General features: G+C 37.1%; 3 protein-coding genes across 3 annotated transcripts; 1 reads left to right on the forward strand and 2 right to left on the reverse strand.

Annotated features, from left to right (window-relative positions):
- Positions 1-3,313: 3,313 nt before the first annotated feature.
- Positions 3,314-8,727, reverse strand: LOC117419512 (zinc finger C3HC-type protein 1-like). Its single transcript, XM_034032304.3, has 10 exons — positions 8,532-8,727; positions 8,068-8,170; positions 7,055-7,205; positions 6,633-6,716; positions 6,405-6,532; positions 5,867-6,015; positions 5,336-5,579; positions 4,851-5,066; positions 4,427-4,657; positions 3,314-3,589 (listed from the first exon to the last, which is right to left on the reverse strand). Exons 1-10 carry the CDS (start codon positions 8,723-8,725, stop codon positions 3,521-3,523), a joined length of 1,569 nt encoding a protein of 522 aa, XP_033888195.3. The 5' UTR covers positions 8,726-8,727; the 3' UTR covers positions 3,314-3,520.
- A 1,575-nt stretch (positions 8,728-10,302) lies between these two features.
- On the forward strand, positions 10,303-20,730 carry LOC117420003 (lipase maturation factor 2-like). The gene is made up of 14 exons (XM_034033489.2): positions 10,303-10,578; positions 12,293-12,546; positions 12,833-12,861; positions 13,550-13,746; positions 13,977-14,155; positions 15,075-15,213; positions 15,498-15,632; positions 15,806-15,911; positions 16,030-16,126; positions 16,489-16,671; positions 17,426-17,594; positions 18,000-18,111; positions 18,215-18,323; positions 18,746-20,730. Exons 1-14 carry the CDS (start codon positions 10,485-10,487, stop codon positions 19,052-19,054), a joined length of 2,112 nt encoding a protein of 703 aa, XP_033889380.1. The 5' UTR covers positions 10,303-10,484; the 3' UTR covers positions 19,055-20,730.
- On the reverse strand, positions 20,122-28,215 carry LOC117420004 (inositol oxygenase-like). Its single transcript, XM_034033490.3, has 10 exons — positions 28,017-28,215; positions 26,198-26,281; positions 25,225-25,305; positions 24,353-24,515; positions 24,073-24,140; positions 23,305-23,414; positions 22,152-22,219; positions 21,945-21,994; positions 21,694-21,806; positions 20,122-21,236 (listed from the first exon to the last, which is right to left on the reverse strand). The coding sequence occupies exons 1-10, from the start codon at positions 28,032-28,034 to the stop codon at positions 21,128-21,130; spliced, it is 864 nt and encodes a 287-aa protein (XP_033889381.2). The 5' UTR covers positions 28,035-28,215; the 3' UTR covers positions 20,122-21,127.
- Between the last annotated feature and the right edge of the window lie 33,191 nt (positions 28,216-61,406).

The raw sequence follows: 61,406 nt of genomic DNA on the forward strand, positions 1-61,406 counted from the left end.
GAAAGCTTCATTTTTTCGTCTGTGAACATAGAGCTGATGTGACTTGCCAAAAAGCTCCAGTTTTGACTCATCTGTCCAAAGGACATTCTCCCAGAAGGATTGTGGCTTGTCAATATGCATTTTAGCAAATTCCAGTCTGGCTTTTTTATGTTTTTCTTTCAAAAGTGGAGTCGTCCTGGGTCTTCTTCCATGGAGCCCACTTTCGCTCAAAAAGCGACGGATGGTGCGATCAGAAACTGACGTACCTTCACCTTGGAGTTCAGCTTGTATCTCTTTGGCAGTTATCCTTGGTTCTTTTTCTACCATTCGCACTATCCTTCTGTTCAATCTGGGGTCGATTTTCCTCTTGCGGCTGCACCCAGGGAGGTTGGCTACAGTTCCATGGATCTTTAAATTCTTAATATTTGCAACTGTTGTCACAGGAACATCTAGCTGCTTGGAGATGGTCTTGTAGCCTTTACCTTTACCATGCTTGTCTATTATTTTCTTTCTGATCCCCCCAGACAACTCTCTCCTTTGCTTTCTCTGGTCCATGTTCAGTTTGGTGCACACAATGATACCAAAAAGCACAGTGACTACTTTTCTCCATTTAAATAGGCTGAATAACTGATTACAAGATTGGAGACATGTGTGATACTAATTAAAGAAACGAATTAGTTTGAAATATCACTATAATCCAATTATTTATTATCTTTTCTAAGGGGTACCAACAAATGTGTCCAGGCCATTTTAGAATATCTTTGTAGAATAAGCAATAATTCATCTCTTTTCACAGCTTCTTTGCTTTATTCTATGACATACCAAAGGCATGCAAGTATACATGATAAAATAGCTTTTAATTTCATCACTTTTCAGGAGGAATGAAGCATTATTTCAATGAGCTGTAAGGGTACCAACAAATTTGAGCATGTCTGTATCTGTATATATATATATATATATATATATATATATATATATATATATATATATATATATATATAAACATGCAAACTCAAGCCATGTAGTAAAATTGCTATGCAGATTCTTCACGCATTCAATTCAAAATGTCGTATGTAAATCAATGCATCAATTTTCTCCATATGTAGCTTATGTGGAGCGCTGTGCATTACTATACTTAAGCAGACCCTACAAACTCAGAATGTTTGAACACCTGCAGTAGATGAATTGGTATCAGATATACTTGAATTAAGTCTTTCTAAATCAAAACTCACTAGAAGTCCAGTCATCTCAGGTTACCACATCTCCAGACTCAGTAACAAGAACATTTTTTTCGTTACTGTCAAACAGAATGACAAACAGATGTTCTTATTTTAAATGAAAGCATTAAATTAAGCCTTAATCAAATAAACACAGAAACAATGCTGCAGATGGAATATACAAAAGACCTGCATACACATACTATATATTTCTAAAGAAACGATAATATTTTATTCATGATTGATTGCCTTGCTATAGCATACAAAGCATCCCGACTCTCTCCAAACACAGAATATTGTATTTATTACATAGATTTACCTTCCAGAAATTCACTACAACCCTTCTTGAATTACTGTACTACTGCCAGACATTTGTCTTTATATATAAAAAAGAAAGTTAAACTTCAAAATTAATAATGGTCTGCTTCAGCATACATTGGCTACTTTCATTACCAAAATAACATAATTAAAACTTGGTAGCTCTCCTGCAGTTCATTATTGTTCCCAGTGCAGGTAACTTTATTGCTGACACATATAATCCCTCCATGCTTTATGCACATTGCCTGCAGGCTGACATTTATTAGCTTCTGGTGAGGAACCAAGGTAACAGCTGTTTCCAATAAAAATCTATCAGTGTTTGTTTGTTTCAACCACAGATGGAAATCAAATTTAGTATATTTTTGTAAAACATTCTTGTTTACACTCTGGAAAACTAGAAGAAAGATCATCACTATAAACTGTACTGGTTGACATCAGTAGCACACATTTCTTTTTATAAACTTTTCTGATTAATAGAATATTGCTTCAATAGAAGACAAATAGTCAATCTATAATTATTGAACATTATGCTTTGTAAACACATAACAAAACTGAGTAACAATTTTAAGCTTAAGCGTTTAAGTTACCTACGAGACAACAAAAAGCACCCACTACCGCCTGCCACATACTTGTGCTTCAGTTCCAACCGAAATGCAAGTTATTTAATTAAAATCTTATAACAAAAAATAGGAAAGTGTTACAAAAAAGTATGATTAGGGTGATAATTATAAAGTATAGTGCTGTGTAAAATAATACATTCTTATAGTTTACTGCATTATAGTATAGTCAGGAAAACATTTTTAATAACATTTAGACCACTTGTGTAAACTTTCTTCGAGTTACCTGCAAAACTAGTAAAAAACAAAATGTTAACAAAACTTATAAAAACTATACGTCTGAATATTTTTGTAACCTGACAATTTTCCAGGTTACCTTGTTGGAAAAGCTTCAGAGGTATGAAGTTCGTCTTCAGTTTATATAAGCAAGTCCTTGTTTTCAGAAAGAATTGGACTGACAGACAAAGAAACAAGATTTTACAAGACATAATTTAACCCATCCAGCATACATTTTCACAACCTCTATCAAAAAAGCAACAGGAGAAGAAACATTGTGGTAGTCTATCTGGAGAGGTAATGAAATTGCAAGTAACTTACAAGGTAAATTTATTTTCTTTTTATAAGCTATGCCTTCCTCATGGATGTTCTTTTCCTAAAAGCCCCTAATGTTCAGCATGAGTAAAGCCATTAATTCCACGCAGAAGGATTAAAAGGCATGCACTTGAATAGTAACTACAAATGTAACAAAACACACTCACTTTTTTTTTTAATCCAAAAATGACGCCTGATTTTCACACTTGCTGACTAGATTTTAAGCATTTCACAAAAAATTCAATAACAAAAATTGAAAAGGAGAAATAAATAGATGCATTTTCCTGACTGCACCTTAGTTAAATAGTCCACACATGTTTAAATAAATAAATAAATAAATATTCACCGTTTCATCTCTGACACCAGCATGGTTTTTGGAGCTTTTATGCTCAGGTAAAGCATAATATAATCTCAACATAATGTATTTTACGTAAAGATCCTATTGTTATATCCATTTTTAATCATCAAACTGCTTCATACACGCTTACTAACAATTACAACACCAGTCCATAATGCTAAACCATAGTTGTGGTTATCTAACACGCAGTAGATAACACAATTCAAATCCCCCAGATAAGCGAGACAGCCATCACCAAGGATCTCATACACCAGCCAGCTATGACAGAAGAAAATCTTGCTGCACTCAAACACTGTACTGTAGTGCACAACACACAGCGCTTTTTATTATTATTTTGTTATAAAATCTGACATTTATTTATGGTAAACACATATACATGAAATTGGTTTCCCTTCAAAAGTTGAGGTCTAAACTCATTCAGTAGCTAAAAAGATAAGATCTGTCCACAGTGGCAGAGCCACACAACCAACTTAACAGGGATGCACCCTAAGGAAATTCCATTAGGATGAGGTGGACACTTGCCACCGTCGGAATATCTTAAAAACTCTCTTGGATTTTTCATGGAGACTCTGAAATACAAAGAAAAAAAAGGCTTAAAAAACAAATAAGCTAGTGTCTGCAATTACATCTTTCTGGACTTCAGTTGAGAAAGGTACACATATGTATGTATACATCACTTCATTGATTCAAAGGAGAGGAGAATATATATATATTTTAATCCAATTCCAGGCTGCTATTGTGACTTAAAGGGTACACAAGGACCTTTTTATTTTAGAACTACATTTCCCATCATCCTCCTGCTCACATGTAACAGATTTACCAGTGAGCAGGAGGATGATGGGAAATGTAGTTCTGCAAGGTCCATACAGGTACATGAAGCCATCTTGAGGCAGGGAATGCAATTTAAAGTTTAAAAAAGTGGTCAAAATGTAAAAAATTTAAAAACAAAACAATACACACACCTTACATAAACAGTTGTAGCAACACAAAATAAAAAGGTCCTTATGTACCCTTTAATTTAGTAAAAATAAATGTATATATAATTACACCTGCTATAGTTTCACTTTTACATTACAATTAATTTTACATGTCACTTAAATGGGATATATAACTTAGATGAAGGGGCATTTTCCACATAACTTTATAAACAAATTGATTTATTTCTGTATGTTTTTTATTGTGCCTTGGCAACTAAGAAGCTTGTGGAAATCAGTTTAAATGCAGCAAGATTTATGAGAGATCTAATAGATATACACACTAGGAGCGTAAAGTTTGTACATAGAAAATAAATTGACGAAGACAACAGTGAGCTAATTAGTTATTCTAGTACAAACTGAAGCAACTGTTTTGCACATTTACAAATTGCTTTCATAAAATATATTTTGGTAAGAGTATCATCTCCATACCTCTGATGAGTTGCCCCCCTCTGGATTATTAGATTTCTTCATTAACACAAACACTTCCAGTACTGCTTTCCATGCAGGCTGCAGGTTCTCTGTGATGCCACACTGAGAGGGGTGGTCCCTGGATCCGGCTGCCTGTTCTCGAACTCTCTGCTCTCCGGCCATTCGGACCCAGGGGCACCAGTCCCTGTGCTGGAAGATGGGGTCGAAGAAGCTCCTGTTGATCATTATGTCCTACATTATTTTTTAAAAAAAGAACATTGCATTAATACAGCAGGTTACTTTGTACATGTCTGTCAAAAAATCTGGGGTAAACTTAATCAAAAGTTTAGACTGCCATTTCTATTTTCACGTAGTTTCTTCAAGAGAAGACATGAAACTATAGTTAAAGTCCAACATAAAACACATGACCTTCCTTGTTCCTTACAGAGCTACTGGAGGAGCAGAGCCTCAAACGTTTTGCTTTCCTTTGAGGACTGGATGGCACTTCGCTACCGACGCCAACCATTTCCCCGTGGCCCATACTGCGGGTGACGGGCCGCTTGCCCCTCAACACAGGGCTGGTGGTCTCATCAACAGGGCTGGGGCTGTGGAACTCCTGGCTCCGTGTGCGGGCGACAGTAGGAGAAGGAATTAAATCACTCTGAAACAAAGAGAAGAGGCAATAAAGGACTTGTACTACTTGGTGCCTTGCAGCTCATCAGAACTTGCAATTTACAAATAAATTACTTTTTTTTTATCTAATTGCCAATTAAGCTTGCCAAGTCTCAGATCTGTTGCATAGGTACTGATGCAAAGGATTATCAGTTCCTGGTTTCCTGGTAGCCTGCCTCGGCATTAAATAGGATTGTTAGGATAACATACAAAAATATCTAGTTAAAATTTCTCCAATTTAAATCAGTCACATCGTACCGGTTCGCTGATGTGAGATAATGTGGTGTCCTGGCTTCGGAGAACCATCCTACATGGGGACGCAGGTGTGGGGGTCAGTCTTTCTCCCCGGCCATCGTGGCAAGACACTGGAGTACTTGCGATTCCAAAAGAGCTGTCCCCTTCTGAACAGATACTCTCAATCTGCTGGAAACCCCACAGACCCACCTTCCGCATGCAGTAGGAGCAGGTGATAACTGGAAGGCTCATAGAGTCTAAAGACGGACTACCAACAAACAGATAAAAGTACATTACTGCTCGCTATATACATTGGATTCCAGCATTACCAAACTAGTTTTATTGCTTAGACTGCCTAATAAACTGAAATCAGTTACAAAAAAGGGGGCCTTGGGAAAACAGTCAGCGTGCAATCGGATCAAAGCTTTTAATCATATATCCTGGCTTTATTTTAAAACGGTGACAATACAAAATGTTCTTCATCCCCTTACCATTTGGAAAACAAACTAACAAATCTAGACAATGCAAGTTCATCTTGACCCACTGAACGCTTACCTGCAAGTCCAGCCACAAAGTGCAACAATGCAGGCAGCAACTTGTACTGAAAGGGGCTCTGTGTTATATTTAACAGGTGATCCCCCTTCCTGCTTCAGCTCATCTTCAATCAGCTGTAAAAGGAGACTGATGACGTCTTCAGTTAGAGACTAAAAAAAACAAAACAAAAAAAAAACATAAAAGGTCAGAAAGGAATAAACTAAAAATATCTGTAAAGTGACATGCATGCATAAACAATATTGCAGTCAAAATTGTTTTTGCCAAACAGGCAAACTAAAGCAGGTTGGCACTAAACTGCTGATTTATGTGGTTAAAACTAGAAGTGTAGCAATTTACTACATAAATGGGAATCTGCAAACTTAGCTGGATAATACTGTATAAAAGGTGGGTGGTTTTTCTCTTAACCTTTACTCCTTCAGAATACATTTTTTATTAGTCAATAATCTTTACAAAAGCTGGGAGAAGCAGGAAGGCTTATTCAAGACATTTTATTGTATTTGTCCATTCAGTGAACCCCATGATCGTTTTTGAAACTCACCATGTTTATGAGGTCATCAGGCTTCATCGATGGTAACTGCAGTTCTAGCAGACAGCAGCTTTTATATCGCTCTAGAAAGCCACTGAAAAGAACCGATTGCTCATTGATGGGTATAGTCCAGAAACGATCTACAACATCAACATGACCACAGATTAGAACAATTTTCAAATAGACCAAAGTGCAGCTGTATGGGTAGCAAGCATTCTGCCAAGTAACATCATACAGTACCTGGGCATGGACAGTCCGGCCAGAAGCAGAATTTCTCATGGGACGTTTGCAAAGCTTTCTGCAGCCCCAATAGTGTTTCTTTATCTGCCAAAAAAAAAAAAAACAGCAATTTAATACAAACCTTTCCCTTCATGCAGCATACTGCAGACAAAGGTTTGACCAGTTATTCTAGTTTTAAAATGTTATTTTTGGAGAAAAACGACAATACCAATACGCTTTTGATCTTGATTACAGAATGTTTTAGTTACCATTCTTCTAGCTAAAGTCATGTTTATAGTCAAGTACAAACTTCAGATTCAACTAGAAATCAAACATTACCTACATTCTAACTGCTTTAAAACATGAATGTCTGCTATAACGGACAAGAACTACATGCTGGTGTCTCAGAGTAGAGAATATTGAATGTGTAACATAGTACTTACACTTGTTGATGTCTTGCGTTGGTTGTAGCAATGCACAGAGGAATGCTTGGCAGGATGAACATTTTAGCATGTCACATTCTACATTGGTCCAGCCATACTGAGAGCACTTCAATGGAGAAAGTTCATGTGGCTTTCCAGCCCATTTTAAAGAGTACATCTTGTTAAGGATAAGAACAAAGTTACTGTAATTGGCTGGGTAATCATTTTTATGACAAACTAGACAGTTCAACAATAAACGTTTTAAGTCTGCTGTGCTTTCACATAACAAAGCATGTGGTCAACCATCTACAATACCTATATGCAGTATGGACAGGATTTTATATATTTATATATATATATATATATATATATATATATATATATATTTATATATATATATATATATATATATATATATATATATATATATATACACACACACTGCTGTGCAAAAGTCTTAGACGTGTTGCATTTTTCTACTTTGATGCATTATGGCATCAACAATTTACTCAAAGCCCACACTAGTGTTTTCTACTATTATAACAACCTTGACTTGCAGAAAAAAGTAAACTGAGTGAAATAGCATCAATCGATTTTCAAAGTGTGGTATCCGAAGCACAATCAACAAGTACATAGAAATATCATTTGTAATTGACAAACCCAGGACTGGAAGACCCAAAAAGCTGACTAACAAGGATAAGCAATACTTGAAGATAATATCCTTAAGGAATAGAAAGACGACAAGCATTGAATTGACAACAGAACTGGCAGAAGGCACAGGTGTCGTTGTCAGGCCATCCATCCATCCATATCTATATCTAGATATCTATCTATATATATAATATATACACACACACACACACACACACACACACACACACACACAAAAGTTGAATATGTAGCTTTATTAAATTGAATTCATGGTCAGTATTACAATCTCAAAACCAATTTAGAAAGACAAATAGTGTACAAATACAAACACCTGAAATTAATAAACAGCAGTTTTACAATGCTTAAATGACACTAAAGGATATTGTATACGTTTCCACTCTACTGAAAAATGCTTCTTTGCTTGCAGTTTCACAGGGAGCTTGCGGAAGGCCGTTTGGAGTTTCTAGGCTTGCAGTTTGTTCTTCACTAAAAATCAAAATGGCATGGTAAACATTTTCGCAAATTAAATATAATTATTAAGAATGTGCTTTTTGGAAGGTTTGGCAAAATTATCTAAATATCCCGCTACATATCTTTTGTGATACTAATGTTTACAATGTGATTAAAAAAAATGTCCCTAAACCAAAACTTCTTTCATTAAACTTCATAAAAGTGCTCTCCGTGATGAAACGTCGATGTTTCTTATCAACAAATCTTTTGGTGTAGGAATCGTACCGTACTTCTTAATCCTAGTCCGTTTATTACTGAATTCCATTCAGATCAGGCTCGTTTTGCATTGGTATTGAAAATATGCATGCAAATTAAAAACAATGTATACACCACTCACCTATCCTGACCAGTATCCTCCGTTGCAATCCCTTCGTTTAGTAAATGGCGAACTTTCTGTGGAGTTAGTTGAGGATAATTTAATTTTCCGCCTGAATTATCTATGCAGTCACCACGACCACTGAGCGCAGCCATCTTTAATTTGCTTCTGCACGCACAGTGTTTCCTCCTCCCCCCCCTGAGGAAGAACAACATCACCCTTCAATTTCAGTTCCGGCGTCATGGTATTACAGATATAAACCCTGTATTGTTTGTGGCCTTAATAAAATAAATAAATAAATAAATAAATAAATAAATACTGTTATAGAGTGTGTATAAAGCAAACAATAACAGCAGGTTTATTGTATCTGTTTTCTTAAAGCTACAAAATAATTCTCAATTGATTTAATGGGTTTGTAGAATTATGATTAACTGTTTTTTTGTGAACATGTATTTATTACACCATGTGCATTTATATAAAGTTATAGCCATTCCAGATCCAGATTAGTCATTGGCAACCTTAGCATTTGCTCAACAAAACCTTTGATTGAACGGTCAAACCTTGTGTTTATGCTGTTGACAAGAGTCCAGAATCTGGAAAGCATGCAAAAAGAATGAGTGATGATGCACCATTTACACAAAACTATGCAGTTTCACTAGAGGTTAGAACAGGTACTGCATGCTCACAAGACTTAATCTGTTTTTTGTAATTCAGATTCTGGAAGACTGAATGGATACACTCTTGTATAACCTTTTCTTTTCCGGACAGCTTCCCCTTCATAACAGCACCAGTTACAGCCATATTCTAAATGTAACTACTTCATTTTAAGTTGTAGACCTGGACAACTGTCTTCTGTCTCTCCCTTGTACACAAAATTAAAGCCTCCACTTACATTCGTCACCAAATGATTGTTAATATGTAAATTACTGTTGTTGTTCAAATATTGCTAGCATTCACTAATGTGTGTATATGCCCAAACTACAGAACCAAAAAACAGAATACAAAGAAGGCCAAATATAAGTGAGGATGGTTTAAAAACAGGAGCGCCTTCAACATCCCAGGAAACTGACAAATGAAAGGTTTAGGGATCCATGAGATGTTCTGTAGACTGATACATAGCACTATCGTATATTTCTTTAAATATATCTGCATGTATGTTTGTTTTAGAGCCTCAGAAAAGTTTTCATCAGCCATTTTTTTCTGTAAGTGTTTTTTTATGGACATTGCTATGAAAATAGAACTTCCTTTTCAAGATAATTGTGACAGTTTTGATGACAGTCATGAAAATCAACTAAGTCATTGAAGCCATAAATAATGTATGTTTGCTATCAGGTCATTCATTTGTACAAACAGGGCATTTCAAATGAATTAATGGGGCAGTGGAAAGCAAAGAACAGAAAGCAAACTCCAGATTACTGTAATACTTGTAACTGAACAACTTTGTTCTTGTTTATGATTGTTTCATTTTTATGAATCCTAAGTGTCCTGTATTTGTCCGTTCTAATATATAATAACAACAACACACTGTATTGCATACACACAATACCACTATACCATATACATTACCAATGAAAGGAGACTGAAATAATTCCATAGCATAGCTAGCCCACACTGTCCATCATGTCCAACTAGGACTAAAATGATTTGGTTAGGTTTGTAGGGAAGTGAAGTTTCCTGGTTGTTTTTAAACCAAAGGTATTGAACTAAGAATGTATAAGGGCCCTTGACATAAAACAGAAGGATATTGTTAAAAGCGTATTGCCACACAGTGCCCTTAACAAGGTGTTGGACGAAATACCAACATTTTCAAAACCCAACCCCTGTGCGTGCATTGCGTGCGTCACACTGCGCATGTGAGATTGAAGAGACTGAGCTGTTCCATGCTGGAATAAACTGCAGAAGTGGACGTGTCGTATTTGCTTCTATCACAAACCGTATATATTGAAGGAGCATATAAAATAGTCATACAGAAAAATGGGTGACATTAAACTTCCAAAGCACATGTTCCTTTGGAGCATGTCTGTCATTTATATGTTTGCATTTGCGTCTCTTTATGTACAGATACCAGGTAAGACATTTTACAAATGCGTTTTATTATTAGTAGTAGTCGCAGAATATTATTATGTTTGAACGTGGATGTCCAACGATTATGCATTATATTAAATACCAATATGTTTCGCATACGGGCTAGTTTCAATTTACCTCCCTCTCTCATTTTTTACTTTGGATTTTTTTTCAGAGCTCTTGGTCTTCTAAAATTAAATTAAAACTACTCGGGTTTAGTAAAACCTTTTCATGAACTAAAAGCATGCTGTTTTAGTTAGGAGCTACCGATATGAAATGGAAACTGATAAATGGACATATTTTTAAATGCAGTTGGAGAAAAGGGAAGGTCTTTATTAGGGCGTTTCCAAAGCTATGACAAAAAAAAAAAAAATTGTTTTCCGGTTTATATCAGACTTTTCAAAATTAAGCCCTTCTTGAAAATCTCATCATAACGACACAATGTGTATTGAGAAATGTTAACAAAAGTACCTAAACTTGTAACGACTCTCAGTGATTCGCTTTGAACGCATCTGACGACTCTACATAATTTAACACCACAAAAGTTAATAATAATAATAATAAATGATACACTTAAGTGTGGTGCAAGTTGTGTACACAGTCGGACTCGTAGTCGTGCGCATAGTTGCACTTGCCATTGTTAGTAAAGTATTTTCTTTGCTATTCAACATATTAGTACTGTAACATGGGATTCACTTTGGTGAAAATCTGACGTGCATAACGCCTAAGTATTTTGTTGTGTGTACACTATTGAGTTCACGAGCAAGTCTAAGCTTTGTATTGTACATTCACACGTGGTTCGCCTTTGTAACGTTCGATAATGTCTACTTTATTCAAATTGCCTTATATAACGTGTCAAAATCCTAGCCAGGTGCTCATAGTTGGTTAATCTGTAATGTGATACAGATTTGAGTGTGGTTTTATACCAAAATGTTATGTTTTTTTTGTTTTGTTTTTTTTCATTTAGTCTTGTTACATTATGATAATTTGACTTAATGTAAGTTTGAACACAGTATAACTTTTAATGCAACTAGCTTATTTTGTTTAGTATTGTTGTCAGTAATTTTAAGTGGTGGTAGTGTCTTAAAATAAAAACATAACACATTTTAAAAAATTAAAAAAATAAAATCACGGATCCTGTCTTTAAGGCGATGGTTTCATTTTTGCTGAAATCATGCACTCATCTCCCTGCTGCAGAGGCAAAGGTGGCTGGGCATGTAGCCATTTGGGAGGAAGTTAAAATATAACAAACTCTGAAACGTGACAGCGTATAAACCCTCAGGATTTTGAAATCTCCAGAATAAAGGAGGGCTGGCATTAAGATGGAGATTGGCCCTCATGCTAGTTTGAAAGTAAACACATCATACCGTATACACTGTACTTAGCAAAGGTAAAGTGGGTGCCTGAGGGCAGAAAGAAAAAGTCTGATTATTACAACGCCACCTCTGGTGAAAATATATACAGCATGCCTGTCATTGGCTTGGTTTACATGCACGTGAAAATTGACTACTTTCATGACTGTGACGTTGTCACAGCAAAAGGCTGTCCTTTTGGCAGTGCATCTGTAATTGCAGGGTCAATCACTTTCTCACGATAAAAGTAGCTGTAAAAACACATGTAAATTGTACTTCATTTAAACGTGGCTGTTACATGGTGACAACAGTGACCATTTCAAGAAGGGTGCTGTCCTGTTAACCTTTCTCCTCTCCCGTTGCCAGGTCTCTATGGGAATGATGGGATCCTGCCTGCCCGGCGGATGCTGCGGTACACGGGGAAGCCTCTCCTGGAGCAGCTGCAGGACTCCCCTACCCTGCTGTGGCTGGGTCCTCAGCTAGGCCTGGACACCCAACAGGGGATGGAGTTAATCTGCCTGCTGGGGACATTGATGGCTTTTGGTGCAATGGTGTGGGAACCTCTGAGAGACACACTAATATTCCTCTTCCTCTGGGTACTCTACCTTTCACTCTACCAGGTGAGTGACGTGGACATCATTTTTGGACCCTGAGACATTAAGGCTCCTTAGTGTTGTGTTTTTCTTTTCAGGATATCACTGTGCACCATATTCTTTTTAGTTTCAACTGTAGTTTGAGCTCCAGTTCTGCAGGAGTTATTTTTCTTTTATAAAAGTGATTGTCAAAAAAGCTACACTTACTAGGGCATGGAGTACAATGTCATGGGTTTGTCTATAGCTTTGTAGAAATGGGATATATAGGCTACATTTAGATCATTGACAAAATGCACATTTTTGTTAATTACAGGTTGGCCAAGTCTTCCTCTACTTTCAGTGGTAAGTGACCATCCTCTTAGTATTTTTTTTGTTGGATTTTCAACCACTGCAAAATGTTATTGGGATTCAGGAAAAGGCATATACAGTTCACAAAGCATCTGCTGAGGACATTAGAATGATACACTGATGTCATGATAAAATATATACAGTGATATCTGTGTCTTGATGGGCTACTGTATATGATGCACAATAAGATCAAAAGACAATTTAATGATGACTATTTTGTTTAAACTACAAAGAGCCGTGTTGTGCTTTTGGTCTTGTTTCAAAATAAAAACAATACATACCAGTAAAGAAAGTGTCACGATTCATGAAATGTTACAAACCAAATTAAAAATATACACCTTGGTTTAGATTTAAACATGGGCTTATTAAGTTGAGCGCCTTTTTATTTTATCTTTTTTATCCCACCTCATTCTGTAAAATAAGTATAATAGTGTAAATGTTAGCAATACTTGAAAGTCTAATCCTGCCTTTGCATGTCGAATTTATCAAATCAAATGCTGTTTTTATGTCTATTGTGTAGATGCAAATGAATACTTTGTTATTAAACTAATATCAATTTAATCAGATTATATTATATTAGACATATGCTTTGTTATTAAACTAATGATCTGCATGAAATCTGTTTTCAAGAGTGAGTACTTCCTCTTAGCTGCCTTTTCTTTTCTTCCTTTCTGTGGCACAGGGACAGTCTGCTGCTGGAGACAGGGTTCCTCACTGTCCTGGTAGCTCCCTTCAACCTCTTCAAATGGAAGTCGACTGTGTCCAAGCGCCACGATGGCATCACCTTCTGGCTGATCCGCTGGCTCTTCTTCCGGCTCATGTTTGCTTCCGGAGTGGTTAAGCTGACAAGTCGCTGCCCAGCGTGGTGGGGCCTCACAGGTGCCACGAGATCTTTTGAAATCACTGAACCACGTACCAAAAATATGGTCATTTTCACACTAAATGTAAAAAGTAGCTAGCTCCCCAAGGTTCTCATATATAAAATATATGTCAATTTGGGTCACCTGAGGATTTGTTTTAGGATAAGTGGGGACAATTGGCCAAAGAGGGAGTTTTTAGGACGACATTTCCATTACGCTAAATTTCATGAATGTTTTCCTTATTTCTAGCTTTGACTTACCATTATGAAACCCAGTGCATCCCTACACCTGTCTCCTGGTTTGCCCATCAGCTTCCAGTCTGGTTTCAGAAGCTCAGTGTTGTCGGTACCTATGCCATTGAGATCGCCGTCCCTTTCATGTTTTTTGCACCCATCAGAAGTATGCGAATAGTCTCCTTTTACCTGCAGGTACTGTACATGGTTGATAAGGGCCCTGTTTAGCAAGAAGGCCAAAGTTTGACCCATGTTGTTCTGAAAGTAATAAAATAACTTTTATAAAACTAGAAGGAAACAACTTAAGAACAAGGGTTTATAACTGCTCCTGTTTTGAGTTTGTGACTGGTAGTTTTATTGTGTTAAAACTTTTCTATTTCCTTTTGCTATGTATGACCCTAGCTGTTGATGATTCACCACAGTTGATGCTCTAAGCCTAGAGGTTTCCACTTAATATAAGAACAGGGTTGGGGTCAATTCCTGTTTTTCATTTCAAGTTTCTACACAGCATTGATCAAAATTGCAGTATGGCAATAAATCACTTAAATTGAAGTCACTGTAAGTCAAGGGAATGGCATCAAATGAAAGCAGTTGAAAAATTACAACAATTGTCTCTGAAGTATCAATTCCAATTCCTTCAGAGGAATTGCTATTAAAAAGGAATTGAAAATGTAACTTTTAGGAGATTATGTTTGTGGGATACAAATCCGTGAAACTAATATCAAGAAACTTTGGTTAGTTACTTGTAGCCTATTTGATTTGAGTTGGACTGGGATAGTATTTGTTAAATTCTGAGTTTGAACAATCTGTGGCTTATTGGGTCCCTCCTGGGCATATGTTTGTAACTGGTGCTACAGTATGAAAAACTTACCAACATTTATTGTGGGCATAAAATAAATCTGTTGCTGATTTCTCATTTTTTTATTAAGTTTTTTTTTATTTTTTTATCAACAGTATTCTAAATACAGTTTACACCACAAGAATACATCTTTAAGGGAAATGCTGCAGTAGCACAGATGTCTTAATTTAGTTTAAGCAATTGTCTGTCAGTGTCGATTGGTTTATGGGCAGATTAAATACAACCCTAGTGCCGTTCTGTTTCTTTTCCTTGCAGGCATTACTTCAGGTTTTAATCATTCTGACTGGAAACTATAACTTCTTTAACCTCCTGACCATTGTGCTGAGCCTCTCCTTGCTTGATGATGAGCACGTGTACTTCTTCCTGGGGCACAGGAAACAAAACAAATCTCAGTGTAAGTCATTTCACATTTCTTTATAATGACATTGTATGAAGAAACTCAGGATGATGAAATGCTCCTCAAGAAAGGTCACTTTCCCAAACTTGCATAGAAAGAAGCATGTGTGCTCTAAATAATGATCCTAACTGCTTGGAAAATTCTAAATGTTTTGACAGTCGCTCATGGTGGCACACTGGCAGATTGTCTTCACAATAGAAGCCTGAGGGATCTACATACTGTTGATGGTTTCATTGTGCTGGCATGTGTAATGATAATAACCTATATGTTTTTATTTGTAGCCTGGACTCAGACACTGATAAAATGGGGAACAGCTCTTGCAGAACTAGCATCCTATTTCTTAATTGTTTACTGGACCGTGGTGTATTTTGAACTTGAAATCAACTGGGAAAAGAAAAGCATATCATCAAAAACAGGTAGGAGATGTCTTTCTGAACAGTTTTTGGTATTCTTTTTGCCTTTTTACAGGTTTAACAGATATAAAAAGTTAATTTAGAATCTGTTTGTCATTACTAAAAGTATTCATTTTAAATACATCTAAAAACATTTTATATAAAAAGATAGATATTTTCCACTCTTCATTTTGCAGCCTTCACATATCATGAGTTTAACCAATGGTTGAAGACGGTTACGATTCCTAGTATTTGGATTGGAGTTCTGTCTCTGACCTGGGAAATAATCACAGCCATGTTCAAGTAGGTCAATGCTTCCTGACCCAAGATCTTCCCTGTTGTAAAAAATTAAGAAACTAAGAAATACGAGAGTTTAAAGGTATGGATGAGCTGCCACAGTGTGTAATTCTTTTTCTTCCAGATGTGCCAGTGTGCGGGGATTCTTTTGGAAGCTGTGGGCCACTATCCAGTGGGCGATATTCGCCACTGCAGCCGCTTGCATGTTTGCTGTCAGCCTGGTGAGAGAACTCTCTTCTTAATGCCAATTCTGGGGTCATCATTCAAAATGTGGAGTTTTTGCAGATCGCATTTATTTTGAGCCCTGATTTTCCAGCGAATCGGCTGAAATACTTACCAAAGCAAAAATTAGTTAACTGAATGAAACCAACTGATCTGCTACACATAAATATAATAACTACTTGAAGAAAATAAATCATAATATAAAACTGGATGGAACAATGTCTGTCAGTGGAATGGCCAAATTTACCCTACTCTATTTTAACTGGTAACGATTCCTGCAAAACTTAAATCCCATAAAGTGCTCTACGTTAGTTTTTTGGTCAGTTAACCAATTTGATTGCCTTTTCCTTTAAATCCCGAGGTCCCTTATACCTACATTGAAAATGACTCCAACAGCAAAATTTGGCCAGGCGTGAAGACAATGTATGACAGCGTTGACCGCTTCCAGCTTGTAAACTCCTATGGGCTTTTCAGAAGAATGACAGGAGTTGGAGGTCGCCCGGAGGTGGTAGTGGAGGGCAGTTACGATAAGGAAACCTGGACAGTAAGGACTGGTTTTATGTTAAGGCATGGGTTTTCAACCAAGGGGTGCACATACCCCTGGGGGTACGCAGGACGACAAAAATGCAAAAATAAAATTCAAAGAAAGAACATCTTGAATATTTATTTATTTATTTATTTATTTATTTATTTATTTATTTTAACCATAAATATTTTTTTGTTTAGCAGCTCAAAGTTTACAGTCAGGGGTTCCCAAACTGTGGTCCGCGACACAGTCCTGGGTGGGCTGCAAGAGAAATGACATTCTATGTATCTTTTTTTTTTTCTATTAATAGATATTCTTTAATAAATATAATAGAAAAAATGTTAATCGGGTTATTCTGCCTTTTATTGCAATGGCGGTACCATTCAGTAAAGCGAATATTGTAAAGGGGTGCTTGAGCTGAAACCTCCAGACAGAAGGGGTTCAGTTTTTTTAAAAAGGTTGAAAGTCACTGTGTTAAGGTATTAAATGAAAGCACTCTTGAGCCAAACAGTAGGGACACCATGTACCCAGTATAGTCTGCCTCGGATTCTTCACAATCTTGCATGTTTGGACAAAATCAGCTGACTATGTTTTATATGTCGATGTCAGTAGGTTTTTTGCTTTTGTTAAACTTTGGAATAAGCAAATTAAGTAATAAGTCTGTTAAACCTTCTATCTTGATATACATGGCCTTGCTCTCTCTAAGTTGTGAGCAAATCCTAAATAGTACAAGTACAGCAGCCAAATGCTTTTCTTCTTCCTCTCTCTGCAGGAAATAGAGTTCATGTATAAGCCTGGGAATGTAAGCGCTGCCCCCCCGGTAGTTGCCCCACACCAGCCTCGACTCGACTGGCAGATGTGGTTTGCAGCGCTCGGCCCCCACGCTCAAAGCCCCTGGTTCACTGGACTAGTCCAGCGACTGCTTCAGGGGAAGAAGGATGGTAAGGAAGGGGAAAACCATTCCAACATTAACACAATGCCGATTTTGGACCGCTTTTTTTTAATGGAGTAGCACTGCAAAGTTACTGTGTCAACTGTACTGTAAAGTCCAATACCACGTTATACATACTGCAGTGATACTGAGTAGAGAGTAGGCTTTATATGCTGTCCCCCTATGTGGGGCTGCTACAGAAGTGCGTTGCTTGCTTTCACTTTTGTTTCGCATTGTAGTATGCCTCTGTGGCCTAGCTGGCAGCCCTTTTTGTTTGAATATGTATGGTATGAATTATTAATAAAATGCAGGAGATTATTAGGTAACAGTACCATAACATGGCATTCTTGACTTTGTTGCTGAAATGTGTGTTTCTGTTTTATTTTATTTATTTATTTTTTCCCCCGCACAAAAGTTATTGACTTGGTGCAAGTGGATGAGTCTCAATACCCCTTCAGATCACATCCTCCAACTTTCATCCGAGCCCGCCTTTACAAGTACTGGTTCACCAAGGTCAATGAGGATGGGTGAGTATACAGTGGCACTTCACACATCTGTGGAGGACAGGTTGCAGGTTCCATTCACATTTGTAAGTTTGGTTGGTTTATTTGTTTGTTTCTTTGTTTCCAGTCCAGTGCCTCAGAAGTGGTGGAGGAGGCAGTTTTCTGAAGAGTTTTACCCCACTGTGTTTCTTGGAGATCCCAGCTTGGTTTCCTTGCTCAATCATTTTGGACTTAAGGTAACCTGATGCTGGCAGTTCTATCTACCTATAGGCTGTGAATGGTATATACAATAAGAATGGAGTTTTCCAGAGAGATAGTGGGTGCCCTTTTCCACTGGAATACTTTTGAACTAGTCTGTAATTTGCATGCCAAGGACATAGCAACGTGTTCTGAATATATACAGTTTGAATATATCCAGTTTTGTTTGTTTTCAAGGATATTGTTGTGGATATAGTTTTGATATGTTTTACTCTCCGACACCAATAGAGGGCAACACATACAGCACCTTTAGGCACCTTGGATAAAGGTGTCTGCCCAATAAATAACATACAAACAGGGCTCCTGTTTTAGAAGCATGCATAAATGTATTGTATTCCATTTACATTAAATTAATTTGGGGGTTTAGAAAATAAAGATATTATTTTTCATGTTCCTTTAGGACAAAGGACAGCCAAAGCGCAACGCTGATACGTTTTTGCCAGTTACTCTGAGAGCCGTTCGTGAATATGCCCGACCGCTCCCTGCCCCCCTGATTCTGTGGTCCCTCTTCTTTACCGGGGCTGCAATCTGTCTCCTCAAAGTGCTTTTCAGTGGGTCTCGTAGCAGCAGCAGCAGCAAAAACAAGGAAAAGGAGGCTGTAGCTGCTGTGGAGAAGAATGACCAAGCTGTGAAAAAAGAGGAAAAGGAGAAAACAAAACGCACAGAAAATTCGGCCGATTCTGACAAATATGCTAAGAAAAGGAAATGATGCGGCTTCCTAGGGTATTTTAACGTGTTTTCTGGTTAATCTGTTTTTTTTTTCCTTTATCCAGAACTCTAATCTTCCCTATTATTGCAATTGGGGAAGGGGGAGGAATAAGAGAAACGGCAAGTGTCAATAAATTTTAAAGGATGCATTTTTCTACTACCGTAAGTCAGGTAGTACAAACATACATTAACACTATTTGGGAGATGAATTTAGAGGCGTCGCTGTTAATCTGTACATCCTGTGGATAGCAGAAGGAAAATGTCATGTCAGTGTGTAAAATAATACTCCCTTCACTTTTAGGTTGTCATTATTTAGAATAAAGATTTGGCTGCCAAAGACTACAGTTTACCGAGACTGACAGTACTGAACCATGTGTTTTGTTTTTGAACAGCATAAATCTCCCTCCAATTCAGTTTATATTCAGTTATTGCCTTCTTTTAATATGTGGTAACTTTTCTAAATTATTCTCCCAGGCTTTTACTGTTTAAATGCTGTGTCAAAAAAAAAGCAGCAAGTGACCAATTAATGTAGGTTTTGCACACACGTAAATGTATAATTGCGTAAGTTAATAAAGTTTGGGAACTAAAATATAAATATTTTAAGTTAAAATACTAATGTAAAGCAGCTCTATTTTTATACTCAAGTTTTGAAAATAAACCCCAAAGTGAACATTTGAAACTATGGGACGTCTCACTGATTTAATTTTGGTTGAAGTTTAAATGTTTAGATTTCCATGTATATATAAAGAACATATTTAATTATGATTTTAAATATAATTGTTTCTTATAGACTTGATTGCACTACACCAAAACACAATCACCTACCAGAACCTAGCCAAGAATTGCCTTTTATTCATCCATATTGCCTTATTTCTATCTGTATGTATATGCATGGATTAATGTGAACAAATCTAAGAATGTACCAGTTATCAGTCACCACTCTGTATAAAAATGTGTTGCAATATGGTATATAACTTGTGAACCAGGTTTGGGTGATTGTAGGTGGCAGTGTCAATGTTACTATAATAGTAAGACTTTTATTGTATACAATTGTACCAAAATGATTACTTGGTTTTGTCATAACTTTTATTCAGTTACATATACAGTAGCTACAAATGCCATTAAATATATATGAATTAGATAACAGCAAGTTACACAATATAGAAAATTCTCAATATTATCACCACATAATTGCCAGCATCATTACCAAGTAAAGGGGGGTAGAGGGGTTTATTCAAATGGAATTTGTGCAGTAGCTGTCCTTTTAATGCTTAGTGAAAGGACTCTTGGGTGCTGTAATAGTTTGCATTGTCTTTAAAGTCTTATTGGCCTCGGGCAAATAATTCAGAGAACACTGTTACAAAGGGGGAAAAAATTGTATAACCACTACCAACTGTGTGCATTTATTTTGGAGGTCACATTGTGTGTATATGAAGTTTATGGACCTGTAAGGCTGTATTTAAATAATAATTGCAGGGTTCAGAATATGTCTTATTACCAGCTTCAAAGAAATTCAATCTGAGCTGCAGTCAAAGCCCTATGCATACCAGTTTATGAGAACATTTGCATATGTGTGTGCCCTCCACATTGTGCACATATGTAAACAGCAGAACCAAGGAACTGAAAAAACAACATTTTAAAGCCATGTATTTCTAATAAAACTTCTACTGTAAAACATACAGCTTTTGTCTTCTATTTTTAATTTTACTGTTGGGAAGAATTTATTATTATTATTTTGCATAACTATTGGCTATTTTCTTCAACCCAGAACTAGCACTTCAGGAAAATCAGTAATTTTCACATTTCTTTTGCTGGAATGTTTCCTCTGTCCTCCATGTTCTCAAAAACTACCTTCTATTCTGTAATTAAATCAACTTTCTGTTCTGTAATTATTACAAATGCATCAGTAATAATTCTATCGTGGATTATTTCTCAAACTCAAGCATGCTGCAAACAAGTAGTATTGGAATTTGAGGGTTTAAAGCATCTTGGCTCGGCCTTTCCCTGAAATATCTTGATTCCAGTTTGCCCACTCCAGTATCTTCATCAGCTTGCTTTGAATCCAGGCATCTTTTCACCAGTACAGTTTCCCAGGACAGTACTTGTCAATGAGAGACTGATAGTATGGCTTGATCTTCTCCACATCTGGCAGGTCCGTACTCTTAGTATAAAGATCGAATTGGCTGTCCAAAGAACATTGATAATGAATTACTTGCTTTATCAGAATCAAACTGAATGAGGGGGTTATGATTGGACACCCAATTTGCTCCTAAACTATACTAAGTTGATGAAATGATTACGATATCCCAGTTGCGTGTGTGTTGTTCAGTTTGTGGTAAAATTACCAGGTACAATAGCTAAGTCAAGTACAGAACTTTTTCCCCCTAATGCCTTTCTTGATGGAATGTTTGAAAATGCATGTTTGCAGTTGTACAGGATTCTGTATATTGTTTAGCTAGAATAATGAATTGATCTAAAAGTGTATAGTAAGAGGAACTGCAGGTTTTATAAGTCGCTGCTCTGTCTGAGCCAAATTAAAAGGGTATGTGGGACAGGGACACATCATCTAACAAGAGGCGCATAGCTTCACCCCCCTCCCCCCATCACCTTGCTGTAAACCTCAACCCTTAGCTTACTCACTTGAATTCTTGCACCCATTGTAACATCTTCAGATCCTTTTCATTGCAGAGGTGCATGTACTCTTTGTGAGTGTGCCAAGGATAGAAGGAATGGTATCTGATCATATACAAGCCCTAAATGAAATTGAGAAAATGTTAACAATCTGCGCATCATAAGTTTCTCAAACCTCCTAGTCTGGGTATCTGGGTATAAACACCAGTTTCTGTTGTGTAAAGATGGACACTAAGAATGACAGCAGAACGTTGACATACCTCTTCAGGGATGGAACATTTGTTAAACGTCATCACTCTGTACATGTATTCTGGAATTTTAAAACGGGAGAAGAAACTCTTTATTCATTCGGTACAACAGTGTGTTGTAATTTTAATCCATATAGAAATTGGGATTCATTTACAGTGCTATGTAGATCTATAATTCAAAATGTTTGCACTGTCCAAACCAAATAAATGGCTCCTTACCGTCATGTCCCCAGGACATCAGTACATTCTCCAGGCCACAGTTTGGTTTGTATACACCATTCTGAGTACTAAGAGAAAGTAAAAATAAAGTGAGATGCATGGCACATTTCATGACACCTCCATCATTTGGAACAATATTGCACCGTTAATGCAACAGCACAGTCAATAGCTCAGGGAATGGCGTAGTGGAACTGAAGCAAAGAAAATATATTGACCATCCATAAAGTAAACAGGGCCAAGCATATTTTTTACACATATACTGAGCATTAAAAGAAACTTATCACTTATATTTGAGCATCAAAAGAAACGTATCACTTATATTTGGATAAAATTCACTAGATGTGATCGAAAAATGACAAACTATTTTAGAGCCGGTGCAGTGACTTTTTATTGTGCTGATTAACAATTGACATCACGAAGATGCTGCAAAATGATCTGCCAGTCTTGGGCAGGTGTTGTGACTCTTGGTCTCCCAGTTCGTGGCCTGTCACTGACAGAGTGTGTCTGGTTATACTGTCTCGCCAGGTTTGAAATTACTGGCTGTGAGCACCCAAGACGGCAAGCCACAGTATCCTGTCCTAGTCCAGCCTCCAACATGCCGATTGCACGAAGGCGCTCCTCTCTTGCTTTTATTCAAGCTTGCAATTCAACAGCTGAAATCACTCCATATCCAGTGTCCAATCAACTATCTCACTAATTAGGTAATTAAGTGCATATGCTTCAGTCATAGTCACTCAAGCATGTCATGGTCAAGGACGAATGATCGAATGATTAAAAAGAAACCAAAAACATTTCGTCAATGTCCATCATTTATGTACCTTATTTTAAATTTTTATATTTTAAATAAATGTGTTATAATAGTGATGTTTCTTTTGATTTTCGGTATATCTTATTTCCAGTTAACATAGCCGATTCTTTTTTTGTAAGCCAGAATATTGAGTTTTATATACACATTTTTTTTCCTTCTTAAAATTGTTATTTTCATTATCTTAAAATGTTTTAGGTTTCAGTTTTTTTTTTTAATTGTCTTTAATGTTTTGTGGGTGAGTTACAAGTGGCAGTGTTCCTGTTTTCTTCCCCTCAGTCTTGGAATATCATGGAAAATACAAAAAGAAAATCCATAAATATGAAAATAGACAAAATATTGCTTTACTTATAACGTGGGTCTTTGTCATCTGTATTGTCATTGAAGCTTGTGTCCCTAAAGACAATGGATTTCTGGAACTTGCAGCCAACAGGGTAAGTATCACCAACCACTGACCACTACAAAATAAAACGTGTTTCATTCTGTTTGTTATACATACAAAATACAAGATGCAATGTAAGTCCCTAAAGTTACCACATAGCTGTGGAGTACACATTACTTTAAGTATGGCTAACACTTTGGAGGAAATAGCTTTGTAATATATACTGTACTGGTGGTAAAATGCTATTATAGTCTTACATACTTATATATTAAATCAATTCCCAAGATATACATCTCAGTGGCCATTTTAATCAGGCACTTGTTTTTATTAATAATGTATTGCATGTAATTACAAGATTACATAGCAACTGCAATGAGCATACTGAACATATTATAACAGATGTAGTTATAATGTAACCAAATGTCAACACACATGTAGCTACAGAGTAACTACACAACTACATAGTTACAGTAGAATTAACTGTAACCATTTTTCTTTTTTTTCTGCATCTAATTTGGGTTACTCCCGTGTAACCAAGGCCCCTATTTTTTGTGATTCCCTCTAAGCTATTTTGTTTTTAAATGAGGCAATATGAGAATTTTAGCATTCTAAAATGAGCAATTCTTCTCATTGAACAACCCATAGAAGAGGTAGATTATAACGTGCGCTGTTCAGGTATGAATGCAAACCATAAACGAGCAGAAAGGTTGTTCTGGGTTGAATCACTACTCTACCTGTGGCTGCCCCCAGAGAGCCATAATCTTCCCAATGTCATGAATGAGACCAACTAGCTGGAACCAGCCTATGAAAAAAAAAACAATAAAGAGAAACAATTAAACAAGTGATATATTCTTTGAGCGCCTAACGGGTCCTGATTCTTGCCAAGCATGATAATTTGAAGGGTGTTTAAAAGATGCAGAATCCAGTGAGCAAAACCAATAGTAAGGGAGCATAATGCTTATAATGTGAAAAGCTAATGTTTCTTGTTCTATCAGCGGCTAGTGTGTTGCTCACCTTTGTCTGGGTGTGCTTTGCGGATCCCCTCTGCTGTTTGGTAAGCATGGAAAGAGTTTGGAAAATCCACGTCAGGGTCTGAATGATCCACCAGCTGATCAAGACAGTCCAGGCTTTCCATCACAGTCATGTGGGCATGACTGCAGTTTGACCACTCTGCATGCTGTGGGAGGAGGAATGTAACAAGTTTAGATGGTAATTCTGAATATTAAATCCTAATAATATATGAGATGCCAAACACCAATGAGCTATCAAAGTTCAGAGGCTGCATTTCTGAAATGGGCAGCAAGACATCAGTTAGAAAGCCTGGTAAATAACGATTTAAGTAGAAAAAATACCTACAAAACACACAAGATATTAAATGCCAACCTGATCTGAGGTCACAGTGTCATATGATTTGAATGAAATGAGAGGCGGGTTAGGATCTCCAGAAAAGCTCTAAAATCCAGGTAAATATAGATAGAGAGGAAAGTGTTTGGAGAAACACCACCCAGGACCACTCTGAATGATTGGGAACCATACAATCAATTGAATTAACACCTGAAGCTACTTTAAACTATGTTTGATTTTGTAAAATGTTTCATGTTAAGATAGCATGCTGCCAAGGAAGTGGTTAGATCCCCAGTTGGCACCAATCAAAACATTTTAACTGCAAACTGTTTTGAAAGAGTGAACTTCAGTTTGCCAACTAGCAGCGGTTACCTCAAACCACCCTGTTCCTGGGTGACTGTGCTTCTCAGGGATGATATTTGCTACTCCACATTTGAAATAATACCGTTTTGATGTGTCGCTGTTGTATGCAGTGTCTATTTCTGAGAAGTCTTCGAATTATGAAGAGGCTGTCAGACAGTGCTGAAGTGGTGTACACATACCTTTCGTTTCACAAACTCCAGAGTCTGATTGGTGTGCATCAGTTTGTAAGTGTTGTAAACTCGTTCAATGAGATCCCCACTCTACAGGAATGATAACACAGACATGATATAGTTCATCACTATTTCCTGTTGCAGTGCACTTCCAGCACTGCTAATATTATATTACTTTAGCAAAAGTATGGGAATAATGATAATACCAGTGGTCCCTCATTCTAGCACTTTATAGCACCAGTATGCTTTACTGGTCACTCTGAACCACATAGAGTCAAACCTACCTAGTATCACTCCTGCTAATATCGCCCTCCGATTATTATTATCACCACGTTAAATGCCCCAGCCAGAATTTAATTGAAGACAACAGGGACAAGATCCTGATGATATTGTCACACACTGGTTAAAATCACTTGATATTACTTTTTGAAACAATAGCATAAGATTAGGTTTACATCTAAGTTGCTGTACATTGAAATGTATGTTGTACATATAGAGTGTCATATGGTTATTAATACATACTAATGAATAAAACTACTGTAATCAATCTAATACCTAGTACTACAAGCAGTCACATTTGTTATATCAACATTTATGTGTTTTAGTGCTCCCCCCCCCCCCCCAGGTTATTGGTGAACCTTTGATAAAGTCAACTGCTCACAAGCACCATTTCTGTTCAGTACCTTTAAAGTGATAATAACATGATTTGACTAGGCTATATCATTTCTGACATATACACTAGGCTGTATCATTTCTGACGTATACACTAGGCTGTATCATTTCTGATGTATATACAAGGCTGTATCATTTCTGACCTATACACTAGACTGTATCATTTTTGACATATACACTATGCTGTATCATTTCTGACGTACACACTAGGCTGTATCATTTCTTTATTGTCAATGTGTTGCTCAGGTCTACAGAACAGGATATAGAAGGTGTATTCACCCACATCATCATTTTAAGAAAAAATCAATACCTCAAAATTCCTGAAACCACTTTTCTTCTCTGCATCGCCGGTAATTTGCTGCTCCGGACGATATGTGTCTGAAGGGTCGGGTCCCTGCCAAATCAACCAGGCATGTTAAAGTTTATATCAAGAACAAAAATGTTGTGTAACCTTCACCAGAAACAGTCGTCAGCCCTGGGCTGCAGTTGCTGCCATTGGCTGATGTTTTTGAGTCAATAATCTGGCAGGACAACAACTCACTTCTTCTATCAGGGCAGCAGTGTGGAGTAGTGGTTAGGGCTCTTGACCAGAGGGTTGTGGGTTCAATCCCAGGTGCGGGACACTGCTGCTGTACCCTTGAGCAAGGTACTTTACCTAGATTGCTCCAGTAAAAACCCAACTGTATAAATGGGTAATTGTATGTAAAAATAATGTGATATCTTGTAACAATTGTAAATAGCCCTGGATAAGGGCATCTGCTAAGGAATAAATAATAATCATATTGAAAAGGAACTTGAATAATCATAAATAAAATAAAGAGTTAAATAAAAAACAATGACATGGAGAAACATACATTGTACAGATTGTAATACCTTAGCCACTTCACCTTTTATTACAAATATATTAAGAAATATTTGAAACCCAATGCTGATTCTTCATAGCAAAGTAATTTATGAGTCCACTTCTATTTAAAGAGGGTCAGAATTACTGAGTTAAGCACTGCTGTTCACAGTGCATGCTTTTAAAAATAAAATCCTGACTTTGACAGTCCAGTAGAATTGTACATTAACATCCTGCACGGTGATATACATACTCTCAACCAAACCAATGTAATGTGTAAACTATTAAACAATGAATAACCTAAACCATCATTCAGCATGCTCTGTACTGTCCTCCACTCTCACCCAGATTTCTCATTTAATATGGAATCAGGGCGGCCTTGTTCAATAATGAGTAAACTTTTGAATTGACATGATTTCCAGCATTTGTTGAGGCAAGAGCAGCTAACCAACATTCCAAAAAATAAAATGAGATGTTTCTGTAGTAACAGATCTAGGGGAAAAGCCTGTTTGTTTTTGTCAAAATGGGTTACCTCAGGTGCTTGACCGACTGCAAAGTCAAATATCCTTCCGTCTAATGATCTCAGTGTAAATAAAAGACAAACTGGGATATCACTAGGATTATAGCAACACATTTTTTTATTTTATTTCTCTCTCTTTTTTTTTCTTTTTTTTTTTTTAAGATACCTGTTCCAGTAGACGGTATTATTTAACAGGGAATCCTCTCCAAAGCTAAATTGAAATATTGTAGAGTACATTGAAAATCTGGCATGGATTAACACAAAGGACTTCAACTCTTTCAGCACAAAGGAGTTTATTTCATCAACCTACATATACCCTGCTGCCATAAAACAAAGCTGTGCTTTTTTTAAGGACTTTACAGCACACGGTAATCTCTGAATTGCATCAACAATTCATATTAGGGAATATCCCAGAATAACCCTAGCTAGGTGGTAGATGTAATTCAGGATGATCCTCTAATGCAGTAAAATAGTATTTATTGTACTGCGCTAGGTTAAAATCTCTGTTTGCAAGCCATGTGGGTGTTTTATCCTGGTGGATTACAGATTGACCAAATCAACACCTAAGTACCTTTGCAAAAAGAAAACAGTGATATGATAAATAAATAGTTTCAGTGCCTTGTATGAAAAAAACACCAATACAATAAAATTCCCATAAATATATTTTATGATATATTTTGAACACATACAAAGTAACATAAAAAGTACACATTTTAATTGAAAAAGAAAAAACTGCACCACCTATTCCAGGACCAATTAGATACTTACAGTTTCAAGGATTCTCATCTTGTTTGAGTGTCTTTGATTCTTCTGAGAGAGTGTGTCTGATTGACCAAACCAGCAGACTTAATGGCATTAAAAGGTTGCCCTAGGATTGTACCACTGACAGTTTTAAAACATAATCCAGCAGGAGGGTCTAAACAATAAACTCTGGCACACGAGGGCCTGTGGTAAGCAATGGGTGATATTTTAACCTGGCTCTGTTAGATAAATGCAGATTCTAAGAATTGTTATCAGGGTCCACTTGGCACATTCCCAACAACATTTTGAAGCGAATATCGAGGCCCGAATATCAATGCATAAATAGGCATTGAATATACACCAATACACAAAATAATGTATACTCAACAAAACAAATCAAGGGTTCAGATTTCATTGAGGAAACAAAGCAGTTGAATACTGTAGATGACAAAGAAACTACTCGAGAAAAAACTGATTAACTGATTCCTCCTGAAATTACGCCCTGTGGATAATTTGCCATTGCACATGCTTCCAAAATAGGGACTTAAAAGCCCTCTTTTTAATTACATGTTAAAAAAGCACAACATATTCTAATTGCCTATTATATGGTTCCCCTCTGTATAACCATGACTTTGCAAAACTTGAAACACCTTTTTTTTTTTTTGGTTACATAACTGGTCACTGGCGAAGAGACTTTCATGTGGTTTGTGTAGAGGAGAGCTCAACGTTCACTCACTGACCAGATTATAATGAGAGCCAGTGCAGTAATGTGGAACTTCCATATTTGGTATTAATGTTTAGATCACTTCCCCACTTCGAGACATTGGCTAGTGGTGTCTGATCAGCTAGCTTGTGACTCTAATCTTAAGCAGGTGCAGATTTGCAGAACAGGAGCAATATTGTTTGACTCAAAAACAGATATTCAAACTAAGTAGCGATATCCATTGCTATGATTTGGGTATTTCTGCTGTGATGCTGTTTATTTTAAAACAAAAATTTTAAAAAAGTTGTTTTTATTTTCCACTAGGGGTCACCCTTTGCTTTAAAACCATAAAACTTAAATGAAACAAAAACTACACCGTGTAACAAATTATTATTATTTTTTTTGTTCCTGGGTAGTAAGTGTTATTTCCTAATTGCTTATGCCTCAAAAGTATAGAAAATGGCTATCCTCTGATCTCTCTATCTCTGTTCCTCTGGAATCTACCACACTCTCTCCCTCTTCCTCAGCTAAAAACCTTGGAGTCACCCTGGACCCCTGCCTCTCTTATTCCCAGCACATCTCCACTCTGGCACGCACTTGCAGATTCTTCCTGAGCAACATCCGAAGAATCCGACCCTTCCTCACCAACTATGCTACCCAGCTCCTGGTCCAGGCCCTGGTACTCTCCCGCCTAGACTACTGCAACTCCCTCCTGGCTGGCCTCCCTGCGTCCGCCACCCGTCCGCTCCAGCTCATCCAGAACTCTGCTGCTCGCCTGGTGTTCTCTCTACCTCGCTTCGCCCACGCTACTCCACTACTCCGCTCGCTCCACTGGCTCCCGATCACCGCTCGCATCCAGTTCAAGACTCTTGTACTAGCCTACAGATGCCTTGATCAGACTGCACCCAGCTACCTCCAGACCCTCATCTCTCCCTACACCCCCACTCGACCTCTCCGCTCCGCCTGCACTAGAAGACTGGCTCTACCTCCGCTACGCTCCCCTGCCTCCCGAGCCCGCTCCTTCTCCACCCTTGCTCCGCAGTGGTGGAACGACCTTCCTACAGATGTCAGGACTGCCCAGTCCCTGACCACATTCCGGCGCCTCCTTAAGACTCACCTCTTCAAACAGCACCTGTAGAACTCCTCTGTTGTATCCTGGGACACTATCACCCTTCATTTAAATATGCTTTATTTTGCTCTTATCTGCCCCCTATTTTACTGCATTTAATCCTGTACCTCAGAATATTGTAATCTCCCAAGTGTTTAATCTGTAGTATTTTGTACTTAATCATATCCTGATGTAACTATCACTACTTAATCATATCCTGATGTAACTTTCACTATTATCTGCTGTATTATTGAATTGTGGTTTGTCACACTTGAGAATTATTGTATTTCTTGTTCTTATTGTATGACTTATATTGTAACACTTGAATGTATTTGTATTTGCTTGCGATTGTAAGTCGCCCTGGATAAGGGCGTCTGCTAAGAAATAAATAATAATAATAATAATAATAATAATAATAATAATAATATTATTCCCCACAAACTTTGCTTTTGTGACCAGGACAGTGATATTTTGAAATTTACCTATTTTCCAGAACATTCCAGATAGATTCAGTGCTGAGTAAACTTGGAGTAACTTCTAGAACTTTCTAGAACTTTCCAGTAATATAAACAGTAGTATAAATACAGGGGCCTTAAGCCCACCTGTTCAGTTTAGTTCCAGCTGCCTAAGTGGATACATATCTGCATTTTTCTGAGATGGCATCAAGGTCATAGGAGACTTCAAAATGGTGGCATTCCTGATGGGTCTCCAAGGCGGTTTTACCAAGAAGCTCACTAGTAAGGAGAAACCGGCTTGGAACAGCTTTGTCGCAGTGGTTCTGGGCTTCCTTGGCAATCACAACGCCGAAAACTATGTGGAGCTTGTTGAGACTCTGGTGAAGATCTACGGCACAATGGGCTGTAGGATGTCCCTCAAAGTCCATATCCTTGATGCTCATCTTGATAAATTCAAGGAGAACATGGGAGCATACTCGGAGGAGCAAATAGTAGTCGTAAATCTCGAAAAACTACTCACTTCTAAATCTTTTGTAGTCATTTTTGTATTACTTTAGTATAAATACATGTTAATTTGGATTCATATGTTGTTTTTTCTGATTTTATGTGAACGAAAAGACACAAATCCACCCGTTTTCTCATTGGAAATAGGTAAATTTCAAAATATCACTGTCCTGGTCACAAAAGCAAAGTTTGTGGGGAATAATAGCCATTTTCTATACTTTTGAGGCATAAGCAATTAGGAAATAACACTTACTACCCAGGAACAAAAATTGTGTTACATAATGCTATAGTCAGATTGTTATAAGCACAAAGAATAATTTATTGGAAATGCAAATCTTTTACCAACTTCAAGTCTAACAATGACTGATTTCCATGTTGCAACTAAACTTTGAAGACTCTGAAACAGCACTGATTAACACTGGCTTTTTATTTGTCACACTGTAGTGGGAATGTTAGACATAAAAAGACTTAATTAAAGAAGTTACAAGAATCACAGTCAATTACTTCCATTAACGAAACCTGCTTTCCGGATTTCTGTGACTATAATACTGCTACAACACAACCTTGGAGGACATGTGACACTGCATTGGTCTAAAACATGCTCTCCTCCCCCCTCCTGCAAGCAGTCTCCAGTGTTAGGAAAAGTTGTGGTGGAGAAATGCGCAGTTCAGAAAATGCCAGGAATAGAGCATGCTGATTTGTTAGGCATCCAAGCCATAAGCCTATTGTTTTTGTTAGGATTATTATTATTATTATTATTATTATTATTATTATTATTATTATTATTATTTTCTGCCAAAACATGCTCAAAAACTCACGAAATTCAGTACACTGGTAGATGCCTATGTGGGATAGTCAGTGATATTCAGCAAATTTGTGCAAGTCACATGGTTCGGCAGCCATATTGGATTTTGCGGAATTTGTTAAAATGCCTATCTATCAGAAACCGCTTAATGCAGAGTTCTGAAAATTGCTATACATGTTGAGGGATAGTCCATGATTAACTGCTGTAAATATGAAGCTGATTGGTTCTGTGGTTTGGCAACCATATTGATTAATGTCATAAAATTACCATAAAAAAATAAAATCATCAAAATTCATCTTCTTCTCTGAAACCGCTTATCCGATTGAAACAAAAATTGGAATAAAACATCTCAGTATGGTCACCTGTTACGCTGCATGACATCATCAACATACGCAACTGGCTATAAAACTTTGTATAACTTCTTATCGGCTGCACCAAAACGCACAAAATTTGACACGGATGTAGAGGACTATGGGATGTTGTGTCGTGGTCAATATGGTGGCCTTTGGTCACATGGTGTGGCAGCCATATTGGATTTAATGAAAAGTTTGGACAATATTCAAAAGTCTTCTTCTCATGAACGGTAAATAGTACAGCTGTGAACATTTTTGTACATAGTGTGCTCATGTCCACGATTGATTCTACTTCAGGAAAAATGGATCGGTCACATGGTGTGGCAGTTATGTTGGATTTTGTGTAAAACGCTTAAACGTCAACTCCTCATGAACCCTTTGGGCGATTGATGTGAATCTTGGGTATACGTTACAGTTGTGATGATAACGTTTCATCTATAATAACCAATGCGCTTAGATTTCACGATAACTGCTTGGAAGCCGTAAAGTTGCTCGCAACTCTAGTTTCAGGTTATTTTTGTTTCATGGACATGAATTATAATTTACATTTAGTTTGGTTACCCTTTCTGCTTGACACTGAGTGCAGCATTACACATCGCCTTTCAAATAGGTTTTGAATACCCTTTACTGCTGCATGTTTTCTGCTGCCTACAAGGTTGTTAAAGTTTACTCAAGGCCACGAAAAACACCACCCTTACTCCAATAACCAATTTTTTTTTAGGAAAACACAATCTGTTGCTGTAATCTGGTGTGGTGAGTACATTCTGTCCTATTTGCACATGTTGAATACAGATTAATCAAACCAGGTGTCATTGCACTCCAGTCATGCTGAGCATGGTGACACCAATCATTCACTAGAAAGTTATTTGAATAAACTGTTTGTTTCAAGATAAGTAAACTTCCTTTTCCAAAGAGAACAAGCAGCTCTTCTCCAACTGCATCTAGTATTTCAACATTCTCAAAATTAGTCATCTGTCAAAGAATAGCTGGAGGGCCCTTTTTAGTTAGGAGAAAAAATATTATTATTATTATTATTATTATTATTATTATTATTATTATTATTATTATTATTATTATTATTATTATTTGGCAGATGCCTTTATCCAAGGAAATATAACTTAATGCAATGTGGAACATTATCAGCAGTGGTTAAAGTGGACACCTAACCCACTAGATAATTCCTCTTAGAAAACGTTTTAAAAAATCAACGACACAGTAGAACATTTTATTAAGTATATTAGAGAAGAACGTCTTTTTGAAAGTTTTTTTTTTAATATATATTTGTGGAGTAATCTAAGAATGCACCCGTTTATATTTCGGGAGGGGAAATAGTTTTGGAAGATTTGGTGGTGGTCTGTTACTTGCGCTGTTGTTAAGATTATCCCTCACAATGACAATCTAACTGTACAGCGTATAATCGAATGCTTCTTTGTAGTTCCTCTACAAACTATCAATTATTCTATAATACTGCTTCTGATCCCCTTGGGCCCTTTGTTCCATGTAGCTAGGGGGGCTCTTCTTTGCAATTTTCTTAGCTGCTATCTGCTACTAAATTGGGTTGAAGAAAGTTCAGTTTCCATGTGTCACTCCAAGGAAATCTGTTACATTTTCACTTTCTAAGTCATTTTACCTCTGTAGTGTCTTCTGGGCTAAAGCATGTTACTTGTGGAAAGAATGACAGTCAATAGAGGACGCAGCAGGTTAACAACAGGGGTGGGGACAATTCCACTCACATGGCTTGCAAACAGAGATTTTAACCTAGCGCAGTACAAGATAAACTAAAATATGCAGTTTTGGACAAAAGACCTTGTGGCAGGGTAGAAAGCCCCTGCACATAATGAGAGGGGGCGGGGCAAAGCACTGCTGTTTACATGTATGTTTATTTATCACGGGTGAATGGATTGTTATGATTTAAAAATGTATTGGTGTAGTATTATTTAAAAAGGAAATGGATTGTTTTGTATGATTTAAATGTATTTTGTGTTAAGTTAAAAACACGCCATTTTGTTTATTATTATTGGTTTAAATGTAGTCTGGCAGAGGCGGTGTTAGTAGCTTGTCTCTGCCAGACAGCTCGTGAGAATGTTGCTGGTGCCGTTTATTGAGTTATTGTTTGCGTGTAATTATTTTTTAGTCACAAGTATATAAGCCTACTGCTTTTGTTGTTCTGTTGGGTGTTTAGAGGAGAGAGCGAGAACGAGAACGAGCGGAGAAGATCTAAAACGAAAGAAAAAAAGAAAACAATTTCTACTCGTGCTGGGAAACACCAGCATGGTACTTGTTTTGTGTTCAAGATCTGTTTTATTTAAACTTATTTTCGCTCTGTGAGCAGTGTTTTTTGGTTTAAATATTTCATTTATTTTTGTTAATAAAAATGGCGCAAGAGAGCGTCTTTTCACCCGAGTACATGTATGTGTGTTCTGTCAGCTATCTGGTCAGGGGACGTCACCCTCGACTACCCTGTCACAGACCTATATATCGAATTATAGAATTATAGACCTATGTATCGAATTATAGACGTATATATCAAATAGAAGTGCACAACACCTACAATCACTTGAAATAAAACTGAAAACTATATGGCGTCACATTCTGATATAATTTACATTTTTCCACTGAATGTAGTGTAGCAACATCTAACTCCAGATCATGCAAATTACCACTCCTCAACATGACCTGGATTGCATATAGAAACCAGAAACAAGCAAAGTGCTAGCCAGACAACTGTGCAATATAAACACATGAATGAAGATTCGTATTGCAGATGTATCAATATGGTACCTTTCTATTGTGATGTTTTCCCCAAACACCTCTGCTCTTACTACTTTGTCTCTGTTGTATTCTCTTACCCCAAACTTGACATACACTTGTATACTGTCAGGCCCTGAGCCCTTGTAGGTTTCCTCCAATCCTGCCATCTTATTTTTTTATTTTTCTCAAAACTATATAGACGTTTATCCGTCGCTTTGATTTCCGATGGTCTTTTTTGCATTGTGTTGCCTTTTCATGACCTCCATGAGCATTGATAACAACAATGCATGCCAACAGTTAGGATTGATGCACTTTTTTCAGATCCTTTGTAATTGCATGCCAATGTGCAGCTGTTGGTCTTGCAATTGCTCTTCAGTTTCAGAATTAGTATTCATTTTCATCAGTTGTGGCCACAATGTTCTGATAATAAATGGAAATGCCCTCATTTAATTTGACCTCACGTTTACAGAAATCCCCTCTCAGGTTGTTTTATTTGGCCAGCTTGTGTAGCTATTGATAAATACAACCCACCCAAGTCATTATGTAGCCAAAGAAACTGAGCCAATAGACTAATAAGAAGGCATTGCATGAACAGCATGCACAGGTAAACCCATCCCAGCCTATAAACTAACCACTGTCTAAATAATGGACACATTACACAGTCTGTATTTCTGACTAATAGAGGAGCCAATGCTTGAGATTGTCGAGATAATGGAAATGCTGTTGGAAGTGTTTGCTGATGGGGCGAACCAGCTGTGTGTGTACTTTTTTAAGGCACCATATTTAAAGATTCAATACCTAACAGCATTTTTCAAGTATGTTTATACATGTCAGACAGTACTGGTTGATCATACCAGTTTTGTCAATGGTTTCTGTGAAATGTTACCAGTATAGAAAGCAGTGTGGGCTCAGAAGGCTAAACCATGTATTTTTAAGCAGAAGTAAGTGACTTGTATTTTAGTATATATATATATATATATATATATATAGAGTAACGTATTGCCCCCACTCGGGTTCATTGCCCCTTTAAAAATTGACCCAGACACAGAAATTGGGGGTTCAGCGCTTCCGCACACTTTTAATAATACAAACAGAAATCAAAATACAAAACAAACACCTAGCTCTTTACGAGCACTAACTAGACATAACAGGAACCTAAACTATAAATCAGGACAGCTAAGCGGTTTACCTGGAACCCAAAACAAAATCTTCACAACAAAACAAACCACACAGGTTTACACTACCTTTCTCCTACACTTGTACACACAACCAAGCGGGCTCTCCACACAGCAGCCTAGAACAGACTGGCTGCTTCATTTAAATACCCTGCACCTGGTTCTAATTTAACAATAATTACCAGGTGCAGGGGATAATTAACAATTAACACAACTGTGCATTCTGCACATGTTTTCTTCCATGCAGGGAGGATTAACCCCCTCCCTGCTGTGTTACAATATATATATATATATATATATATATATATATATATATATATATATATATATATATAGTAACATAGCAGGGAGGGGGGGGGGGAGGTAAAATCCTCCCTGTGTAGGATATGTGCGCAGGCACATTTTGTTTGTTTCTTTTACTGTTTGATTGTTTTGCTTTATTGTTTCATTTTAATTTGTGAATTGTTTTATTGCCTAATTATCCCCTGCACCTGGTGCTTATTATTAAATTAGAGCCAGGTGCAGGGTATAAAAAGGAAGCATTTAGTTTGCTCTGGGCTGCTTGGAAGAAGGAAGCAGGAAGGTGTATGCCCTGTTCCTGAAGCAGGCAAGTATGGTGTCGTAAGGCCTCAAAGTTAGTGTGTGAAACCGTTGCGAAACTGTTTACAAAATCTTATCATTTGGTTACTAGAATGGTGTTAGCAGAAACTGTTTTATTTTCTTTGGGGGAAAAAAAAAAAACTAACATCTGTCAATACAACTTACATGTATATGCCTCAGCTTTCTGTAATTTTAAACAATGACAGTTTAGCAATGGCATTATTATTATTATTATTATTTATTTCTTAGCAGACGCCCTTATCCAGGGCGACTTGCAATCGTAAGCAAAAACATTTCAAGCGCTACAATACAAGTAATACAATAAGAGCAAGAAATACAATAACTTTTGTTCAAGTAAAGTACAAGTTTGACAAACCACAATTCAATAATACAGCAGGTAATAGTGATAGTTACATCAGGATATGATTAAATAGTGATAGTTACATCAGGATGTGATTAAGTGTTTGTTTTGCAACAAGTTACTCTCAGAAAATGTTTTATTTAAGAGCATGCATTAAGGACTGTGGCTGTTTCTTTTGTATTCTGAAAAAAAATAAATGATTAATTCAGGTAAACAGTGCTTTCCAATGTATTCTTTCTTTATTCTCTTGTTAATATATGAGTTTAAAGAAACAGCTATATTTGTTTTCTTTTCATGACAACCCTTATGAAAAATGTCATTGAAAAGAGGGAACAGATTGATGAATAGATTTAAAACCTGGAACCATCTTTCTTTCTAGTGTAACTAGACCAGCACTGTGTTGGCTTAGACAACCACATCAGTACATGGCTGGGAAGATCTGTCTGCACTTTGGGTTTGCGAGACATCCATTGTCCCTAAATGCAGCAAGACTTTTTTTCTTTTCTCTGACTTTTTTTTTTTTTCAGTTTTATCTTGTATTTTGAAATATAAAAGTATTCTACAACACTTGATCATTCCAGAATTATGCAATAAAATCTCTAGATTTGCTTCAGGTTCTGGCAAATCTGTTCAGTAAGGCAGGCTGTGTGAAATGTTATGGCTTCCGCTTCAAAGAAGATTTTCAGTTTCTTCCCTGAGTTAAGAGTGTGTTAAGGTCATGTGCCATGTTACAGTACAGTAGTTTACAGTAACAGTTCCTCATTCTCCACTCAGTCTTGAATGAAATTACATTTTTAACACTTGGTATATATAATTGTGCTGGTAAAAGTTAAGAATGAAAGAGAAATATGTATTTATACAATTTCACAGTTTCATAAAATAAAGCTGTATCGTCGTACCTTTATCCTAAATGTCCCACTATTTTGCCACATTTTCAGCAACAAATATTGATCAACACAAATCACATGACTTCAAGATACCATTTACATAGTGTACCAACACTATCTTAGGAACAGAGGCTCTGTACATTGGAGTGTGTGTTCTTGTGGCTGGCAGCCATCTTGGCTTAGAGGGGTGAACAGCCTGGAGTCAAGGTGGCCAGCGGTTTGTTTAATTGTGTAATTACTTTATGGAAAAGATTGTCAATTTAACCCTGGCCACATGCTATAAAAGACAAAATAAATGTTTGTTTGAGGAAAGAGGTGAGTAAGTTCAGTGAAGGCATTTCCAAGCCGGAACAGTATTAAGAAAAAAGTTAGTTTATGCGCCAGGATAGCTGTGCTTGGGTGCTGTTGTATTTTGTTTAAATTATGTATTTTGTTCACGTGTTTTGTTTGTTTTTGTAAATAATAAAAGTGTGGTAAACTGCTGTTACTGCCGCTGGGTGTGTTATTCCTGTCGCTTACCAGCCTTGACCGTCCGCCACTTTACCACACACTATAAACCATATAATATTAACTGATTACGCACAGGGTGTACTCTACGACATATTATGCCATTTTCAGATGAACTTGCTTTGGTGGAATCAGGTCATGGTGACACCTGATTGGCTGAGCTATAGAAGGTTATTGTTACCTGTTCTTTTGGTAGAGGAAAAGCTCCACTCGGACCTCCATTCTAGGCATACAGGACCAAGCAGGGACCTCTGGGGTTATTGCAGACATCCCATAAACAGGACTTCACTTACTAGCCATCTGGACAGGCAATCAAGGATTATACTATGTAACACAATTTTTGTTCCTGGGTAGTAAGTGTTATTTCCTAATTGCTTATGCCTCAAAAGTATAGAAAATGGCTATTATTCCCCACAAACTTTGCTTTTGTGACCAGGACAGTGATATTTTGAAATTTACCTATTTCCAATGAGAAAATGGGCGAATTTGTGTCTTTTCGTTCACATAAAATCAGAAAAAAACAACATATGAATCCAAATTAACATGTATTTATACTAAAGTAATACAAAAATGACTACAAAAGATTTAGAAGTGAGTAGTTTTTCGAGATTTACGACTACTATTTGCTCCTCCGAGTACGCTCCCATGTTCTCCTTGAATTTATCAAGATGAGCATCAAGGATATGGACTTTGAGGGACATCCTACAGCCCATTGTGCCGTAGATCTTCACCAGAGTCTCAACAAGCTCCACATAGTTTTCGGCTTTGTGATTGCCAAGGAAGCCCAGAACCACTGCGACAAAGCTGTTCCAAGCCGCTTTCTCCTTACTAGTGAGCTTCTTGGTAAAACCGCCTTGGAGACCCATCAGGAATGCCACCATTTTGAAGTCTCCTATGACCTTGATGCCATCTCAGAAAAATGCAGATATGTATCCACTTAGGCAGCTGGAACTAAACTGAACAGGTGGGCTTAAGGCCCCTGTATTTATACTACTGTTTATATTACTGGAAAGTTCTAGAAAGTTCTAGAAGTTACTCCAAGTTTACTCAGCACTGAATCTATCTGGAATGTTCTGGAAAATAGGTAAATTTCAAAATATCACTGTCCTGGGTCACAAAAGCAAAGTTTGTGGGGAATAATAGCCATTTTCTATACTTTTGAGGCATAAGCAATTAGGAAATAACACTTACTACCCAGGAACCAAAAAAGAAAAAAAATTTGTTACACGGTGTTATCAGAGGATTATCATAACACTTTTTTTTTTTTACTTCAATTTGGGATATGCAGTTTTTATTTAACATTATTAATGGTATGAATGAGTCTCAGCTTGCAATGCAAGACATTTTAGAAAGAAAATGGAATTCCTCATATAACTTTGGCATCCTGACTATTTCCGTAACAGCAGGTTTCTGACTATTTCTGACTAACTTTCTAAAAGCTGTTAAAGGTGTGGTAAGGCCACTCCTCTGTCAAGCTAATGAGTCAGTGTTACATCAGTATGCGTAAGCAACTTCTTAACAGGCATCTTTGTAAAACATATGAATAAAATTGTCCTTGCTACTCTGTACACCGTATTACACAAAATTTATATAGGGTGAGGGAAATGCATGTGGCAACAGAGTTGCAAATTGCATGCAAAATACTGAGGAAGGGTTATTTGAGGAATATATATGGTAGGCCTGAGCACCAGCTCAATACTTTATGCGTGATTTATACCAAATTCAAAATAGGCCATCTAGCATAATTGGTTTGCTTTTCAGGGTAAACCAATGCATGTATTTAAGCATTGCAATGAGAAAACCTGACCCAGATCCACGTGGAATACAGCCTTTATAGGATCACTTCTTCAATTACAATTCTTGTTTCTTAACACATGGATGTGAATAAAGTTTAGATATAATCTATGAATTTGAGACTAACTTATCTAGTTACCAGACATTTGCAAGACAGATATAGTACTTAATCCTGCTGAAGGCTTAATTATATTCCGAATTAGTGTAAATGTCACTGACTCTGGCAAACAAAAAGAATCCTTTTTACAATCCTTTTAGACATGCAATGTACTTGGCATTTGCTGGGGTTTTGTTTAAAACCAAGGGATCCAATGTGCTTTGTTAAAATAATCCCTATTTAAAATAAAAAGTGAGGACCTTTTGTACTACTGGTAACTTCATTTATGGTGGTTTTAAAATAATTAAATCCTTTAACAGCATACTGCAGTCACAGAATTTTCTCAAGTAAGATTATGTTAATGTTGATTAACTTATGTGCCTTGCAAATGTTGAAACCTCTCCCAGTATTCATTGCTCAGTCATGAATCTGTGTGATTTGGGCAATTGCTGTTCTCATATTTGCATGACTTAGTTCTGTACTTATTGGGAGGTGTTGTACAGGTAGACACGTACTCCATGAGCACTGTAAGCCAGAAGGTACATTTGGTAGCAGAACACCAACTTGAATTTCCTTTCTGTGGGGAAGCATTATCCTAGTCAACCATCTGTGTTATGAACTACTCCATTTTATTAAGGAGTATTTACCTTGCTAGCCCTACCTTCTCTCTCTCTTTCGCTCTTTCGCTCTCTCTCTCTCTCGCTATATATATATATGTGTGTGTGTGTGTATATATAATATATATATATCATTTGAATAGAATTAAGGCAGATTCACTAGGCAAGCTCCGAGCAAAGTAAAGCAACAGTACAAGGGAAATGTAAAAACTGAATTAAATTGACATTTGAAGCTCTCAAACTTTATATGTACATCATGAATTGTCTATTGATTTACATGTACGGCATTCTTTCTTTTTTTTACACATTGAATTTCGATTAAGCTCGGTAACTACAGATTCCTCAATTTCTGCCTGATTGCTGAATTTGTCATTGGGAATACTGTCCATGTAGCTCAAACCAGTGGAAAAGAGAGTTTAGGGGTGACCCTGATTCATATACTTTGGTTTATATATATTCTGTATTTTTATCTGGTTTACTTTTTTTCTGTACTTCTGTTTCCAATTGTTTCTGCAGAGCCCGGAAGCACGTTTGAGATCTCTGTCCTGGTTGGTGTAACAAGAATCCTTAACAAATCAATTATTGTTCAGATGGCAATGCATGTCTCTGCAGAATGCTCTGATAATCCTCTTTATCAATGGTGCCATGGAAGCATGATAAAACAATGCATCTATCCTGCAGTTAAGCATGGGTGGTGTCAAGGTGTGTAAATGCATTGGTTGGTGGCAGACATGATGTGGGCAATGGAATGCACACAGCTCTCTGTCACTCTGTGAACTGTGGTGTATTGTAATTATTAAAAAGCTTTGTATTTAAGTACCACAGCCCTTTAACTCTATATCAACCCAGCAACCCCTTTGTAACATCAATACAAAGATTATACAACATTAATTTAAACATAATATTTTATTAAATATAAGTACAACTAATATTTGAACAATCAAGCTGACATAATATAAATGATTTGGTATCTAAGGTATTTGCTGTAACTCCAAATAAAGCAGTGTCTTCAGAAATACAATGATACAGATGTTACTAAATGCAATATATACAACAGAACTCCTTAATTCATTTAAAATTAAATAACTGAACATTATTAAATTCAAGTCATGAAGAGCTTAACAAAAAACAAGTAATTTTAAAGTGCTTTTATGTTCTGATGGGAAATAACTGACCCTTTAAAAACATGTGTCTCTGTAAGTTGCCTTGGATAAAGGCATCTGCTAAATAAACAAATAATAATAATGTGAAGACGATAATGTATAAAATATTGTTTAAGAGGATTTAAGATATGAGGGGTTACTTTTTGAGAAACAGCTGATAGGAATTCACATAAATAGGATGGCAGACTTGGAAATATTGGATAACCTGCTTTCTGAAAACAAACTGACATAGCCTGCCATTGCATTCAGTCTGTCGAGTAAGAAACCTGGCTCAACACAGCACATTTCTTGGTCCACTCACTAAAATTCACTACCTGTTGGGTCCCCTGGTCACCGAGTATTAAGGCTATTGAGGCTAATATAATCTTCATAGACAACTACTGTTAGCAACCTTTGCTGTGCCGATTAGACATCAAGTTGCATTGTTTGCAATTATAGTGTATAATGATGTTAGAAATGAACCCAACCCTGGAATATCACAAAGCCCCCTATATTGTCTCTTTAGATGCATGTATTTAACCAATAGTGACAACTACTGGTAGCAAAAAATCACTGCAGCTCTATTCTGTATTAGCACATAAAAACATGGGATTGAAATATAAATAACGTAACGGTTACATGACTTGTACAGTAATACATCTCGTTCCATTGCATTTGTAAGCCGACTCCAGGGTTGTCTTGTTTTTTACACTGTTTTTACTTCTTATATTATTTAGCAAACATGAAATAAATGGGTTTCATTAGTATGTGCATTAAGGCCCAAATGTTATTTGAGACTTCAGCTCAGTTACTTGCCAGTAGTGTACATACTAATCTACCAACATTGATGTCCAGCTGTGTATGTTTGAGTCCTCACATGGTCCTCTAGAAAGTAGAAACTAGCTGAAACAAACCAACTTGTCAGTCCTATCATTCAAATGCAAACATTAAATCCACATACATAAAATATGAGATTTTGCTTTCACATGCAAACTGTTCAAATATCAAACCAACAGGTCTTTAATATTTAAAATTATTTTAATGGGTAGTCTACGAGACATCGATTATTGTCAATACAGCAAATGTAACACTCTAGAGAAATGTTCCATTATCATAAAACAGTCAGTTGCAGGTGGTTTAGAACTCCTACAGAATTGTACAAAGCTAGCCAACACTGGCCTTTTATAGGAAATAGCACATCGTGTTTAGAAAAAGGGAACAGATGGATGGAAGAACTTTGTGGTGGTCTTAAAGATGCACTTACAATTTGAACACATAACCACAAAAATCAGTAGTAGTTACAAACCACAGTGTATACTGCTGAGAGTGAAAGACAGAAGTTGCATCGTTTCAATTACAACAATCACACTGAGCTGAGCGTGAGCTCTTTATGTTGTGAGATGCTCAAACACTAGGAAAGTTTATCCTCTTCTAGTGAAAATCAAACCCGGATAAAAAACATCAACACCCAGCAGAATCTTTCTGTTGGACCTTTAAAGGTACTGAATGGCATGGAAGGGACTGCCACGGTGCCACGAGGAGGGAGTTTACTGGCAAATTAAGAATGGCAACAAGGATGTCGTCCTTCTCGATTTAAATTGTATGTAGACATTACAGATGCAGTGCGTGTTAAAAGTCTGGCAACACTGGAGCCAGACCCAGTTTGATGGGAAACGTTTATTTATATTTAGTGAGCAGACCCGTAATTTCAGAAATCCCAGTACAGGAACAAGCATGTGTAACCTATAATTTTCAATCACAACTATCTGGTGTGTAGACAGCACGTTTGGTGTCCATTTCTGGTTCAATGGCTGCCCTATATTAAAAACCCTACTCAGAATAGGTACTGCAGCACTCAGTAATTTGACATCTGCAGTATTTTTTAACTGGGCAGTGCACTTTTGTCATTTGAACATTCCCAGAGGAAATTCATACTACATTCTTGTAAAGTGGCTTGTCCCCAGGGTTACATAGTGGCTGACCTAAAACTAGGAAATCCCAAACTTATCATTTTAGCCACATTGTCTATTTCACAACATATCTATGGGCACCTGAAATGTACACTATAATACATCTTCTGAGGGGAAGAATGGCAGGGAAGCTAACCATAAGACTGCCTTATCTTTTTACTCCCTCTAACTCCTATCCTCGCTGCATAACCTTTTCATAAAAAACATTGTCTTTGTCTTGATGTCACAGCTGCTATCTTCTGAAAAAGCCTGGTAGAACTTGCTTTCCTCAAAGTGCTTTGTATAGCAGATTCCTGGTCTTTATTAGCTAGTGCTAATCCCAGCTATATGAAGTTTGGTTGTGTTTCAATCAGCCTTTGGACAGGAAGAATTATGCTACCCTCTTGTTTACAAATTCCAATGCCTGCGACTCAAGTGAAGCATAAAGAAAAACAGCAGCTCCATGGTGATAAGACCACCCTTAATTATTACTGTGCTTGTGCTGATTCGTCATTTTGAGTTTAGATTGTGTAAAATATACACTATGCAGGTATGGTCTTCAAAAAAGATGAATTTAATGCTCACAGAATTGAATAAGAGCTGGGCTGCAGTTCAGAATAAACATCATTTGTGGACGTTTCTATTGGCTGGTCTGCATACTCGCTCTTGCTCTAATTCAAAATTGGACAGACATTTATGTACTGGGATGAACTGGCAATTAAGTTTCTATTTCTGTATAATCCAGGGTTTCTTAGTAAATGGCTGCCATTGTTGCCTAGTTCAAGGCAAATTTATTTGTTTGTTTTTCCCTTGGTCTGTTTGGCAACAGGCAGACTATGACAACTGTGCATTTAACTTGTAGGCATTGGTGTTTTTGAAAAATATGGTATACTTTGATAAAGACAATAAATAAAACACAGTTCAGGTGATGTTCAGTGGACTCTGAACTCCAAACACTGCACTCTAAATGAACACAGCACTAATAACTGTGTCACTGCGTTTCAAGTGAATCAATTATACTTGTGCTGAAGTCGCTGAACTTTAGTGAAACCCTCTCTAGCACTCATCATCTCATTAGACTAATTTATTTGGTGAGTTCAGAAGCTTTCTTCTGGGAGCAGATACAGCTTAACCTTGAGTGTGCAATTCGGTGTTAAAACGAAGCTCCTATTTTCTTGAGATCCCATTACAGTAATCCAAATGGTCAAGGATTGGCGTACAAGATAAGACTGCTAAAAATAATAATCGTCACCCCCATAAACTTTACCTATGTTTATGAAGCAGGTCAACTCTGGGGCTAGAACTCAATGCCCTATGAATTAGACTCTGTGGTGTCAAACTTAAATCCAGGTTGACACTTGGCAATTCTCTGGAAAGCCAACCTTATGCTTGATTCAAACAGACCATGGACTAATAAACAAACAAACAGGGCTATTGCTCTATTCCCTGTTCTGTTTTTTCTTTTATAGAAAAAACAGTGTGTGTATATATATATATATATATATATATATATATATATATATATATATATATATATATATATATACATATATATATATGCACACACACACACACACACACACACATACATACATATTTACATATTGCATTAATTGGAGCAGGAAATATTTTGGCCCACCAATCTACTTAGCAATAAACTAGTTAGTCTAACTGAAGTGCACAATACAGGTTATGGGTTTTCAGTTTACATATCCCGACCACCAGGGGTCTACCTATTTTTTCACCTGCTATCTTGAATCAGTTCCTGTTGTGTTTAAATAATGAATAATGCAAATACAAATAAATAAATAATGTAACAATGAGAGTAGTCATTATTTTAAATAAAGGCACAGAAAAAACTAGTACGCTAAAGTATCTTATAATAAAACATCTCCGGAGAAGAGCGCTACATTGACCATATGGAAAGACAACCTAAATCAATTTCTTTTTTCTTATCCGTAACTATGTGGACTATTGGGATTGACCGGGGAGGAGACCTCACGTCCCGACTGACCATTAAGTTGCCAGAGACGATGACTGAGGTTTTGAACCTGACAGGTTCCCAGAACGCAGCCAACGCGCATCAGCTGTGGGTGGTGAGCTCGCAGAGCTCCGTGGGCATTTCTGCGTCCCCTGGCAACCTTCTGTTTTCCTTCAGCAACTGCGGCAGGGTTTGGGGTTTCATTGAGGTGCTTGAAACCCTTGCTTAATATCTTGAAGATGTGATCTTTTTGCAGTTTACTGATTAGTAACTGTTTCCAGCGTTCAGTCTTGGGATAAAAGACGGTTTGTGATGAATCCTTTTGGCGGGAGGTTCCAGGGGTGGTGGAGGCATTCTCTTCAAGTCCATGTAGCCTAGAAAAATAGGGAAAAAAAGATGTTTAAAGTTTATTGCATTGCAAATGTTCATCCCTATTGGAATGTATCACAAATTAAAACAAGCAACAGTCTTAATTTAACAAAATGTACAAAAGAAGTTAAAAATCCATACTGTTAAAAGAGGAATAAATCTGGGTCCCTGGACTGTTCACATCCTTTTGCCTTAAGTCAAACATTTTGGACTTGTTCATGCAGGTTTAATCCAAAGTTAGATTTGAACAGTTGCAAGAGGTCAGACACATTTAAGAAACGACACTGACCACAGTTAGACCTTTACAATGGCAGCATGGAAAGTAAGGATGTCATTTTGCTAGGCGCCTTTGTTGCCAGGCGCCACCGATTCAATGATCTCTGCTATTTTTGGAATGAAAAAGACAGGGTTTCATTGAAATAATGTAGGAAACTAAAATAAGTGGACAGCATGATTTGCAAGCCTGGTAAATAAGTAGAGTCTGTCCACACAGAAACATTAGCACCAAGAGAATAGATGATAAAATCAACTTTGATTAGACTTAACCAATGCATAATATTTACAGAGGGCCATTTATCTAGTCCAGTAGATAGCCTAATGCTGTAATATTAGCTCAGGCAGACACCTGTTTATTGAGTATTGAAAAATTATCCAGCATACTTGCTCAGATAACAAGACATGCTTGCAGCACATCCAGTACTATTTGCTATTTAACTCATGTATATTTTGCAAGCTGAATAAAAACAGCGATACTCCACTGTACAAAGGTTTCCAGCATCAATTAGTAGATTGCATATGGCAAATAACTTTGCCACCAGCATTATTTATCCTTAATGTTTCAATCAGTTATCTGTTTAATTATTATTATTTATTTCTTAGCAGACGCCCTTATCCAGGGCGACTTACAATTGTTACAAGATATCACATTATACATTATTTCACATTATACAGATATCACATTATTTTCACATACAATTACCCATTTATACAGTTGGGTTTTTACTGGAGCAATCTAGGTAAAGTACCTTGCTCAAGGGTACAGCAGCAGTGTGGAGTAGCCCTAACCACTACTCCACACTGCTGCCCATTAAATTATATTATTAATGCAAATGAAAGGGACTGACAACATTTTAAATGCCAACTGCCCTTTGTCCTGGCATTTCATGAATATAAAGTCAGATTGACCTGAAATAATATTTTTTGCTCAAGTCAATATTTAGCATGGGGAGGGGCAACCAAAACCCTTTGAATCCCAGTTTAGCTGTGTCAGTTGTGGCAAACCATGCTGACCTCAGCCTTCAAAAATGTCTTCATCAATGTCTTTGTTGGTTTGAAAGAACCCCCACCATATAACACTTTATGGCCATGTTTCCTCATTGTTCCTTGTCGGCAATTCATTTTCCTGGCAGCACTCCTAGCTACCGCACATGAACACTCCAAATTTAACACTTCAGAATGCTTCAGGACAACAGTTCCCCTTGCTTAACATCCATGGTGTGTGCACTTGTTAGAGGAGCATGTGGATTTTGTTTTTACAGCTAACCATAAACTTAATAATAGTAATCGTTATCTGTAAGATAAAATTGTAATTTGTAAAGGCTGTGGTCTGTGATCTACTTCCAGTAGATATCCAACAGAATTTGCCCTCATTGGTCATGCAACTGTATCTCCGTCTTCATGCATTGTTACAAAACATGTTATGTTGTTTCATTTATGTGGCAGTAGAAATTGAATTTCCTAGTTAAATCTAGTTAAAAGGTTTTTAAATAAATCAACTAAGAAATGCAAAAAGACCAAAGTCTGCAATATTGCATCTTAAACTAGGCTAAGCAGCCCAGGGGCTTTGGAATTGCAGCCACAGCTCAGTGACTCATCAATGTCCATGTTTTAAAAATCACAAGTTTTGGAAAATGTGGGAGATACGTGTCTTTAAGAATATACAATGATATATTAGTACACATAAAATACCAATGTCCAATCACATACAGACGTGCTCAAATTTGTTGGTACCCTTACAGCTCATTGAAATAATGCTTCATTCCTCCTGAAAAGTGATGAAATTAAAAGCTATTTTATCATGTATACTTGCATGCCTTTGGTATGTCATAGAATAAAGCAAAGAAGCTGTGAAAAGAGATTAATTATTGCTTATTCTACAAAGATATTCTAAAATGGCCTGGACACATTTGTTGGTACCCCTTAGAAAAGATAATAAATAATTGGATTATAGTGATATTTCAAACTAATTAGTTTCTTTAATTAGTATCACACATGTCTCCAATCTTATAATCAGTTATTCAGCCTATTTAAATGGAGAAAAGTAGTCACTGTGCTGTTTGGTATCATTGTGTGCACCACACTGAACATGGACCAGAGAAAGCAAAGGAGAGAGTTGTCTGAGGAGATCAGAAAGAAAATAATAGACAAGCATGGTAAAGGTAAAGGCTACAAGACCATCTCCAAGCAGCTTGATGTTCCTGTGACAACAGTTGCAATTATTATTAAGAAGTTTAAGGTCCATGGAACTGTAGCCAACCTCCCTGGGCGCGGCCGCAAGAGGAAAATCGACCCCAGATTGAACAGAAGGATAGTGCGAATGGTAGAAAAAGAACCAAGGATAACTGCCAAAGAGATACAAGCTGAACTCCAAGGTGAAGGTACGTCAGTTTCTGAGCTCACCATCCGTCGCTTTTTGAGCGAAAGTGGGCTCCATGGAAGAAGACCCAGGAGGACTGCACTTTTGAAAGAAAAACATAAAAAGCCAGACTGGAATTTGCTAAAATGCATATTGACAAGTCACAATCCTTCTGGGAGAATGTCCTTTGGACAGATGAGTCAAAACTGGAGCTTTTTGGCAAGTCACATCAGCTCTATGTTCACAGACGAGAAAGTGAAGCTTTCAAAGAAAAGAACACCATACCTACAGTGAAACATGGAGGAGGCTCGGTTATGTTTTGGGGCTGCTTTGCTGCGCCTGGCACAGGGTGCCTTGAATCTGTGCAGGGCACAATGAAATCTCAAGACTATCAAGGCATTCTGGAGTGAAACGTACTGCCCAGTGTCAGAAAGCTGTGTCTCAGTCGCAGGTCATGGGTCCTCCAACAGGATAATGACCCAAAACACACAGCTAAAAGCACCCAAGAATGGATAAGAACAAAACATTGGACTATTCTGAAGTGGCCTTCTATGAGTCCTGATCTGAATCCTATCGAACATCTATGGAAAGAGCTGAAACTTGCAGTCTGGAGAAGGCACCCATCAAACCTGAGACAGCTGGAGCAGTTTGCTCAGGAAGAGTGGGCCAAACTACCTGTTAACAGGTGCAGAAGTCTCATTGAGAGCTACAGAAAACGTTTGATTGCAGTGATTGCCTCTAAAGGTTGTGCAACAAAATATTAGGTTAGCGGTCCCATCATTTTTGTCCATGCCATTTTCATTTGTTTTCTTATTTACAATATTATGTTGAATAAAAAATCAAAAGCAAAGTCTGATTTCTATTAAATATGGAATAAACAATGGTGGATGCCAATTACTTTTGTCAGTTTCAAGTTATTTCAGAGAAAATTGTGCATTCTTCGTTTTTTGTGGAGGGGTACCAACAAATTTGAGCGCGTCTGTATATTAATAAATAATACAAGCAGTGGTTTTAGGAGCCAAAAATCACATCCTCATTTGGACCCAAACACAGTTTCCATATTCCGAGATGTCTTTATAATCAATATTTATCCAAGCCAGGTCTTTTTCTTTGTCTGTACCTTTTATTTACAATCCTGTAAACCCAAGTTCCATACTGTTGCATACTGTTGAAAATGAGCTCAGAAAACACATAGTGTACCTACATCCTATTGTACCTACAGCTCTTTCTAACTTTTCCTGGAATGTCTTAAGTTTTGTAACTGTTTTGTATACAAAGAATGTATTGTGTTGGGATTAAAAATACTACCCTATGCTATGTGACTTAAAATGCAATGTAATTGTATAATCGCTACCTGACATAAAATAAACAAAAATGCTATTTTAATCCATTTCATAAATTATTTAAATAATACTTTTGATCACCCACAAGATCTGGCTCCCAGAAAATGTGAAAGCCACAGCACGATAATAAAACATAACCCATAGAGGTTTGTTTAGAGAGGGTTTGGGCACTTGTAAGGAAAGGGACATTTTTACAAGTGAATCTCAGGCTAGCTGAAGTCCAGAAAACCAGGACTGGACAACAGAACTTACAAACTCAGCAAACCAGAGGAAGCCTAATTAACCAACCTATAGACAGTGACTAAGCACAGGAGCCAGCCAGCTACACTCTAGGCACAGGAACCAGCCAGCTACACTCTAAGCACAGATGCCAGCCAGCTACACTGAGTGCTATTCAGAGTTTAAAAAATCTTGTATTCATGACTAAAAAGCCACTTCACTACTGATTATACTTTTGTAATAAATGCTCTGCTTTTGGCTCTATAATACCCTTTTTCTCCTTCATTCCAATTCTCAGGAGAATATCTTTTTTTCTTTTTTTACATTGCGTTAATCACGGTCATTAATTAGGTCACGTCTATAGGGCAGCGTGACCAGACTGCACTGTCATTTTGGTTCAGTAATGAAGCTTCATAGTGCTACACATTGGAAGGCTGTTGCAAGGCTTTTCTTTTGACGATGCTCAAAGGAGACAGTTCAGGACAGACCAAGATGATCTTTTGGTAGGTTTCTCATGGCAGACAAGAAAAGGAAAATAACATAAAAGATAGCTTAGCTTCATGTTCTTCAAAAACAACATGGTGTCTCAATACATTAGTGCACTGAAAGATTGACTCTTCTGAGTTTCTCAGTGAGTTTTAGGGCCAGTGAGGTACTGGTCAAGATGTCAGCTCATCAGGGGAAGTCAGTTTACAAAACCCCTTTAGATTTAAAAAAAAGGAAGGTATTGTCTGCAAATCTCCTAACATGACAGTGAAAGTACGCAAAAACATTTCAAGCAAATCCGAGGACTTTTTCAGCTTCTCTATGAGTATCAATGCCAAGCCAGTTTGGGAACCACTTCAAACAAGGCTGCAGACACGTAGAGCAGTGACCACTTTAGCCTGGTAAATAGCAAGTCCAGTTCTCACGCCAGTCGTGTTAGCCTACAGAATGAAGAGCATGATGTGCAAGTGATAAAAATATTCAGCTATGTAGAGCCATTTTCAGAAAGTCTTTACTGTGAAAGTCATACTGTTTAGTGCCAGTGGGTGTTTAACCATTTGACTACTAAAATGTTACTTAAATGTTGATAATCATTATTGAAACTGAACTGTAGCATTAAATGGTTGCAGTGAGGACCATGCAATGTATTTTTTTATCCTAATTTAATATGGTTGACCTCTGATATTTCCATTTTATTTAACTCATTCAAAAGGGGTATGCATGTAAGTGTTTTCCTTAACTAGGAAAATAACTACTTCATCTTAGATGCTCAAATTAAACTATAATCCCTCACAGCAGTTAGAAAACATGTTCCGTGGTTGACGCCACCAAACATGTTCCGCAGTTGTCACCACAGGTCATCACAGTTGGCAAAGTGCCACATTAATCTTGTGATGACATTAGTGAACAATTTCCAGGGAGACTAAGCCTTCCAATGAGTGGAGAAGTCAAGTCAGACTATCATAGGTACACTGAGAACTGACCTTTGTAATGATTGTAAATTGTATTTACTTTGCCTTTGGCTACATTTAACATTTGGTTTGTTCAATACGTGGCACCAATGTGATGCTGATCCACTGGTGGTTAGAAGTTACATAACAGGCAGGCAAAAAAGTAAAAAGTACTGCTTTTCATTGCAGCTGATGGCTTATTATGAGAACGGAAAATAAAAACCAGGATTGATAATAATTAACGTCTACTTAATTGGCAGATTATCAAATGTAAACTTGTCAGAAGCTGCTCTTTTCGATGGCAGATTTATGTTGGTTGATTTGTAACAGATTATAAATCCTTGATTTAAATCCATATTTAGTTAGGAGTCCAATTTTCGATTGGAAGCATTAGTATTAAGTCACTTAGCGTAAGAGTTTTAAGAGTTCAAAAAAAGGGTAAGCTAGTATTCCTTTTGGGTATGTTATTCTTTTGAACTACCTTCATTATCTAAAACCAGGCCCAGGATAATAAAGAAATTGATAAACAAATAAAAACAAACACATAAACACAATGAAATAAAAGGGTTATTCACCGTCAGGAAACATGGAGACCAGTCAGTCTTGCAATGAAGTCTTTTACTTGTACAGTCTCAGCCACATGTTTCTGCGCACATACGTGTCGAACACTGACTGAGAACTAAGATATTTCACAGCTGTCAAGCAGGGCTTGTTTCCAGTACTTTCTCTAGTGAGGAATTGAGGAACGGTCAATTGTTATAGTTTTTTGTATAGCATGAGCCCAGCAATAAACTTTATAGGTTAGGTGAGCTGTTCAGTTATTCCTTCATCATTCAAGTAAAAGAAAACTTATGCTTCCTCTATTGTTTGGCCCTGCACATTGATTTTAATCGATTAAAAAGCAGCCCTTGTGTCAGCGTGCTGTTAGTCACCACAACTTTTTCAACAGCAGGAGCTATGAGAGGGTAACACTGGACCTTGGGGTAAGTCTTCTCATTGCTAAGGAATTACCAGATGCACGGAACAAATCACTACAACAAATAAAACCAAACCAGATGAATAAAACCATTAGTTGCCCAGTTTCCCAATTCCCAAATCTGTTTTGACAAATAACAGGGGAAAACATTATGCGCAGGGGCCAGCATATAGGCTGGAAATACAATTTAATATAAATATTTTTTTTATTATATGTGAAACAGAGGTTGAGTGATCGTGAAAATCCACTTACTTTAGTTGAACTATATGGACTATATTAATAATTGCAACTCAGAATGGTTTGGCTTCTGCTCTCTGAGAACATTTTCTTAAGGAACAGAGCTCGGAATTAGGGTCTGATTCATTAATCCACCATGGAATGTTTCATGAAGGATCAGTTCCTCACTTCTCCCAAACAGACTGCAATGCCTCTATGGTTAAAGGAGCATAAAACAGTGATTTATATAAGACTGTGTTCAGGGTCGGAAGAAACTGCTATTTTTTTTCATCATGCTAGAAGACCACCAAGACACCCACACATCTTCGGTCAGTTGACAAAGCTAACAGAAAGAGCTCAAAGCTTAGATTAACTTAGTTTAAACATTTATTTGAACTAATGTTAACTTTACATATTTATATGATACTGTTTGTAGCCACAAACAAGAGGTACATTTCTCTTTGTACATTTAATACAGATCGTTGATAAACTTTGTGAATTAATGCTCTGTATATGTCCCTTTCACATACAGAGATACTGGTATCTTTTTACATTGCAAATGAAGTAAAATCACATCAACCTGGAGTACAAGGAAGAGCTCTGTGAGCATGGTCTGAATCCCATTCAGAATGAGTTCCCTATCTTAGCGAGGAAACCCAGAAGGAGGTCAGAAATGACCTTTGCACTACTGCAGGGTTGGCGGTATTGGCAGAGGTAGTTCATCATGCTTTATTGAGGGGTTACTTGGGCTAACAGACATTCAAATTGAGCATTTCAACCTGGGTTTAAAACAAATGATTACAACTGATTTTAAAAACGGATCAAAAATAAATAAATAATGAAAAATTATGGCCAGATATATTAATGTTATCTTAATGTCCTGTAAAATAACTTTAATGTACTTGCATGTGGAAGATGAAAGCTGAGTTGGAAAAGTACTTGCATGATGTTATTATGATGACATCTATTTACTGAAGGCGACAAAGAAATTCTGAACTACAAAGTAAACACAGCTTTGTGGCATTAACCACATATTTAAAAAATAGCTATTTGAAGTATTGTCCCTTTATAGGTGTAAATATTGAGACGTTCAAAAAAAAAAGCTAATTATATTTATATATATTGATTGATTTGATGTATGAGATGTGACAGAAAATGGTGGTCATCTTTTTGGTCTACAAAAACAAATGCAGTACTATGTGTGTAACTTCTATTGTTCATCAATAAAACATGTGATCCCAACATGCATAGCGGTTTCAAGATAACACAATGGTACTGTGCTCTTTTATTTTTTTTTAGCGATAATTGCATTTCCCAGCTCTAAATAAATTCTGAAAGTTACTGTAGTTTTATATTTCACAGCTGTTCTACAGAATAATTACTACGGGCGAACAAAATATTTGAAACCAAAAGTAATCTTGTTCTCTATTGTCAGAAAATGTAATTAGGGAAACTGCACTAACTTAATCCCCCTGCAAAAAACTAGATTCAATGTTATCAGTGCTGACTTTTTACTCTCATTCATGCAAAGGATGTGTGGTCCTGGCTAATGCTTTCTTACTGACAAACAGACTGAGGTTTAATCTGGCAATGATGCATTTCCCCATTGGAAATACTATAAAACAAACCGAAGAACACTGTCACCGCTGTTTAGTGAAAATGATCCTGCTTGGCAAGGGCATATAGTTGAACCAGTTTGGCAACACTATACAGTAGACAAACTGCAAAGTGAATTGATTTTTAAATTGCTCCTTTACTCAAATAGAGTATTTGGCATAATAATGCCTCATATTCTATTTTTGGGGTGAGGGTTCCTATGATTTAAACAGTAATACCTGACAGATAAGGAATCACCTGACATTGAAGTGTTACTTAACAGGCTGTAGGGTTTAAAACACAACGCATTACTTTCTCTTGAGCTTTCTGTTTTGTTGTACATATTCCTGCAATATCTTTTTGAACATAATTGGGGTTGCTTTGATATTTTTATTAACATATCCCTGGTCATGAATCAGTATTGTCTAGTTATTTTAGTTTCACATCGGTTATGCTTCGGGTCTTCCTGTCACAACGTCTTCTGAATTCACAACATTGGCTGCTATAATGCAAGCTCTTCAATCCGAAACATTTCCTTGATTCCTAACTCCTATCCCAACGTTCAGCATTTTGATTGGTTCATCTGTCCTACCTGCTCTCTCTGGCATATGACCAGGGATACAGTATGTTATAATTAAAATATCAAAACAAACGTGATTATGTATTGCACGAATACGTACTACAAAGCAGGAAACTAATGAAAGTAGTGTGTTGTGATTTAAACCATACAGCCTGTTCAGAACCACTTTTAGAAACCAGTTTTAGTCAGCAATAGCCTCAAGGCAAGCCCATTGTTCTGAAGGAGGTGAGAAGGGATATTATGAGAAAAATCTGCGCTGTATTGAGCCTGTTGCCCTCAAACTATGTACTTGTTTATTCAAGTTACTCTGAAAAAAACATCTCTGGTTCAGTTACCTTAAATACTCCCATTGCTGTAGTAACACCAATTGCTACTCTTTGACTGGGAAGCCAGTGGTACCAGTAGGAAAGTTAACAAACCTGGCTTGGCTCTCTCAAAGTAGCTTTGACCATGGGAGGGTTCGGCCTCCATTTACCAATACAAATAGGCCGCTACCTATTGTCCCCACTTTTTAAAAGTAGGCAACACTTTAAACCACATGATTTAAAAATAAACAAAGATTGTTTTACCGGAAATGCTTTACCTGTTCTTACCAAAATATTAGCAATACCCTGGGTAAGGCTCTTGTTACAAAAAACACTTTTACCTGCTAAGCAGGTCCCCTAGCAACAAATGCATTCTTAAAGTCAAGGTTATTTCAGGGTAATTCGCTCTGTTGGCTGCATCTTGCATCATGGAAACAGTCAAGGCTACATCCCGCGTAAGCATAAACCGATATTGTTAAACAGTTCTCAATCTCAGGAGCACCTTAACAATTAATCCTCTGTCTCAATTTTAAATACTCCAACAACTCCTTTTAAACATTCTAACCTCTGATCACTTTGAAGAAATATTAACCTTACCATCCTCTTGAAAAAAGGTATTCTCTTACTTATTCAAGAAAAAATAATTAGTGACCCAACCAACCAAACTGCTCTGAAAAGCTCCCTGTGTATTCTAAAATGGAATATAGACTGCTGCTTTTGCACAGTTGTTCAAGACACTCATTCATTTAGTGGAATGGGGTTGGAATCCCTGCACAGTACAGTATTACATTGTTTTTCTCCCACAGAGAGTAAGAACAGTAACTGGAAAGTGCATAAAGAAGCATAGATTTGAGCTACTGCATCCGTTTGTTTATTTTGTATCCGCAAAAATGTATTCCATGTAATTAATGTCTTGACAAAACCAAGGAGGTTAGACAAAAAAAAAAAAAAAGCGCTGCCACGCTGACTTACTACGTGACTATGAGCATGTTCAGAGGATACAGGAGCATAATGCTCACTTTAAATGAAACACTTTAAATGAGACACCATTTACAAGGGTGTAAATTATACACCACAAACCCCAAAGAATCAGGGCTGCGGGGCGACAGCAGCACAAGAAACTTGTGTGTAACCAAAAACATCACTCTCAAGACCATGAACATCATTTTATATCAATGCAGTATGAGCTCCCAAATCACAAGATACAGAAGACAAAGAGCAAATCCTAGACAAGAGTCAAATCCTGTGAGCCAAATTGACTCAGTCAGCAGAACTGAAGAGGATTTGATGTATTATGTGTGCTTGGTGAAGTGGTGAAAAGCTACATTTCATAACCTGAGAGCTTCGTTGGAAAGCATGCAGCCCACTAGTTTTAAAGGCTGCACAAGTTCACATAGACAAATCAGTAAGTAAGCAGACACAATACCTACAGCCCTGGACTCTTTGCCTGAGGGCCAGCCAATAAAACACATATTTTACAGTGTAAGCTCCGCAGAGAGGAGAATGTGTTAGATTTCCCACAGACAACTGCTCCCTCTGGGCTTAGGGTTTCACTTAAAAAATAAAGGGCTATATTCACAAAGTCTTTACCAGCATGCTAAATTAACACCAGCTTTTAAAATAAATACGTCAGTAAGGCTCCTATAGATACAGGCTGGTTCTTGCCAGTTCTGTAACAATTACAGTTTGTTATAAATACTGCAGACTTAGCTCAGTGGTAAATGCTTTGAGAATAAGGATCCAAATGCTTCATTTTACAAAGGAAAGAATGTTTCAAATGTAAGCATAACTTGTTGGGTTTTAGGGTACTAGTAGTAATAGCTGACAGTCTAATAGCGAACCTGAACACACAATTATAGGCAATTTCTATAGTGCCCCACTATATACTGAATGTTGTGATCACTACAACCTACAATACCTTCTCAGCTAATTCAAGCTTAGACTTTTTCACCACCTTCTCTAATGGAGAGATGTATTTAAGCCACACAGTGACATATAGTAGCTGTCAGTCGTACTTTGCTTGCAACCCATAGCAATCTGGGTTTCACCTCAGAGGGCTGGCAGTAGACAGCTGTCTCAGGTGGCAGGCTGCTTCACTGCAGCTCTAGAAGACAGTGTGTAAAAACAGGTTTCTCATTGCCCTCTAAACTGGCTGGTTTGGAACATGCTGCTGCTGTGAAGTCAGCTGGAGAGGGAGGTTTTGTGTGCTTTGTCTGCTATTGGTGAATGCCTAAACAACTCCCTTGAAGCTGAAAAGAGAGACCCTTGAAAATTCTTCCCAGGTTATGGCTCAGCATGTGGCCTATTAGACGCAATGTTACGGTGTTCAGAACATCCAGCTTTACAATTCACTGCGTGCAAACGTAAAGCACAGGTGGAATAAGTAGACTAAAAGCCGTTTGTGAACCGGCTCTTGAGTGGCCCTCCTTCTGTCTCAAAGAACAAAAAATGCATCTTAACCTCAAGGGCCCTCAACCTGCTCACATGGCTGGCAGTCCTTTGTCTCTGAAACTCAAGTATTGCATTAACAACAGACTCTTGAAAGCTTTAATAGGAGGGTCAGGGCGCCTTTAGGAAATGTAGCACTACTGCCCAGCACACGGTACAACTAGCACTCTTTCTTTAGATGTTGAAAGCACAGTCTACTTTTATGCAAAACTACAAATTACAGCCTTATCTTTCTAAAGCCTCTTATTCTAACATCATGTCGGGTATTTCCAGCTCGCATTTAACAACCAAATGTTAACCTTATGTTAGGGTAGTGCCCTTTAGCTAAATCACCCTCAGCAGTGCTCTCAAAGAACCTCATAAGCCTGTATTTCCTAGACAGGGTGATGTTCGTTTCTGTCCTTTCCGTTTGTGTTCCAGGGTTTTTACTAATAACTTCACAACGCATTAACAGCAGGACCCCAGCATGGGTTTCATACAATACTGAAATGAATCTCTAGTAGTAACACTAAAAGAAACATTTCAAATTCAATAGTTGTTTCTTTTAGTATTACTACATATACAGTACCACCATTTGAAAGTGTCATAGTTTTATTTATTTATTGCATTTATACAGCGCTTTTTATACAAAAGTATCGCAAAGCACTGCACATAGCAGAAAAAAAGAACAAACCACAATACATTTGTATAGCATGCCACACATACGACTGCCACACTCAGCCAATTTAAATACAGACTTAAACAGTATACACAATACAAAAGCAGCAATTTTAAAGTTATATTAAAACCCACTAAGATAAGAAAGCCATTTTATAAAAGTGTGTTATTAGTCTTGATTTGAAAACTGTAATGGTCCCAGCTTCCCTGATAAACGAAGGCAGAGCATTCCATAATTTCTGAGCTATAGAAGAAAAAGACCTACTTCCCATGTTGCTTTTGTTGACCCTAGGAATAACCAGCAGCCCCGCATCCTGTGATCTCAGAGTGCGGTTTGGAAGATACGAGGTCAGTAACTCCTGCAAATAACTAGGTGCTATTCCATTCAGGGCGTTGTAAGTTTACAGCAAAATCTTAAAATCAGTTCTATACCGCACAGGAAGCCAATGTAAAGAGGCCAAAACAGGGGTAATATGTTCACTTTTTCTGGTTTTAGTCAGAATTCTAGCAGCGGTATTCTGAACAAGCTGCAAGCGGGATACCACACGTTTTGGGACACCAGAAAAAAAGTGCATTAAAATAATCAATTCTAGATAAAACAAAGGCATGCATTCATCTCTCAGCATCAGATACGGAGATAATGGGTCTAAGTTTGGGTATATTTTTCAAATGGTAAAAAGATACTTTAGTAACTTCCCTAATATGAGTCTCAAATAATAGATCAGGATCAAAGATGACCCCCAAATTCTCAATTTCTAGTTTAAGTTTTGATGAGAGACTGCAAGGGTCGAGCTCATGTAATAAACAATGGTAGTGTTGAATCTGTGAAATAATCTGCTGTCTCTAGAACAAATGTTTCCTTTATGAAAAATGTATTACAGTATACCTTCTCAATTGAGTAGTCAGTTTTGCAGAGTAGTTGAATATGGTTTATTTTACAAATCCATATATTACTGTGGTTTCTTTGACACATCCTCTGTATTTCAGTTGAACCCTTATATGTTTTAAACACAGATTATCCCTGGGTAAATCTTTATTTTGCAGCTGAGAATTTTAAAAAAGGAAACTAGGTGCTACTTTGTCTCTGTCTCTGATGTTCATACTCCTTGTTAAAACGCTGCTTGGCTGAAACCCCAAGTTTGAGTGGAAGCTCTTAATTGAATCTGAGTAAATCTGTTACACTCCACAGCCACTTCAGTTACTGTAGAGGTTTGAGTTACAAACTTGTTTCCTGCAAAGAAATGCTCATTAAATTCCTACTGTACATCAGTCCACTGACTTTTCAGGAAGAGCACAGAAGACTCCTAGAAATTACTGTTACATCTTCTTCTCTAAGCAGAAATAATCACTTATCACAGGGAAACAACTCCTTAGACTGTGACAGGGCTTTTATTTCAGAAAACTGTCTTTCAAATCCACCATATAATGCACACAACAGTACATATAATTAAATTAAATAAAGCCAGATTTATATTTTGCAGGATTGAGTAAGTTACCTGTTGATTTTGTGTTGTATTTTCGAATGTACTATTATAGTAATCTATTGAATATTACTGTGGATGTTAGCGCTGTATACATTTACAGTACAATCAATCAAATTATGCATACATTTATTTTGTCATAAAAGAGAGATTTGGAGGCACACCAAACATATTGTGGCAGAATAAACATGCTGAAAAAAGGCTATTGAATAATAGCAGGTAATTAAATGATTTCTTTTTTTCTTTCTTTCTGAAGAGCCATATATGTTTTCAAATAATAAAACGCATATTGATCATGTTTGCTGATTTTAAAGGTCATCCCCTTGCCAATAAAAGCACTTGAAATCAGATTGAAAACATCAACCATAATGACAGCTGACCAGGAGAGGGCATTCAAATACTGTGACATTCAATGTTTAACTGTCTGGTTCTCTATACTTTGAGAATCCAACCATTCATTTTCTAGGTCATTGTTTTAAAGGGTCTTTAGTGTATATGCTAAATGAAAAAAAGCTACAAAAAGAACAGAAGCTGAGGTTTAATCAGAGCTTTGCGTGCCATTTTAAAAACGCTATTGTTATATACCATAATAATGGGGTTTCAGGCTTTTCTATACAATAGTGTAGTGTTATCAGTGGAAACAAGTAAAAGTGTGTGTAAGAGTTAAGCTTTTAATTACAGGGTAGTAAAAGCCAAGAATACCAACAAAGCACGACCGTCATAACACAGATATTTCTATCAAGCTGTTTGCTATTAATCAGACTGCTCAAAAGTTGTTAGGAAAAGCAATCTAAAACACAATGCTAACTAGCATACCTATGCCATTGTAGTCAGAGGGCCAGGATCTGTCTGCCAGTTTGTGAAAGGTACATACATGTCTCACAGAATTAGTCAGGGTCAATGTGTCCAAATACCAAGTTTTCAGAAAAAGCTAGTTAAAAAGCTAGAAAAAACTTTTTGTAACTGTACAAAAAAAGAGCATTGCTTTTTTTAACTTATTATTCTTATGAATGTGTGGTTACTTGAATTTGTGCTTTTACAAGCCGATGCAAAAGCAACTGTACACATAGGCACTAACTGGCATCCTCACATTCGACCGGATATAAAAGAGATCTGCCACAAGTTCTGAAAATATTTCAGTTAGCGCGCCTACATTTCCTGTCCAAGCAAGCACCACTGAAGGCTAAAGTAACTTTATATAAAGCTTGTTTATTAGATGGAAGGATCCGACTCATACGATCTTAACATGATGACAGACCAGTGTGAAGAACATTCGCGCCTGCCTCACTCTAGCGATGGGCGACTTACATTCTACATTAAAGTCTCTTTTTTTATTCTTATATCAGTGATTTTTTATGTGGTATTAT

Source organism: Acipenser ruthenus, chromosome 14, assembly GCF_902713425.1.
Source record: "Acipenser ruthenus chromosome 14, fAciRut3.2 maternal haplotype, whole genome shotgun sequence".
Classification (NCBI taxonomy): domain Eukaryota; kingdom Metazoa; phylum Chordata; class Actinopteri; order Acipenseriformes; family Acipenseridae; genus Acipenser; species Acipenser ruthenus.

Coding starts and splice junctions, on each gene's coding strand:
- LOC117419512 (XM_034032304.3), bottom strand. CDS start 8,725: ATGTTGTTCTTCCTCAGGGGGGGGAGGAGGAAACACTGTGCGTGCAGA. Junction 7,206..8,067: donor GTAGAGTGGAAACGTATACA/ATATCCTTTAGT, acceptor AACAAGATGTAC/TCTTTAAAATGGGCTGGAAA. Junction 4,658..4,850: donor TCTGCTCCTCCAGTAGCTCT/GTAAGGAACAAG, acceptor AAAATAATGTAG/GACATAATGATCAACAGGAG.
- LOC117420003 (XM_034033489.2), top strand. CDS start 10,485: ATGGGTGACATTAAACTTCCAAAGCACATGTTCCTTTGGAGCATGTCT. Junction 16,672..17,425: donor ACGATAAGGAAACCTGGACA/GTAAGGACTGGT, acceptor CTCTCTCTGCAG/GAAATAGAGTTCATGTATAA. Junction 18,112..18,214: donor ACCAAGGTCAATGAGGATGG/GTGAGTATACAG, acceptor CTTTGTTTCCAG/TCCAGTGCCTCAGAAGTGGT.
- LOC117420004 (XM_034033490.3), bottom strand. Junction 24,516..25,224: donor TGGAGTTTGTGAAACGAAAG/GTATGTGTACAC, acceptor CTCCTCCCACAG/CATGCAGAGTGGTCAAACTG. Junction 21,995..22,151: donor GATGTCCTGGGGACATGACG/GTAAGGAGCCAT, acceptor TTAAAATTCCAG/AATACATGTACAGAGTGATG.